Here is a 72,089-nt window from a genome sequence, read left to right as displayed (position 1 = left end):
CTGGGGTGGCTCCAATTTAGGCAGAACTGCTCCCTAAATTGGAGCTTAATCTAGGGCAAGGCAGTGCTCCTCCACTGAAAGCAATTCCCAAAGAAAGATTCAGATGTGGACTGCAAGCAGCCAACAAGATGAGTAAGTATCTCAGTCTTAACAAAGATACATGGATAATGCATTACAGCATCATTGTACCCACTCATTGGTCTCATTCCTTTGTACATGAGCTGTCATACCGGCCCCTGCCCCTGATGTGCTATTCTTCTTTCCTTGTATCCTCTAGCAAGGCTAAATGAGCTAGTGCCAAAAGGGGACTTGTTGACTTTTGTAAAATGTATATCCACATCCACATTTGTTTTATACACATCCTGCCCTAGACCTAGGACCATCCATTTGTCCAAAACGTCTTGGTTCATTTTGCTGAAATTCAGAGACCATAATATAGGAGACAAGAGGATTCATTAACCTGGAATGTTAGGTCCATGAATCAAGGTAAATTGGAAGTGGTCAAACAAGAAATGGCAAGAGTGAACGTCGACATTTTAGGAATCAGTGAACTGAAATGGAGAGGAATGGGTGAATTTAACTCAGATGACCATTATATCTACTACTGTGGGCAAGAATCCCTTAGAAGAAATGGAGTAGTCCTCATAGTCAACAAAAGAGTCCAAAATGCAGTACTTGGATGCAATCTCAAAAACAACAGAATGATCTCTGTTTGTTTCCAAGACAAACCATTCAATATCACAGTAATCCAAGTCTATGCCCCAACCAGTAATGCTGAAGAAGCTGAAGTTGGACAGTTCTATGAAGACCTATAAGACCTTCTAGAACCAATACCCAAAAAAGATATCCTTTTCATTATAGGGGACTGGAATGCAGAAGTAGGAAGTCAAGAGATATCTGGAGTAACAGACAAGGTTTGGCCTTGGAGTACAGAATGAAGCAGGGCAAAGGCTAATAGAGTTTTGCTAAGAGGATGCACAGGTTATAGCAAACACCCTCTTCCAACAACAGAAGGAAAGACTCTACACACGAACATCACCAGTGGTCAATACCAAAATCAGATTGATTCTATTCTTTACAGCCAAAGATGGAGAAGCTCTATACAGTCAGCAAACACAAGACCGGGAGCTGACTGTGGCTCAGATCATGAACTCCTTATTACAAAATTCAGACTTAAATTGAAGAAAATAGGGAAAACCACTAGACCATTCAGATATGACCTAAATACAGTGGAAGTGACAAACAGATTCAAGGGATTAGATCTGACAGACAGAGTGCCTGAAGAACTATGGACAGAGGTTTGTGACATTGTACAGGAGGCAATCATCAAGACCATCTCCAAGAAAAAGAAGGGCAAAAAGGCAAATGGTTGTCTGAGAAGGCCTTACAAATAGCTGAGAAAAGAAGAGAAGCTAAAGGCAAAGGAGAAAAGGAAATATATACCCATTTGAATGCAGAGCTCCAAAGAGTAGCAAGGAGAGATAAGAAGGCCTTCCTCAGTGATCATTGCAAAGAAATAGAGGAAAACAATAGAATGGCAAAGACTAGAGATCTCAAGAAAATTGGAGATACTAAGGGAACATTTCATGCAAAAAATGGTCACAATAAAGGACAGAAATGGTAGGGACCTAACAGAAGCAGAAGATATTAAGAAGAGGTGGCAAGAATACACAGAAGAACTGTACAAAAAAGATCTTCATGACCCAGATAACCATGATGGTGTGATCACTCACCTAGAACCAGACATCCTAGAATGCAAAGTCAAGTGGGCCTTAGGAAATATCACTACGAACAAAGCTAGTGGAAGTGATGGAATTCCAGTTGAGCTATTTCAAATCCTAAAAGATGATGCTGTGAAAGTGCTGCACTCAATATGCCAACAAATTTGGAAAACTCAGCAGTGGCCACAGGACTGGAAAGGGTCAGTTTTCTTTCCAATCCCAAAGAAAGGTCAATGCCAAAGAATGTTCAAACTTATACACAATTGCACTCATCTCACACGCTAGCAAAGTAATGCTCAAAATTCTCCAACCTAGGCTTCAACAGTACATGAACAGAGAACCTCCAGATGTTCAAGCTGGGATTTAGAAAAGGCAGAGGAACCAGAGATCAAATTACCAACATCCATTGGATCATAGAAAAAGCAAGAGAATTTTAGAAAAACATTTATTTTCTTCATTTACTACACCAAAGCCTTTGACTGTGTGGATCACAACAAACTGTGGAAAATTCTTCAAGAGATGGGAATACCAGACCACCTTACCTGCTTCCTGAGAAATCTGTATGCAGGTAAAGCAGCATCAGTTAGAACTGGACATGGAATAACAGACTGGTTCCAAATCAGGAAAGGAGTATGTCAAGGCTGCATATTGTCACCCTGCTTATTTAACTTATATGCCGAGTATATCATGAGAAATGCCAGGCTCGATGAAGTGCAAGCTGGAATCAAGATTTCCAGGAGAACTATCAATACCCTCAGATATTCAGATGATATCACCCTAATGGCAGAAAGCGAAGAACTAAAGAGCCTCTTGATGAAAGTGAGAGAGAGTGAAAAAGTTAAAACTCAACATTCAGAAAACTAAGATCATGACATCTGGTCCCATCACTCCATGGCAAATAGATGGGGAAACAGTGGAAGAAGCAAATGAGAGACTTTATTTTCTTGGGCTCCAAAGTCACTGCAGATGGTGACTGCAGCCATGAAATTAAAAGATGCTTGCTCCTTGGAAGAAAAGCTATGACCAACCTAGACAGCATATTAAAAAGCAGAGACATTACTTTGCCAACAAAGGTCCATTAAATCAAAGCTATGGCTTTTCCAGTAGTCATGTATGGATGTAAGAGTTGGACTGTGAAGAAAGCTGAGCGCTGAAGAATTGATGCTTTTGAACTGTGGTGTTGGAGAAGACTCTTGAGAGTCCCTTGGACTGCAAGGAAATCCAACCAGTCAATCCTAAAGGAAATCAGTCCTGAATATTCATTGGAAGGACTGATGCTGAAGCTGAAACTCCAATACTTTGGCTACCTGATGCAAAGAACTGACTCGTTGGAAAAGACCCTGATGCTGGGAAAGATTGAAAGTGGAGAAGAAGGGGCTGACAGAGGATGAGATGGTTGGATGCTATCACCAACTCTATGTGAGTTTGAGTAAGTTCCAGGAGTTGGTGATGGACAGGGAAGCCTGGTGTGCTGCAGTCCATGGAGTCGCAAAGAGTCAGACACAACCAAGTGACTGAATTGACTGAACTGAGTCATGGTTTCAAGGCCTTTTCAGAGGCCAGAATTAAGAAATTTTCTTCAGGTAAAATACATCATGAATTGACATTGATATTTTTAATTCATATCAGGACTACCCGATGTTCTTAACTTCAGGAGTCATCTCTGTATGTTCTTTCTCCCATGACTTAGATTGTGATACTCATTGACATCAACAAAATTCCTCATTTATTGAAAAATATACACACCTTTCAGTGTATACAGTGAAAAATATACAACCCTTTCAGATGAACAATACTAACACTACCATTAACAGCACGATTAGTGAAAGAACATAAGCTTTCTCCTTGCTTTATTTTGCCTCTACTTAGGGATCAATCTCACTAGGTAAAATCAAATTACTGTGTTTTAAACTAACTGAAAATAATTCCTCTTGGTATGATTGTACCACCAACTCAAGTCACAGGCTCATTTTTTTTTTCATTTTGCTTTAAGTTTTAGGATTGCTCTTTTAGCTTAATTTTGCATTACAATTATACAAAATATTTAAGTGGTTTCTAAAGATATAGTCCCCCTCCACCTTACTCTTGCATTCCCTTATAAATCTAAATTTTTGCTTTATCTTTTTATCTCATGTGTCAAGTTAAACCAACAACTTAACACCTTTTTTGAGATGAATGGCCACATATTTTATACACATTGCTACACCTTTTTGCACTCAGTAACATATTTTAGAAATCATTTTAAAACAGTCACCGGAGGTCTTTCTCACTCTTTTATGTAACAGCATTAAGCACCATTGTGTGCTTTAGCTTATTTTATCAGTTCCCTGATGATGGATATTTGAATTGTTTCAAGTTTTGTGCTATTACAAATAGTGCTGTAATAAATAACACCATGAATGAATCTTGTTTGTAATTTTGTCAGCGTATCCTTGGGAGAAATTCTTAGAACTAAAACAGCTGAGTCAACAGGTAGATGAGATTTTGAGAGTTATGTCAAACTCTCCTCCCCAGTGTAACATTCCCATCAGTAACCTAATACATGAGAACCTTTGTTCATCTAGAGCTTTGCCAAGAGAATATGTTCTCAATTTTCTTTGTTTTTAATTTTGGTAATATAATGGATAGAAAATGTTGATTTTTCAGTGTTGATTTATTTTGCATTTCACTTATGATAAGCAAAGGTAAGAAACTTTATACATCATTAAAGGCTACTTAGGGCTTCTCTGGGTTTCCCTCATAGCTCAGTTGTTAAAGAATCTGCCTGCAATGCAGGAGACCCCAGTTCGATTCCTGGGTTGGGAAGATCCACTGGAGAAGGGATAGGCTACCCACTCTAGTATTCTTGGGCTTTGCTTGTGGCTCAGCTGATAAAGAACCAATGTGGGAGACCTGGGTTCAATCCCTGGGTTGGGAAGATCCCCTGGAGAAGGAAAAGACTACCCACTCCTGTATTCTGGCCCAGAGAATTCCATGGACTATAGGCCATGGAGTCTCAAAGAGTTGGACACAACTGAGCAACTTTCACTTTCACTTTCAAGGGCTTCTCTGGTGGTTCAGTCAGTGAAGAATCTGTCTGGAATGCAGGAGACTTGGTTCCAGTCCCTGGGTCAGGAAGATCCTCTGGAGAAGGGCATGGCAACCCACTCCAGTATTCTTGCCTGGAGAATCCTATGGATAGAGGAACCTGGTGGGCTACAGTTCATAGGTTCACAAAGAGTTGGGTATGACTGAAGCAACTAAACACGAGCATGCCAAGGCTAATAACATTTTTTCTATCAACTTTATATTTTTAGCTCATTTTTCTGAAGGAAACTTGATATTTTTCATATAAAATTTTTAGAAGTTCCTTAGATGTTAAAGATATCAAATCTTTGCCCATAGGCTGAACACATTGTTTTCAATTTTTCATCATCTTTCTACTTTGTTAATGTGAGTGGGTTTGGTAGTTTTGTGGGAGGAGGGGTTGCTTCACTTTTTTATGTTTTGTTTCAATCCTTTAAAATATTCTTATTTATGTAATCAAATTTGTCAATCTTTTTTCTTTATTGTGTTTCCATTTTTGTCATAATGAGGAAGGTTTACCCCACTCCCAAGTTAAAAAGCAATTAGTCCATGTTTCCTTTTTTTGCATAATTTCATTTTTTACCAAGGTAAACTTCTGATCCATTCAGCATTTATCTTGGTGTGGAGAATGGATTCAATTTTATTTTTTTACAGAAGACTATCCAGTCCTCCTAACCATATACTTTAAATACCTTGTCTTTTCCTCCATTGACCTGTGATGATGCCTTTATACACATATTAAATTTCCATGTCCAATTTTGTCTATTAGGATTTTTCTATTTCTCTTTCATGGTCAGTCTATCTCTTCACCAACACCAGTACTGTTCAATTATAGAGGCATAAAAAATTTTAAATATTTAGTTCAAGTGAAAAGTGAAAGTGTTAGTTGTTCGGTCGTATCTGACTGTTTGCAACCCCAATGACTGTAGCCCACCAGGCTCATCTGCCCATGGGATTCTTTAGGCAAGTATACTGCTGTGGGTTGCCGGGTCCTTCCCCAGGGGATCCCAGGGATCAAACCCATGTCTACTGCATTGCAGACAAATTCTTTACCGTCTGAGCCACCAGGGAAGTACAAGTACACCCCTTTATTTCTATCCTCCATCAGAATTTTCCTGGCTATTCTTGCTTATTTGTTCTTTAAGTAAATATTATAAGCAACATCTCTAGCTTCAGAAAAAAAAATTCTATTCTTATTAGAATTACATTGGACGTGTTAATCTAGGGAGACCAACATCTTTAGGATGTTGAGTTTTGCTATCCATAAATATGGTACATCTTTCTATTCGTTCAAGCCCATATTTAAGTCTTTCAAGGGTCTTTTAGAACTTGCCCAATATAGATTTTGAACTTTCTGGTCACGTTTATACCTATTTACTTCTTGTTTTTTGCTTTTGTTTTGTTTCTGAATGTAAACGGATAGTCCTTCCTTTTATATCTTCTGGTTTTTGTTTGTGTATATGAAAGTCATTGATTTTTGAATGTTAATTTTGTTTTTCCCCTTGCTTTATTGAGGAATAATTAGGTGCCAAAATTCTATATATATATATAAAGGATACAATATGATGACTTGATACACATACAAGCTGTAAAATGATTACAACAATCATGTTAATCAATATATCCATAGTCTTCAGTGTGATAAGAATACTTAAATCTACTGTCTTAGCATATTTCAAGTATATAATATTAACTATAGTCACCATGCTGTACATTAGATCTCTAGAGCTTATACATCTTTTAAATGGAGGTTGTACTCCCTAACCCACATCTGCCCATGTCCCTACCCCCAACTCCTGGAAACCATCATTCTACTCTCTGTTTCTCTGAGTCTGACTTTTTTTTTTTTCCAGATCATACGATAGCTGTCTTTCTCCATTTGACTTAGTTCACACAGCAGAACATCCTGCAGGCTCATCCATGTTGTCACACAAATGGCAGGATTTCCTTTTTTATGACTGAATATTTCAGTGTGAGTATGTATGTGTGTGTATCCCATTTTCTTTCTCCATTCATCTCCTGATGTTCACTTAATTTGTTTCCATATGTTGACTATTGTAAATAATGCTGCAATGAATACAGGAGTACAGACGTCTCTTCAAGATAGTGACTTCTTTTCCTTTAGTTATATAACCAAAAGTGGGATTTCTGGGATTTCTTACATTAGTTCTATTTTTAATTTTTCAAGAAACCTCCATACTGTTTCTATAGTAGTTATATCATTTTATATCCCCACCCACAGAGTACTAGAGTTCCCTTTTCCCCACATCCTCAACAACACTTTTTATTTCTTGTCTTTTCAACAATAGCCGCCCTAACTGATGTGAGGTGATATTTCACTGTGGATTTAACTTGCATTTTTCTAATGATTAGTGATGTTGAGCACTTTTTATGTACTTGTTAACCATTTGCATGTCTTCTTTGGAAAAAAATTTATTTAAGTCTTCTGCCCATTTTTAGGATTTTTAGGATTACCTGGGATTTCTTTTTTTTTTTTTTTTCTTGAGTTGTATGAGTCCTTCATATATTTTAGAAATTTACCCCTTCTCAAATATATGATTTGAAAATACTTTCTTCCATTTCTTTTTTTTTTTTCACTTTCTCGCATCATTTCATTGATTGCCTCTTCACTCTACTGATTGTTTCCTTTGCTGTGCAGAACCCTTTTAATTTGGCATAGTCCCACCTGTTGATTTTTGCTTTTGTTGCCTATGCTTCTGTTATCATATACAAATAAGTCGTGTAAAAGTATATTTATTCACAGATGACATGAAGTTTAAAAAGCTTTTTTTAATATAAATTTATTTATTTTAATTGGAGGCTGATTACTTTACAATATTGTATTGGTTTTGCCATACATCAACATGAATCTGCCATGGGTGTACACATGTTCCCCATCCTCAACCCCCTCCCTAATAATGAATTCATCAAAGTTGTAGGACACAGGACCAGTATATAAAGATCTTCTACATTTCTATACCCTAACAATGAACAATCCAAAAGTAAAATTAAGAAAAAATTTTATTTATAGTAGTATCCAAAAAATATGCTTAGGAATAAACTTAGCTATATAAGTGTCAGATTTGTAAACTGAAAATTAAACAACAGTGTTAACAGAAATCTTTGAAGACCTAAATAAATGGAAAAGTCTCTTGTGTTCATCTATTGGAAAATTTAATTTTAATATGAAAATACTTCTGCAAATGATTTACAGATTAAATGCAATCCCTATCAAGATTCTAGTAGCCTTTTGTAAAAAAAATAAGAAAGCTGATCCTAAAATTTATATTGAAATATACCAGGCTTAGAATACCCTAAATAAGTTCTAACAGGAAAAAAAAATATGGAGAGCTCACATTTCCCCATTTTAAAACTTTCTACAAAGCTGCCATGCATGCCAAAACAGTGTGGTTGATATAAAGATAGACACATAGAACCAAGAAGCATAATAGAGTCCAGTAGTAAACCATCTATGGTTAATTGATTTTCTCAAATCAAATTTAAAAAATAATTCAAAATGAATCAAAGACCTAAGTGTGATAATTCAAATTATAAAGTATTAAGAGAAAATGTAGGTGTAAGTCTTCATGATCTTATATTAGGCAAAAGTTTCTTAAATGACACAAAAAGGGCAAGCAATAATAACAAAAATATAAATAAATTAGACTTCATCAAAATTAAAACTTTTGTGCCTCAAAGGACACTGTGAAAAAAAAATTTTAAACCTAAAAACAGAATGGAAAAAATATTTACAAATCTTGTAGGTGGTAATGGTGTAGTCTCTATATTATTCAAAGAACTCCTACAACCCAATAATAAAAAAGACAAATAGCTCAATTTTTAATTGGGCAAAGGATTTAAATAGACATTTCTCCAAAGTGTCATGTTAGCTGCTCAGTCCTGTCTTGATCTTTGCAATACCACAGAGTGTAGCCTGCCAGGTTCCTCTGTCCATGGAATTCTCCAGGCAAGAATACTGGAGTGAGTTGCCATTTCCTTGTCCAGGGGATCTTCCCAACCCTGCGATTGAATCCCAGTCTCCAGCACTGCAAGCAGATTCTTCACCATCTGAGCCACCAGAGAAGCCCAAAGAAGTATACAAATCAACATCATTAGTCATAAGGAAACTTCAAGTCTAACCACAAGAAGAGCCCCCTTCTTAACCCACCATGATGGCTATAATAACAATTTTTGAAAAAAAAAAATAACATGTTTTGATAAGGATGTAAAGGAATTGTAACCCTCATCACATTGTTGGTAAGAATGTAAAATGTTAAATGGTATAGCTATTTTGGAAACAGTTTGGCATTTCCTCAAAAAGTTAAACATAGAGAAATTCCATTCCCGGGTACAAACTCAAAAGAATTGAAAACACGTGTTCATATTTAGATGCTTAATCCCTTTTCTAATGCCCACATGCCTAAATTATCATAGCAGAGATGAATGATAGTCATGCAATAAGCATTATGTTACCAGTTTGCCTATGTTATTTTTTAATATTTTAGAACAACAATCCTGCAATAGAATAGTACCTTTTCCCATTTGGGAGCTTAGGAAACTAAGGCTCAAAGATTACACTAAGTTCAGGCAGTAGTGGGGCAACGGTTACCACCAAAACCTCAGTTCAGTTCAGTTCAGTCGCTCAGTCGTGTCCTACTCTTTGCAACCCCATGAATCACAGCACGCCAGGCCTCCCTGTCCATCACCAACTCCCAGAGTTCACTCAAACTCATGTCCATCGACTCGGTGATGCCATCCAGCCATCTCATCCTCTGTCATCTCCTTCTCCTCCTGCCCTCAATCACTCCCAGCATCAGGGTCTTTTCCCATGAGTCAACTCTTCACATGAGGTGGCCAAAGTATTGGAGTTTCAGCTTCAGCATCAGTCCTTCCAATGAATACCCAGGACTGATCTCCTTTAGAATGGACTGATATAAAAGTCCATGGGATTTCCTTCGCAAGAATATGGAGTGGGTTGCCATTTCCTTCTCCAGGGGATCTTCCTGACCCAGGGATTGAACCCGTGTCTCCTGCATTAGCAAATGGATTCTTTACCACTGAGGCACAAGGAAAGCCCCCCATACAATATTATTCAGTCATAAAAAGGGAAATACTGATACATGTATGAACCTTGAAAACATTATGCAAAGTGAAAGAAATCAAATTCAAATGACCACATATTATATGATTACATTTATATGAAATGTCCAGAATAGGCACATCTATATACACAGAAACTAGATTAATAGCTGCCAGGAGCTATGGGGATGACAACTGATGAGTACAGGGTGTCTTTGGGGGTGGTGAAAATCTTTTGGAATTAGACAGTGGTGGTAGTTACACAATATTGTGAATATATTAAAAACCATTGAACTATTCACTCTAAAACAGTGAGTTTAGGGCTTCCCTGATGGCTCAGTGGTAAAGAATCTGCCTGCCAAAGCAGAAGACAAATGTTTGAACCCTGATCCAGGAAGGTACCCACATGCTGCGGAGCAACTAAAGCCCATACGCCACAACCACTAAGCCTGTGCTCTAGAGCCTGGGAGCCACAAATATTGAGCCCACGTGCTGCAACTGCTATAGCCCATGTGCCTAGAGCCTGTGCTCTGCAACAAGAGAAGCCACGAAATTGAGATGCCCACGCACTGCAAGAAGAGAGGCCCCCACTCACCCCAACTAGAGAAAAGCCCACACAGCAATGAAGATCCAGCACAGCCAATAAATAAATAAATAAAACAGTGAGTTTAATGGTCAGTGAATTATATCTTAATAAAAATTTTAAAAACATTTTTTAAAATTTTATTTTATTTTTTAATTTTACAATATTGTGTTGGTTTTGCCATATATCAAAATGAATCCACCACAGGTATACATGTGTTCCCCATCCTGAACCCTCCTCCCTCCTCCCTCCCCATACCATCCCTCTGGGTCGTCCCAGTGCACCAGCCCCAAGCATCCAGTATCGTGCTTCAAACCTGGACTGGCGACTCATTTCATATATGATATTATACATGTTTCAATGCCATTCTCCCAAATCATCCAAAAGAGGGAGTCTTGCTGAGAGCAATGATGAAAGTAAATTCAGGAATGAAATGCAAAAACCTCTGTGCTTGGAGAACAGATAAGAATACTGACAAAACTGAGTTCAGGAAACTATGTGGGGGAAAGTGTCTCATACACTGCTGCTATCAGTATTAACTGGCATATTCATTTAAGTAAACAATTTATTAATTACAAATAAATACATAAAGCACATAGCCTATGATCCAAAATTTTCATCTGTAGGAACATAAAATCAAAGTGTGGATGGAACAGCTAGCACTCAGTGAGTGTTCTTTCTTATTATAAAGGTGATAATCATAGGGAGAGATAATATATTATGCAATGAATTCCTGCAGCCAAATTGGCTCTCACTTCTGTTTCTTTTTGGACAAAAAATAAGACAGTGTTCATACCATATATATGGTATGATCATGAAATTTCTGCTCTTTTAATCTTTGCAAGCTGCATAAAGTGGAAAACAAAATTCTCCCCTAAAATAGAAGGTCATTTCTAGAGATACTGAGCATATATTAATGATAAAAGCAGAGATAAAGAGTCTTGTGTAGAATTTCCGCCTCCTGATAAAAGGGATACAGCAGGATGGGACTGGGGAGGAGGGCAGGGGCATAGAAAACAGAGCCTGAGTCTCAGCCAAACTCCATGAGCCTGCAAAAAAAAAATGCCAAGAAATATTCAGAGTGACTTATGCCTGAAGCAGTGAAAATCATCAGTGACTATGCAGTGACTAACAAACTCAGTGACTATGGAAAGAAGTGCCTTAAAGAACCTATATCTTTTTTTTTTCCTTTAATTCTTTCTACAAATGGTAATTCCCTTCACATATGGCATTATTATTTGTAAGCACTGCACTTTGTTCATCAAATAAAGAGTTCTAGCAATGCAAAAACAGCCCATGAAGAGGAATATCATGTCTACTTTTCCAATGCACCATACCCAGGCCTTTCGGCCCATGAAGACATACCCCCTGCCTCAACTTGCCCAAGTTCCAAGGAAAGAGAAATAGCTTCTGAAATCCAGCTCATAACCCCAAAGGTGCCAAGAGACAGCTAAACCTCCAGGATGCTCTCTGTGTTGACACTCTTCTGGAGCTGGCCCTCTGGAAGCAGAGAGTGTCCATCAGCCTTCCTGCCACTACCCCCCAGATGCCACCCTCCCTCCTACCCTTTATGGTGAGACATGGTGGGGAGACAGGGATTATGACATAAGCAAATGGCCTGGAGCTGATCTATGTAAATGCCAGCCCATGGGCTTCCTGGCAGGTACACCACCTGTGAAGGCCTCATAACAGCCAACCTCTTGCAACCTCCAAGCTGACGGGCCTCATCAGGGGGAGGAGGGACCCCCTCCACGGGAGAACTGACAGCAGGATTCTGGTAGAGGAGGCCGCAAAACGTCCAAGGGGCGGGTGGCCATCATGTAGGAGCCATGGATACCGCCATGTGTGTTTGCTCTCCATGTTGTACATGGCAGAGATGTTGTCCGCGGCTATGCTCCTGCCTGTGCTGCAAGTTCCTCTTCACCTCGGAGCGGAACTGCACCTGCTTCCCCTGCCCTTACAAAGATGAGCGCAATTGCCAGTTCTGCCACTGCACCTGCTCCGAGAACCCCAACTGCCACTGGTGCTGCTGCTCCTGGGCCAATGACCCCAACTGTAAGTGCTGCTGCACGGCCAGCAGCAACCTCAAGTGCTACTACTACGAGAGTCGCTGCTGCCGCAATGCCACCATCACCTTCCGCAAGGGCCGCCTCCGGAGCATCCGCACCTCGTAAGTGCTGCACACCCGACACGGGCCACAGTGACTCCGGACACCTGGGGAGTGCCCTACCAACTGTGGGGACAGGGCAGGCCAGCCACCCCGCCCCAAGTCCACCTCCTTATCTGAAAAGGAGAGGCCAAGAACTTGCTCGGAGAAAGCAATGGCAACCAACTCCAGTACTCTTGCCTGGAAAATCCCATGGAGGGAGGAGCCTGGTAGGCTGCAGTCCATGGGGTCGCTAAGAGTCGGACACGACTGAGCGACTTCACTTTCACTTTTCACTTTCATACATTGGGGATGCAAATGGCAACCCACTCCAGTGTTCTTGCCTGGAGAATCCCAGGGACGGGGGAGCCTGATGGGCTGCCGTCTATGGGGTCGCACAGAGTCGCTCACGACTGAAGCGACTTAGCAGCAGCAGCAGAACTTGCTAGCAATTAACTCTAGTTACATTTTTTTGTTTTCTTTAGCTGTTCAGTCATGTCCAACTCTTTGAAACCCCATGGACTGTAGTGCCGGGCTCCTCTGTCCATGGCATTTCCCAGACAAGAATACTGGAGTGGGTTGCCATTTCTAGGAGATCTTCTCCACCTAGGGATCCAACCCATGTCTCCTGCATTGGCAGGTGGATTCTTCACCATCTAGCTACAAGGGAAGTCCTAGTTACTCTTTGTCATGGTACAAATATATCACATGGTCTTTGTATGGTGACAGATGGTAGCTAGACATTGGTGGTGATCATTTGGAAATGTACAGAAATACCAAATCACTATGTTGTGTAACAGGATCTAACATAGTGTTGTGGGTCAGTTACACTTCAAAAAGAAACAAACACAGGAAAAGAGTAGATGTGTGGTTATCAGAGGCAGAAGGTGGGGATGTGGCATTGGATGAAGGCAGTCGAAAGATACAAACTTCCAGTTATAAGATAGATAGGTACCATACGTAAAATAGATTGCCAGTGGGAGTTTGGCGTATGATGCAGGGAACCCAAAGCCAGTCTCTGTGACAACCCGGATGGATGGGGTGGAGAGAGAAGTGGAAGGGGGTTCAGGAGGGAGGGGACACGTCTATACCTAGGGGCTGATTCATGTTGATGTATGGCAGAGACCATCACAATACTGTAAAGTGATTATCCTAATAAAATAAAATTTTAAAAAAAGATAGGTACCAGGGATATCATATACAAGACGATAAACATAATTAATGCTTCTGTCAGTTATATATGAAAGTTGTTAGGAGAATAACTCCTAAGAGTTCTTAGCACAAGAAAAATTTTTTAATTTTTTTCCATTTCTTTAATTTTTTATCTGTCAAAGAATATGGATGGTCACTAAATTTACTATAATAATCACTTCCTGATGTTTGTAAATCAAATCAATATGTCCTACACCTTAAACTTATACATTGTTAAATGTCTACTACATTTCAATAAAACTAGAAGGGGAAAGAAGAGCTAAAAAATACTCCAAATAATCTGTTTTGTACTTAATGTAACAATAAAAATATATATTGAATGATGTTATTATTTTAAATGCTTTTGTTTGCATTTCCAAATGTAACAATAAAAATTACTTCCACTTCAAAAAAGAATTTTGTAGCAATGAAGTGTAAGTGTCCCTAAACAGCCACTAACCAGTACAGACCTGAGTTCCAAACCAAGCCCCACCCTGTATGAGTGCTGAGCTCTCCTGAACTCCACCTCTCTCACCTTTACAAAATAGTAATAGCTGATGCTTAGTGCAAAAACAACTTGCCAGGACCCATGTGGATGACCCCAGGTAATCCCTGCCCCATGGCTACCACACCTATGAGAAAACTTAGCATTTAAGACATTGAATGACCCAAGATCACACCACTGGTAAGATGTAGTCAGAATTTGAACCCAGAGTTTGTGTGCTTAAATTAAAATTAAATTGAAATGCTGTCTTTCAAAATGCAGAGTATGGTATCTGCAGTGATTCAGGGGATATGAGGATTAATATCGTTTTGAAATTTGTTATGTGATATAAAAATATAAATTGCTCTTCCTCTTCCTCCTCTGAACCATTCATATCTGCAACACTTCTTGGAAAAGCAATAGCTTCCACAGGCTGCTTTTGACACTATGGCCTGCATAAATACCCCAGATGGCCATGAACTCCTGCCAGCTTTCTCTTTGTTCCTAACCAGATGTCATAGCATTGAGAGTCTCAGTTACTCACTTAGGGCATTAACCTGCTATGACAGGCACTGAACATCCTTTTCCTGCTCTGACCACAGCAGTCTATGTCACTTTGTCTGGGGTGGCAGAGACACTTCTTACAGAGGAAAGACCAAAACTCAGCCCTCTAGGATGACAGCATTTGGAAAGACAGAAAGATGGGAGGCAGGCTGGAAGCCTTTCAAGACTGGAAGAACAATCCTGTGAGCAAAGGTTCAGTGAATTTAGGGAAGGATACGCTCTCTCTCACAGGTCAGCACTTAGTAGATGCTTAGTAAAGGTTACTCTCAACTCACCTCTTGTGATTTTTGCATGAATAGAGAACCCAGGGGTTCTCAATGCAAGTCCCAAAGGTCTAAGGAGCAGAAAGTAGCTTCCACTCCCTCTCTCCTCTCAACTGCCCCATTTTCTGCAAATCAGCAATGGAGCATCTTAGAGCCATTCCAACAAGAGGGGGATGACATTGGTCTTTTGGGGGATGCTTAGACCAGGAACTCCCAAACTTTGTTTTGTATGAGAGTCACCTGGGGATCTTTACAAACGACTGATGCCTGGTCTCCACCCCCAGACATTCTGATTACATTGGCTTGGGGTAGGACCTGGACATCAGGATTTGAAAAGCCTCCCCCACTCCCAGGTGATGCTACAGTGCAGAATGGCCTGAAGGGAACAAGAAGGGAAGCCAGGAGACTTGCAGGTGATATAATGGGAACCCAAGTACAAAAGGAACAGGCCTAAATCTGGGAGCAGGCAGTCAATGCACAGAGGAGCAGAGGCCATTATCTCAACAAGAAGACAAAGCTGCTTGGCTTGGTAACTATTTTGGCATGGAACGATGGTCACTGAATGCCCGAGTCCAGGCCTGAGGCTTTCTGATGATGGTCAGAGATGCTACCACAAGTGTCAGGCAGCTTGTGCTGGGTACACTGAGACCTATTCCTTCCATCTGGCCTCCCTCCTGGCGTCTGATCCTGGCCTCCTCTGTTCTTCATCACTGCTTCCTGCTCAGCATCTTCCTCATCCCTCCTCACTCTGAGCTCATTCATCCCTCCTTGCCTTACTCATCTCCTTTTCCCACTTTCATTTTCACCTCCATGCCAGCTCCCTGGGCCATTAACAACTGTCTGCTCACCGTGTTCTCTTTTTCTCTTCCCGCAACACCCTTGTCTCTCCCTCTCTCTTTCTGAATTCTCTTGCTATCTCTCTTTATATCACACCCTGATTCTCAGAGTCCCACCTAATCAAACTGGAGTAGTCTATCCAGCTGCCATATGTAAAACTAGCCTGCTTCTCCAGGTGACCCCTTCAGAACCTGGGTAGGAGAAAGCAGAGAGGCTGGGAAAGCAGAGAAGGAATGAGACTGAAAACATTGAGGCTAACAGGCTTGGATACCAGCATCCAAATCTCCAAGAGAGAGCTTCCCAGGTGCCCAATTCTCCATAAGGACACTGTCACCAAAAAACCACTCCATTCCAGTGTGTTTGGGCATCACACTTGACTGTCTGGGCTCTGAGACCTAGGTCCCTGGCTAAGGGAAGGGGGAAGAAGCCAGGGGCATATAGGGACTGCAAAAAGGCAAAAGTAAAAAAAAAAAAAAACACAGGCACAATGTCAAACTCAACCCCCAGACATCACTAATACAGAGGATAAGAGAGATCGGAATAGTCACAAATTAAGTATCTTATCATACTTCCATCTAATTCACTTATTTTCACAAACTGCTTCTGCCCTGACTGTAGTTCTTAGAATATGCACTTGAATTTTACAAGTATGCACTTACTTCATCCACAGTTCTTATATGAAATCAGCCTCAGATATTAGATAAAGGTTCAAAACACACACAGTAGAAGCATACACTTCTCATAGACTTGACCATTGTTTTTCTCTGCTGTGGACATGGGCTGGCTAGGAGCAGAATGAAGTCATTACAGTGCACATTTATTGAATGCTTACTATGTCCAGGCAGTTAAGCACTTATCATGGATTATCCCATGGAGACTTTAAAATCCTCATGAAGGAAGTAGTATTGTGAGATTTGATTTATAGAGGAGGAAACTGAGGATGAGAGAGGTGACGACACATCTCAATGGTGCAACTCCAAAGCAGTGCATTCCATCATGTGTGACCTTAAGGGGGCCTCTACCTGCTTAAGTCACAGTTGTGGTCTGATCATTAGAACACTCAAGTTCTGGGCTTGGCTAGGAGACTGACCTCCTTGTGTCCTGGGAAGAAGCTTTGCCCATCTTTGTGCTCCCTCTCACACATAACAATAATGATGTCAGTGCCCTCTAGGTAAAACCCACGAAGAACACACCTGTAGCTGGAGGAGATTGGATTTACTGTCCCACTGAAACAAGAGAGAGATACACCATGAGCAAATGTGAGTTGTCTCAGTAGGAAGGCATCACTAAGTTATTACAGGATTTATGCTCATGGTAGGTGAGTTCACAGGGGTAAATCTCCTATTGGGTATCTTAATAAATCTTGCATAGAAGGTGGAAATAACAGGGTTGAGCCTGTTATTGGTTAAAAAAAAAAAAAAACAGCAGTCACTTCTTTTAATCAGGACAGGGGATGTTTGGTGATTTTTGTGGTTTGGACAATGTTCTTGCTTCTGAGTTCAAACATAAGGAAGTGATTTGTTTCTGCTTTGCTTCACCACAGTCCCAGAATGGCCTTGTCTGCTGTGGGTGTTCTGTGATATTATCTATGGCCAACAGAATTCCAATACCCAGCTGAAAGTGCCTGCCCCTCTAGGCTGTTTTTCTCTTGCTCAAAAATAACAAGCAGTTGCATATCAGGTACAGCATTCCAGGGACTGCTCAAAGGCCATCCAGGTTTTCAGTTCCATTTAAATTTTCTCAAGAAGCCCCATCAAGTGATTCTATAATGAGGAGACAGACAGACAGAGGTAAATTAACTTAAATGCGTGAGCCCAGCTAAAAGATGGTGGAGGCGGGTTTAGAACCAGGTTTGTGGACAACCCATGCTCCTCCCCATCACACCGCGCTGCCACTCAGCGATGCACCTGTTCCTTCCGAGAGGGAGAAACGGAGGCCGCCTCCTGAGTTCGCACGCTTGCTTCTCCTTGCAGCTCCAAGACAGCCCTGCGCATCGGGAGCAGCGACACGCAGCTGGAGGAGGTGAAGATGATGCCGACGGCCAACAGCAATCTGGTCAGCCACCTGTCGTGCCCCATCTGCGGCCGCCTGCGCCTGCACTCCTTCATGCTGCCCTGCCACCACAGCCTGTGTGAGAAGTGCCTGCGGCGGCTGCAGAAGCATGCCGAGGTCACCGAGAACTTCTTCATCCTCATCTGCCCGGTGTGCAACCGCTCGCACTGCATGTCCTACAGCCACAAGATGCAGCTACCCGAGAACTATCTGCGCGGCCGCCTCACCAAGCGCTACATGCAGCAGCACGGCTACCTCAAGTGGCGCTTCGACCGCTCCAGCGGGCCCATCGTCTGCCAGGTCTGCCGCAGCCAGCGCATTGCCTACAAGCGTTGCCTCACCTGCCGCCTCAATCTGTGCAACGAGTGCCTCAAGACTTTCCACTCGGACGTGGCCATGCAGGACCACGTGTTCGTGGATACCAGCACGGAGGACCAGGACGAGAAGATCTGCATCCACCACCCGTCCAGCCGCATCATAGAGTACTGCCGCAACGACAACGAGCTGCTCTGCGGCTTCTGTAAGACCTCCCTCCACAACGGCCACGACACCATCAGCCTCATCGACGCCTGCTCGGAGAGGGCTGCCGCGCTCTTCAGCGCCATCGCCAAGTTCAAAGCAGGTCCTGATCCCTTTTTCTCCCTCCACTACTCCTAGTTCAGGAACTGATGGGGAAGGTGATTTGGGAGGATCTGTTTAACAGAGAGGCTTAGTTCCACCTGGTGGAGGGATCCAATCCCTGGGAGACACTGAGCCAGTCTGCAAATCAGTGGCCTGGTATTTACATCTAGCAACTACTGCCAGCCATTTAACTCCCTGTGCCTTGGTGTTCCCAGCTGGAAAATAGGGATAATAGTGTTACCAATGAAAGTTCATGTGCCCAGCACACAGTGAGACCAAACAAACCAATGAAATGTTGGAGTTTGGAACAGAGAAATGTTTATTGCAGGGTCATGCAAGGAGACAGGTGGCTCCTGCCCCACCCAACTCCCGAATTCTCCAAAGGCTTTCAACAAAGTACTTTTCTAAAGGCAGAGTAAGGGAGGGGCAAGGCTGGGTGCTGCAAACTTCTTGGTGTCTATATCCTTTGTTCTTGCATCTGTCCACCTAGATCAGGTCACCATGTTCTTGCAAACCTGCAACAAAACAAATGTCATTCTCTGTTCTGCGACTTTTAATCTCTATATGAATGGACTCTTGAAGATTCCAGTCTTGAGAATAGGCTATCATTTATATTTCAGGCTACAGGCAATATTCTTTTACAAAATGTGCAGAGTCAGCAGGACTAAGCACAGGTTAACAAAACACAAAACGAAAGGAATAGATTAAAACATTAATGGAAAGGTTAAAACGAAAACAACAGATCTAATATGGAGTCAGATTTGTTCTTCCCTGTTGCAATAGTAATAACTCCTTGTGAGGATTAAATGAATTACTCTATCTTAAACAAGTAAAAACAGATCCCACACACAGTAAATGCATAAAGATTCTATCATCTTGGTTATAATTTTCATGACCTTGGGCCTCATATTGCTCTTTGGAGAATGAAGGAGCTTGATCCTGTAGTATTCTGAAGTTCTGTGAGCCTGTCTAAGATATTTTGTCCTTAAGGATGGATTTCTTGCAGTATTTTCCCAATTTTAAGAATTGGGAAAGAATTAAGTGATATTGAGAGTTACCTCTATTTTCAATTTCCCCCAAAGCTGCAAGCAGTAAAGTAAATGAACTGGTAGCAAATACCCAGAGATAGCCAATAATGTTCTAGTCCACAGCTTGCTATTCCTCTGCATACCTACTCATGGTATATGTAAATACTACATATACCATAGTTGTAGTTTCTATAAGGGAAACTGACTCAAGTTCTCATGATGGAACCCGGTACAATGATATTTTACAGATATCAGCAAAGAGCCCAATAATTTCTGTGTGTATATCCACCAGGGTAGATAAGAGGATCTCATTGACACTTTCAGGCCCTTTTTTTAAAATATAAATTTATTTATTTTAATTGGAAGCTGCTGCTAAGTCGCTCCAGTCATGTCCGATTCTGCTCGACCCCATAGACAGAAGCCCACCAGGCTCCCCCGTCCCTAGGATTCTCCAGGCAAGAACGCTAGAGTGGGTTGCCATTTCCTTCTCCAATGCATGAAAGTGAAAAGTGAAAGGGAAGTCGCTCAGTCCTGTCCGACTCTTAGCGACCCCATGGACTGTAGCCTATCAGGCTCCTCCGTCCATGGGTTTTCCAGGCAAGAGTACTGGAGTGGGGTGCCATTGCCTTCTCTGAATTGGAGGCTAATTACTTACAATATTGTATTGGTTTTGCCGTACATCAACATGAATCCACCACAGGTGTACACGTGTTCCCCATCCTGAACCCCTCTCCCACCTCCCTCCCCTTACCATCCCTCTGGGTCATCCCAGTGCACCAGCCCCAAGCATCCTGTATCCTGCATCGAACCTGGACTAGCAATTTGTTCCATATATGATATTATACATGTTTCAATGCCATTCTCCCAAATCATCCCACCCTCTCCCCCTCCCACAGAGTCCAAAGACTGTTCTATACATCTGTGTCTCTTTTGCTGTCTTGCATACAGGGTTATCATTACCATCTTTCTAAATTCTATACATATGTGTTAGTATATTGTATTGGTGTTTTTCTTTCTGGCTTACTTCACTCTGTATAGGCTCAGTTTTATCCACCTCATTAGAACTGATTCAAATGTATTCTTTTTAATGACTGAGTAATACTCCATTGTGTATATGTACCACAGCTTTCTTATCCATTCATCCGCTGATGGACATTTAGGTTGCTTCCATGTCCTGACTATTATAAACAGTGCTGCGATGAACATTGGGGTACATGTGTCTCTTTCAATTCTGGTTTCCTCAGTGTGTATGCCCAGTAGTGGGGTTGCTGGGTCATAAGGCAGTTCTATTTCCAGTTTTTTAAGGAATCTCCACACTGTTCTCCATAGTGGCTGTACTAGTTTGCATTCCCACCAACAGTGTAAGAGGGTTCCCTTTTCTCCACACCCTCTCCAGCATTTATTGCTTGTAGACTTCTGGATCGCACCCATTCTGACTGGCGTGAAACGGTACCTCATTGTGGTTTGATTTGCATTTCTCTGATAATGAGTGATGTTGAGCATCTTTTCATGTGTTTGTTAGCCATCTGTATGTCTTCTTTGGAGAAACATCTGTTTAGTTTTTTGACCCATTTTTTGATTGGGTTGTTTATTTTTCTGGAATTGAGCTGCAGGAGTTGCTTGTATATTTTTGAGATAAGTTGTTTGTCCGTTGCTTCATTTGCTATTATTTTCTCCCATTCTGAAGGCTGTTTTTTCACCTTGCTTATAGTTTCCTTTGTTGTGCAGAAGCTTTTAATTTTAATTAGGTCCCATTTGTTTATTTTTGCTTTTATTTCCAATATTCTGGGAGGTGGGTCATAGAGGATCCTGCTGTGATGTATGTCAGAGAGTATTTTGCCTATGTTCTCCTCTAGGAGTTTAATAGTTTCTGGTCTTACGTTTAGATCTTTAATTCATTTGAGTTTATTTTTGTGTATGGTGTTAGAAAGTATTCTAGTTTAATTCTTTTACAAGTTGTTAACCAGTTTTCCCAGCACCACTTATTAAAGAGATTGTCTTTTCTCCATTGTATATTCTTGCCTCTTTTGTCAACAATAAGATGTCCATAGGTGTGTGGATTTATCTCTGGGCTTTCTTTTTCTTCACTGATCTATATTTCTGTCTTTGTGCCAGTACCATACTGTCTTGATGACTGTGGCTTTGTAGTAGAGCCTGAAGTCAGGCAGGTTGCTTCCTCCAGTTCCATTCTTCTTTCTCAAGATTGCTTTGTCTATTTGAGGTTTTTCGTATCTCCATACAAATTGTGAAATTATTTGTTCTAGCTCTGTGAAAAATAACATTGGTAGCTTGATAGGGATTGCATTGAATCTATAGATTGCTTTGGGTAGTATACTCATTTTCACTATATTGAGTCTTCTGATCCATGAACATGATATATTTCTCCATCTATTAGTGTTCTCTTTGATTTCTTTCACCAGTGTTTTATAGTTTTCTATATATAGGTCTTTAGTTTCTTTAGGTAGATATATTCCTAAGTATTTTATTCTTTTTGTTGCAATGGTGAATGGAATTGTTTTGTTAATTTCTCTTTCTGTTTTCTCATTATTAGTGTATAGGAATGCAAAGGATTTTTGTGTGTTGATTTTATATCCTGCAATTTTACTATATTCATTAATTAGCTCTAGTAATTTTCTGGTGGAGTCTTTAGGGTTTTCTATGTAGAGGATCATGTCATCTGCAAACAGTGGGAATTTTACTTCTTCTTTTCCAATTTGGATTCCTTTTATTTCTTTTCTGCTCTGATTGCTGTGGCTAAAACTTCCAAAACTATGTTGAATAGTAGTGGTAAAAGTGGGCACCCCTGTTTTGTTCCTGACTTTAGGGGAAATGCTTTCAGTTTTTCACCATTGAGAGTAATGTTTGCTGTGGGTTTGTCATACATAGCTTTCACTATGTTGAGGTATGTTCCTTCTATTCCTGCTTTCTGGAGAGTTTTTTTTATCATAAATGGATGCTGAATTTTGTCAAAGGCTTTCTCTGCATCTATTGAGATGATCATATGGCTTTTATTTTTCAATTTGTTAATGTGGTATATTACATTGATTGATATGTGGATATTGAAGAATCCTTGCATCCCTGGGATAAAGCCCACTTGGTCATGATGTATGATCTTTTTAATGTGTTGTTGGATTCTGATTGCTAGAATTTTGTTAAGGATTTTTGCATCTATGTTCATCAGTGATATTGGCCAGTAGTTTTCTTTTTTTGTGGCATCTTTGTCAGGTTTTGGTATTAGGGTGATGGTGGCCTCACAGAATGAGTTTGGAAGTTTACCTTCCTCTGCAATTTTCTGGAAGAAAATTTGAGTAGGATAGGTGTTAGCTTTTCTCTAAATTTTTGGTAGAATTCAGCTGTGAAGTCGTCTGGACCTGGGCTTTTGTTTGCTGGAAGATTTCTGATTACAGTTTCAATTTCCATGCTTGTTATGGGTCTGTTAAGATTTTCTATTTATTTTTTAGTCCCTTTTATCAGTGGGAATAGCTTCCTTGAACAGAGGCCTACTTTACCCAAGCCTTTCAGAAGAATTGCCTAATCTTTTCAATAATCTTATAGTACAGGCATTAAAATTCCCTCCATGGATAAGACAACTGGTGACCTAGTCTCTCTGAGTCCAAAATTTGTGTTAATTCCACAGCACTCATTTGAAAACCTACTCTGCTAAACAGTGGCCAGAATCTAAAGACAGAGAGACTGAAAAACAACAGCGACCACCGCCACCACCTGCGGCCTGCTCCTCTAAGTGGTGGCCTAGAGTCAAGTGACCAGGATGCCCCAGATCAGCCTAACTCCTCCCTTGTCAGATATTTCAGTGTCCATAGAAGCATGTCTGAACAGATGACAAGGGGGCAGCTTTCCTCTGAACTGCACAGAAAGGTTCCATTGGACAGAGAGGTGGGTCAGAGACAGACCTTGCTAATTATGCCTCTCAGGACATCTCACCATCTTGTTTCAGGAACACCTTGATTTCTCAATTGCTCCATGCCTAGAAACATGGTTTGTCAATGGACATTTATTAAGTTTGGGAGCAGCACCAGGGAAGCCCTTATATTAAAGAAATCCTACAGGAGCCATGTTGCCAGGCCAGTGGAAGCCCCACTTGTTCCTACTGGATTTTTTTAAGGTGGGACCCATGGCCGGAGCTTGACTGGATTCTCCAGAGCCTCAGCTTAGGGAAAGGGATGCTGCATGTAGCCTGCTATGGGCCTCATGCAATCATAGAAAGCCTGGGTCTTTAACAAAGTCACGCTGGGATCATTTTCTCAAAGTCCGGGACACCTGAAAAACAAGACAATGAAGAGACATCACTACAAATTCCAATGAGCCCAGCCACTGGGAAAGGGCTACCTTTATGGCATATCCATTCAGACATAGGGGAAAAATTGAGCCTGTCCATCCTTGTTAAAAAAAAAATTTTTTTTAAACCAGGGCTCAAACTTATTCTTAAGGACTCAATTCATTTTCAGGGAGGTGCTGTAAATCTTCATTGTTAACAGATCTCCACATAATTTAAAATCAGGTGATCTGAGACCACGCTTTGAGAAGCTCTGGGCTCTGAAGAGAAGGTTCAGTTTGGGTTGATGCTGTGCAGTGTCTGGCTGCTCACTGGGACCAGTGGGAAGCTTTACTAACATCTGATATATGCATCCTGTCCCCATAGAGGTAAAGGCTAAACAATGAGGATTTTTCAAAACTCCCATGTAATTCTAACGTGACACCAGTGTTGAGAACCACTGGCTTAAAGGGAGCTCAGAAGTCTAGTGCCTTGTTTCTCAAAGTTTTGTCCAAGTCCAGCAGCATGGGAATCACTTGGGATTCTATTAGAAATGCAGAGCCTCAGGTCCCACCCCATCAGAATTTGCATTTTTAATAAGACCCCCTGAAGGTTCCCTGGATTAGATTCTAAATCTAGCTGCAGACAGTCTCACCTGGATTCCTAAGCCTCTGCTCAGCCTGATTCACTGAGCAGGTAAAGTTAAGAGATTTCTCTTTTTCTTTAAGTTTCCCAGGTGATTCTGGTGCTCACAGTGAGCTGAGAAGGGCAACTGGGGCAATTAAAAACATAAGGCTCTGGGGTTAGGCAAATAGAATTAGGGACAGGCCCTGGTTTCCACTTGCCGTGTGACACTGGACAGTCGTTTAACCTCTCTGAGCCTTAGTGGCCTCTATAAATGGAAATGATGTCTTCCTCATAGGAAGTTATATGCAATGTATAATAATATATGGATATGATTCAAGGTGTAATACATGATAATGTATGGATTGGATCTATAATAAATGTTTAATAAATAGTAGTTAATTTTAAATACAGTGCCTGAAAGAGACCTTGCTCTGAATTTGTTCTAAGAAGAGCTCTTGCAAAACCACATTTGGTTGTAGGGGGGAGGGGGGAGGGGATGGGTCGGGGGAGCAGGTAGTGCTTCTGGTCTCTCCTCTCTTCTCCTCTCCTGATAACCCCCCTTTCCCCTCGTCAAGATATTTTTATCTTGTCTCTCTGGACTCTGCTCTACAGATACCTAACTAATCCCTAATAAAGCAAGGAATTTCCTATTCAAATATCTTTAACAATGAGTAACTGCTGAAGAGTCAAAGGAACCAGTGCATCATTAAGTGGAATTTCTGGGACCCTAAGTCACAAGCAGGGCTTGCATGTGGGGAGGGCAGGGAGCATTTCTCAGCACCACTGCAATCACATCCTGATACTCCCCTGTTCAGCCCCCATCTGTATTGCCTCTCCATCCACCCTTCTGAGCCAGTATGAGGAAGGAGGTGGGCAGAGGAAATGAGGGCCTCAGAAAGTAGACCAGAAAGCAACACTACTGACATTCACCCTGAAGATGTGAGAAAACACAACAGAATGGCTTACACTCAACAAACACCTTTCCAGCACCTCTACATATCCTAGTCACAGTGGTAACCAAGACAGTTGTTGTCCTGTTCTCACAGTCTGCCAGAACCCTAGGGTTTAATGCACATCATTGTCACAAAGGCCACCACCCACAGAAATCCAACTTACTGTGGATCCAGGACCATGTTACCAACCAAGATTTGGTCATCCCCACGGCCGAGTAAAATCTGGAAAGGATTATAGCCCATCAATTTACTGCAGAGTCACCCTTTCCTGGAGAGGACCTTACCTCTAGAATAGGCCACAGAAGGTTAACCTGTATTCAAATTGCTGTCAAATGCCTAAAACCCTGTAAAGCCAATGAAGTTGCCATTTCACAGAAAGAGGTGGGCCACATGCTCACCCTGCCCTGGCATCCTCTGCACTGCAGCATCATTGGGTTTGTGCATTCCTGGGGCATCAGTGGTCTCTCATACTCATATCTATATCCTTAGAGCTTAGAAAAGTATATGATGTGGAATAGGTGTCCCATAAATAGTTGTTGAACAGTTGAGTGGACTTAAAATCCAAATGCCATGTCAAGGCTGCAGGATGAACTTGGTTTTCCTTGACTTGTAACAGCAGACCCTTTCTGGAAAGAAACTGGGAGGTGGGGTAGGCAAGACAGGGAGTCCAGCTGAACCCAAGAGAGTCAAAGCCCCCAGCAGAGGAAAAGGACATGTCAAAGAGAAGCCACAGTGAAGGGGAACTTTGCTAATTTGCCACTATTGTCTAGGGCTGGGTTTTGGTGAATGAGACAAAGCAATATTTAGAAGTAGTCATCAGAAGTTTTTTTTCTTCTCCCACCCCTGCAAAAGCTTAGGCTTTCACATAGGGAATTTCCACCACTTTGTGACATCACCTCTTCTCAAGTCCAACTTGCTAACAGGTAAAGTTGAGTGAAAACTAATATCAAGGGTGGCCTTGAACTTCCACCTTTAGACCCAAGGCTATAAGAATTATTAGATAGAAGTATTCCAGGGAAGGCTGGCTGTCATACCTAAGGGAAATATTAGACAAAGAGGAAGAGAAGGGTGTGTGGAGAGGGGCCAGAGTCACTTTATAAACCTATACTAGCATCTTTCAGCCCAGCAACAAGTGGTTTTCCTCCCTTTTCACCTACTTCCTTGGAGCCCAAGTTAGTATGCTCCAGTTTGCCACTGGCTTTGATATCTGGGGAACTGAAAAATTTAACTGAAGTAACTAACTTGATTGTTTTGCAGTCCGCTATGAAATTGATAATGACCTCATGGAATTCAATATTTTAAAAAACAGCTTTAAAGCTGACAAGGAGGTAAAGCGAAAAGAGATCAGAAATGGATTTCTCAAGCTGCGCAGCATTCTCCAGGAGAAAGAGAAAACCATCATGGAGCAGATAGAGAATCTGGAGGTATCCAGGCAGAAGGAAATTGAAAAGTATGTGTACGTCACTACCATGAAGGTGAACGAAATGGATGGCCTGATTGCCTACTCCAAGGAGGCGCTGAAGGAGACAGGCCAAGTGGCATTCCTGCAGTCAGCCAAGATCCTGGTGGACCAGATCGAGGATGGCATCCAGAGCACTTACAGGCCCGACCCACAGCTCCGGCTACACTCCTTGAACTGCATGCCCTTGGACTTCGCTGAGCTCTCCAGTGCCATTCACGAGCTCTTCCCCACAGGACCCAAGAAGGTGTGTTCCTCTGGGGACTCCCTGCAGTCCCCCTATCCCCTGCAGTCAGAAATGATGATCGCCAGGAAGGTCACTTTCAGCACCCACAGCTTCAACAACCAGCAGATATACCAGCGAAGCTCTTCCTTATTGTCCTTCAATGCCCCTGCCTGTGAGAAGACGAAGATAGGTCTGGAAGCCTATGGGCGAGCCCAGTCAGCTGCACCTGCCAAGCCCACAGATGGCCTCTATACCTACTGGAGCGCAGGGGTAGAAAACCAGCCTGTGCAGAATAGCAATAGCTTCCACAACTGGTACTCATTCAACGATAGCTCTGTGCAGACTCCAGGCCCAATTATTATCTACCAGACTCTGGTGTATCCAAGAGCTGCCAAGGTAAGAAAGGCTCTGGGCCCCGTAGGAAAGATGGGAGGGTGTGAGCTATGGCATGGAGGTGGGTAGTCAGGAAAGTTTGCACTTAGTTCATTGACCACTCGGATATGGTCACTCAGATCTGTTCCTCTGGACTCTGTGTGGTCAGTCCATTCAAAAGGGAAAAGTTCCTGAAGTCTTAAGAGCCCGAGATTGGCTTAAACCAAACAATGTATTTAACTCATAGCCAGATATGCATCTGAAAGCCCCAATTCCACTTCAAAGACAGCTTCTCTATTGAAAGAGACTGCAATTTGGGAACCAAAGTAATTTGAAGAGACTGCTTGAAGAGGGTAATATTTCCCAAAGGAAAGCCTGTAACAGTAGAAAGAGAACAGAAATTGGAATTAGAAAAGCAGGCTCCATGATTTATCAGCTGTGATTCCTATAAATTGCTACTTTTTCTATAGAAAATATCTAGACTCTTCATGATTTGGAAAGATTAGAAGGATAATCCCCAATGGAATTCCAGTTCTTATCTCCTGAGATTCAGCTTTTTTTTTAGTGAGGGAGGGTATGTATCTCTCACAGACCTCTACAACTGCCATCACTCAGCGTCAAGGGATGTGACTCTTCCTTGACCTTCTTGGCCTAATATGAACAAATAGCCCATCTCTTAACATTCCTTTCAAATCAAGCTGATTGAATCTAAACTGAATAGTTTATATAATGTTCTATTGGAGAAGGCGATGGCACCCCACTCCAGTAGTCTTGCCTGGAAAATCTCATGGATGGAGGAGCCTGGTAGGCTGCAGTCCATGGGGTCGCTAAGAGTCGGACACGACTGAGCGACTTCACTTTCACTTTTCACTTTCATGCATTGGAGAAGGAAATGGCAACCCACTCCAGTGTTCTTGCCTGGAGAATCCCAGGGACGGGGGAGCTTGGTGGGCTGCTGTCTATGAGGTCCCACAGTGTCGGACACGACTGAAGCAACTTAGCAGCAGCAGCAGCATTAGCATCCAGGGAGGAAAAAATGTATTCTATGAGAGCATATCTTGCCTCCTCTTGGGGCCACTAGAGGGACAATTCCCAAGCCAACCCATGGCCTGCTCCCATGTAGCAGAATCCACCTTCTGTCCTCATGATCTGAGAGCACTCACAAAGACACTTAACATCCTTGAAGCCTAAACTAGTGGTTCTCAAACATTAACATGTGCCTGGGAATCTTGTTAAATGCAGAGTCTGCTTCAGTGGGTCTCAGTGGGGCCTGAGATTCTGCACTTCTAACAGACTTCCAGATGTTGACATTGCTGCCAATTAGCAGACCACACTTCAGTATCAAAGGATGTAGAAACAAGAAAATTAAAGGGAGACACTGACCAAGCCTTACTTTTTTACTCTCCTGAAACATCATAATCTATGTTTTGGCATTTATAATTGGCTCCAGGAATGACCTTATGTTGCAAGGTAGAACATATAGAACATATCCTCCCATGGGCTGTCAGACACAGCAAATGTATCTCTGCCCTTCACGTAACAGGTCCCCACAACGAAGCAGCTGAACCTACACTTCCAAATGGTACTAGATCAGCAACACCTGCATGTATGTGACATTGCGTCAGGGATTGCGTTAGGTCTCATCTCCATGCAACTCGGACCACTTGAGAGGTTGGCAAGATCCAGCTCTGGATGGGAACGACTGGTGATGTTTGCCCTACACTTGAGCTTGGAGAACAGTCTCCCCATGCCACCTGTAAACGGTCCCTTGATGAATTCAAGAAAGGAACGTACATAGGAAAGCTCAGTGAAGTCACTGACTCTCAAAATAGGGCACCTAAACCTACTGCCAGACAGTGGTATTTGGTGTAAAAATATCATTTTTTTTATATTTTTACCTGAATAGGTGAAATGCACCTATTTCAGGATCGTGGGGAATAGTTCACACAGGAATCACAGTGCTCAGGGATACAGAAGTTGAAATCAGTATTGGCATGTCTCTTGAGTGATGATTGACTAACAGTTCTCTTTTGTTTGGGGATATTTGGTTTTGTTTGTTTGAATTTACTTGGAGAATAGTTGATTTACAATGATTTTTTAGTTTCAGGTGTACAGCAGAGTGATTCAGTTACAAACACACATATATTCATTCTTTGTCAGATTCTTTTTCATATTGGTTATTATGGAATATTGAATACAGTTCCCCGTGCTATATAGTAGGTCCTTATTGGTTATCTATTTTATATACAGTAGTGTGTGTGTGTTCATCCCAAGCTCCTAATTTATACCTCTACCCCTACACATTTCTCCTTTGGTAAATCTTAAATTTATTGTCTCCTTTTGGCACAGGAAATACTCTTTAAGTTAGTCTTATGAGTTGTCACTATGTATCTTAAAAATCTTAAAGAGTTTTTTTATAAAAACTCCATTTTATTTCTAGAAATCCCTCTTGAAGAAATTACTAAAAACGTGATGAAGATCCATGCCCCAAAGCGTTCAATGCATCATTATTAGAGTGTAAAATTAGAGACAACCTAACTGCTCAACTATAGAAGGACTAAATCATTTATGGGGCAATTATTAAAATGGTGCTTTAATGAATTTTTAATGATATAGGGACATATATAAAATGCAATAAGTGAAAAAAGCAGGAATCAAAGCAATATAATCCAAATTACATACATTTTTGTATTTGTGTGTATTCTAAAATTGGAAAGTAATAATTATTAACTGAACTCTGAGATTATAAGAGATGTTTATTTCTTATACTTTTTATGTGTTTTCCAAGTTTGTATTTAAAACGAGTACATTTTGATAATCAAAAAATGTTTAAAAACTTTATACATTTATATAACATTAATAAGTCAGGCTTTTTACACTTTTAAAAGTGTAAATATATAAAAATAATTATAAAGTAATCATACAAATTCATAGCAACTTTAAAATATATATACTTATAAGAGTAGTTATAAATTAACTTTATTTTATACACAACAACATTTTTATATTTTTAATTGGTGGATATTTGCTTTACAATGTTGGTTGATTTCTGCCATACAGCAGCGTGAATCAGCCCTAAGTATACATACATCTCCTCCCTCTTGAACCTCCCTCCCACCCCAACCTCCATCCTACCCGTCTAGGTCATCACAGAGCAACTGGGCTGAGCTCCCTGTACACACAATAACACTTAATTTTATGAAAATTTAAATAAAGTACGCAATGTATGTTTAAAAATACAGTTATTATAAAATATTTATACATCAGGCACAATCTACTAATTAACATTTGTTAATATTTCTCTTCCCAAGAGTTGATATTTTATGCTTTGAGTGTGAAAATATATTCTCCATTACTTGGATGAGTAATTTCACCTCTTTGCAACTCTTTTGTATATAAATGAAGGGTTGAAATATATACACTTTTCAACTTCTAGTTGAAATTGCTAAATGTAACCTTTCTGAGCTCCACAGTAAAATACCTACATACATAGTCAGCCACTCAGTTGTGTCCGACTCTGCAACCCCATGGGCTACAGCCCTCCAGGCTCCTCTGTCCATGGAATTTTCCAGGCAAGAATACTGGAGTGGGTTGCCATTTCCTACTCCAGGCATTCTTCCTGACCCAGGGATTGAACGCACATCTCTTGTGTCTCCTGCATTGGCCGGCAGGCTTTTTACTGTGGCGCCACCTGGGAAGCCCCCCACTGTAAAATGGGATAATAAAATTTCCCTCTGAGGGAGTTGTGAGGACCACATGAGTCAGGCCATGTCTGACACAATCTGATGCATAACAGATGTTCAGTAAATGGTAGACACTTTGGTTAGTGGTGTTCAGAGGGCAAGATCACCTCCACATTGACTGACAGGAACAGAAGCCAGAGGAGCATCCATCTGTTCTTAAAATGCATAGTAAACATCATGTCAGGACTCATCACCCAGCCTTTCAAGACTGTTGCACAAGGTCTTCAGCAGCTAGAGGGACTGAATCAGTTTAAACTTACCCCATGGGGTCAACAACACCGAGCTTCAAGGAAAAAGAAAACTGCATGGTGTCTGCTAATACCCGACTAATACATCCACTTCTTCCTAGGTTTACTGGACATGCCCAACAGAAGACGTGGACTCTTTTGAGATGGAATTCTACGAACTCATTACTTCCCCTCCTAACAATGTGCGGACAGAGCTCTGTGGACAAATTCGGGACATAATGCAGCAGAATCTGGAGCTACACAACCTGACCCCCAACACCGAGTATCTGTTTAAAGTGCGAGCCATCAATGATAATGGTCCCGGGCAGTGGAGTGACATTTGCAAGGTACTGTACACATTATTTCTCAGACAGATGTTCTTGATCCACTTTGGATGCACCTGTCAGGATGATCGCGAGATCATGGAACTCACCCTGTGACAGGCCCCTCTACTCCCAGAAAACTTACTACTCAAGGACACAGAGAGGGGCCCTGGCCTCAACCAACTTTGCCAATGAGGCCTGAGAATCATCACCTCAGTCTGATTTAGAAAACATTCGTGCCAGGTATCAGGTTAGGATGTAGAGGTGCCAAGGAAAATAAGACATAATTCTTGCCTTCAAGGAGCTCAAAGTCTAGAAAACAAATAATCTTGGTGTAAGAAGGACAAAAAAAGTGACACATGAGCCCCCGTGGTGACTCAAGCAAAGATAGTGTATCAGATTTAACCAATATAAATACAGGATGCATGCAATGAATAAATTTTTTAGTGTTAGTGTATCCCATGCCATATTTAGGAAATACTTATACTAAAAAATGTATTTGTTGTGTATCTGAAAGTCAAGGAGTTGCCAGTGAGCAAGCCAGGAAGGATTCCAAAAAAGGAAGGGATAAGATTATTCCTCTTTTTTTGTGATGCAAGGCTGGTTCTTCCTTGTATCTCCAGGGGAAATACATTCAGGGGCGTAATTTTATTGATATTCAAAGGAGAAAGGGAAGAAAAATGCCAAGACTGCCTAGAACTATCTCACTGTACAACCATGATAGTGCTCTTAGGAATCAGTAAATTATATCTTAATCAGAGATTCTTTAGAAGTAAAGAGAATAAATCCATTCCTTTTGACTTTTGAAAAGAGAAATTTATAGTGCAGAGAGAGAGGACTCTCATGAGACCACTTCCAGGTGGGACACACACCTGATACACAAGAAAACTGGCAAGTCATCAGTTTCTCTCAGTCTCTCCATCAGTATCTCTCGTTCTACTCCCTCCCACACACACCCTCCTTCCATCTCTGCTTCTGTCCAATCTGCACCACTGTTAGCTAGCCCATCATTTCTCCTCCCCTAAATTCAGCTTGCATGTGGTTTTGGAGGTTTGTGGTGCAATCCGTGTGTGACCAACACAGTCTGACTAGCTCCATGCCCTTGGACTTGAGAATCTGACTGGTTGCTACCTCTAGTGATGAAAGGAAGTGGGAGGATTGTGCTGTTGCTCATTACACTTGAAACAAGTCTCCTGGGGGGATGGGGGCCTTCTACTCCACCCCGATGCGATGCGCTGTTTCTGGAGCACAGCACCCCTGTGCATCCCCTCCCCCTCCACGGAGGTCAGATACTCACACGGGAAGGCAGAGTGACTGATGAGAAAGTCGCCTGGTTGCTCCCCCTGTTAGACCCCAGCCAGGTACCCTGTCGGTCAGTTGCCCCACAGCCCAGTTCTTGCTGGTACCCTTCTCTCCAGAGCAAAGAACACCCTCTGCTGCTGCCACATTTGACACTGGTCCTTTTGACTATGGATTTTTCCTTCAATCTAATTCCATCTGCCTTCTCATTTTTTAGAAATTCCTCTGAAATGTCTTGCCCATGAAGGGCACTCAGTGCTGTTATTGGTTTTTTTTTTTAACATGTATCTTAAGTCATTTTTAGATGCAAGGGACAAAGATGTGGGTGGAGAGACCAAAGCGTGTCAGCCTTCCTTAGGTAGATATTTTGTCATCCCTCTTACACTCTGAACTGCTTGAAAACAAAATTCACATTTAATTCATCTTTCTTTCTCCCACAATGCCTACCAAAGCACTGTGCATACAGCAGGGTCTTAATGGTTATTGAATGAATACACGAGTGAAAATGTGACCAAACAAATAAATATATTAACAAATGTCTACATAAAAGAGAGGAAAGAAACTGATATGTAAAATTGATAATTGCAAACTACTGGAAGCGGCCTGAAAGTTGTTACGTGCTATTTTACAATCAATTGAGAAGCAACATCCCCCTGAAACTGTTCAGGTCAAGCGTTTGCTCTCCCTATAAAGGAAGAAAACTCATTCCAGTTTCTTTTCTTTTTAACACAATTTCTAAATAAGCAGAGCTCTAATTAATGAGCTTTTCTGGAAGCTTCATTTTTATCTGACTCACAGAGCTGCAATATAGATTTTTCCTTCAGAAGTAATTCTTCCTCCTTTTTTGTGATTATATTAGCATTCCAGGGGAAACTCAGCTTTCCTTAACATTTGTCATGATTTGCATAAGTAAAGGCTTCAATAGCAAATGAAAATAAGATGGTGTGTTTGAATGACATTTATAAAGCTTCATAAAAGTAATGACTTCAGCTCTTTCCTATAAAATCGAAATATTTTTCCTTCGGCATCAGTACTATGCAGGTATTCCTGAAAGGTTTCATTTAAAATGCCGTAATGAGGCAGCAGAATCATTTCTTATCCAAAATGCAATATTCCCATCCTTTTGTTAAGGAAGTGAAATAACACCTTTTATATTTGATTTTCATAGTATGTGGCTTGTTGATTTTATTTTTTAGGGATTTTATTTGCAGTCTAATACATGAAGCATGAAAATTAACTTTAACACTTTTTAAAGGTCTCATTCATTGCAGGCTGACTCTGTGTCCAACACTGTATATTCATTATCAGTGATCATCCCAGCTGCTCGAAGGCAGGCAGTTACTGCCTCCAGTTTACAGAAGAGGAAACTGAGGCTCAGACAGGGAAATTGACTGGCCTCATGTAACCCGAAGGAGTTGAGTGGGAACCTAGGTCTCATCCAAGGCAGGAGTTCTTCGTCCCATGCACCATAATCAGATAATCAGATGCAGTGAAGTCTGGGCAGGGTGGGCTCAGCCTCGGGGACCTGGCCTCACACTCTGGAAGGATGCTGTCCAAACAACAGCAGTGAGTGGGACTTTTCTTTACGAAGCAAAATCATACATCAGAAAGAGTACTGGGCTTGAGCAGCGTACCGGGTCCAAGCCCCAAGTCCACTAGGCAGCGACTCAGTGAGGACAGGCATCATGCTGTCCTTGCTCACCCCTCTTGGCCCTAGTTCCCAGGTGAGAGCTTCTAACATCCAAGAGCTTCACTGATGTTTGAGAAGGAATCGAGACGTGGTTTTGGACCAATCATGTACTCTGTGGGCTCCGTCCCTCCTCCTGCTCTTCCTCTAGACCACTGCCTCCGTTCTCACCCCATTGTCTCCCTCTGACTTCAAATCTCCAGGGAAGTCTTCAAACTTCTGGGAAGTCTTTCCATGATAAATCTAACTTTTCCCCTTGCCTTGGTTTCCTATTGCTCCTATAACAAATTGGTAGCTTAAACAATACAAATTTCCCTCTTAACTCACAATTCTGGGGATCAGAGATCTAAGGTGTGAGCAGGGCTATGTGATTTCTAGAGGCTCCAGGGGAAAATTCATTTCCTTGCCTTTTCGGCCTTCAAGCAGCTGCCACGTTCCTCGGCTCATGGCTTCTTCCTCTATTTTCAACACTAGCAACTTTAGACTGAGCCCTCACGTCATCATCTCTGTGGTTCCCTTCTGCCTCTCCCTCTTCTACTTTGAAGGACTCTTGTGGTCACATAGATCCACTTGATGATTCAATAAATCCCTCTATCATTTTTTTTAATATTTATTTGGCTACACTGGGTCTTAGCTGCTGCACATGAGCTCTTCAGTCTTTGTTGCAGTACACAGGATCTTTAGTTGCAACATGTGGGATCTTGTTCACTGGCCAGGGATTGAACCCAGGCCCCTGCATTGACAGCGTGTAGTCTTAGCCACTGGACCACCAGGAAGTCCTTAATCTCCCTTTCTTAAAACCAGCTGACTAGCAACCTTAGTCCCCCTTTGCCAAGTAACAGGGCTTCCCTGATGGCTCAGACGGTAAAGTACCTGCCTGGATTGTGGGAGACCTGGGTTCCATCCCTGGGTTGGGAAGATCCCCTGGAGGAGAGCATGGCAACCCACTCCAGTGTTCTTGCCTGGAGAATCCCATGGATAGAGGAGCCTGGCAGGCTATAGTCCATGGAGTCACAAGCAGTCAGACATAACTGAGTGACTAAGCACACACAGCATAGCCATGTAACGTGACATTCACAGGCTCCTGGGATTTGGACGTGGGCATCTTTGCGGGGAGCATTATTCTGCCTACTACAATCTGACATAAACCAGATTTCCCAGCTTACATCAGGTCTGAGGATAGATATTCAGGCCCCAGAATAATCACAAACTGGTACTGTTCTGTGTCATTCCCTATAGTTCTTAAGGAAATGCACCAATCCCTGTCCCCACCCATACTTTCAAATTCCTTCTCAGTCTGTACTGGGTCCCGCCCCTCAACTGTGCCTCATGTGTGCTCAGGAAGTGGTCCTGCCAGCTACCCTGAGTATCCACAGGGCTGCTTCCTTCCTGCTCAGGCTGCACTTAGGCTGGAAGTCCAGCCACAGAGCAGGGCTACCTGGCCTTCCTGGACATGTTCAGTTTCACAAAAGCCTTCTTCTGGTTTTCCTTCTGTCCCTACTGCAGACACCCTGCCTTAGGGTAACACATACATATTCAGGGGCTGGGGTTAGAGGATAATTTGAGTGACCAACACTAGTATGCATTCGAAATAACTACCCCGAAGCTACCCTCTCACTCACCCACATACTCACAGTGACTCCATGCCCTGAAATGAAGTTGAAGTGGTTTACATGCTCTGTCTCCTTAGAATTCATTATTTTCCAAAGGGCCCCTTGATGGTTCATTAAGTAGAACCCTATTAGTCCCTTCCTATTTTCCCTGCCAATAAGTTAGAACCCTGGAATGAGTATAATTTAGGCTCAAACCTGATCTATCATTTTTTAACCTCACACACAGAAGGCGGAATTAGTCAGACACCTCAATCCATGGTCCATTACCAACATGGGTCTATTTAAGGCCCTTTTCTTTTTGTTTGTTTGATTTTTTTTGGTATTAGGGGTGCTTTTGTTCTTGAGAGTTATGTTTTATTGGGCAAAAAATCTTCGGACTTCAAGCCCTTTCTTATTTATGTATTTAATTCCTTTTGTGACTATGCTATGCTATGCTAAGTCACTTCAGTCGTGTCCAACTCTGTGCGACCCCATAGACGGCAGCCCACCAGGCTCCCCTGTCCCTGGGATTCTCCAGGCAAGAACACTGGAGTGGGTTGCCATTTCCTTCTCCAATGCGTGAAAGTGAAAAGTGAAAGTGAAGTCGCTCAGTCGTGTCCGACTCTTAATGACCCCATGGATTGCAGCCTAACAGGCTCCTCCGTCCATGAGATTTTCCAAGCAAGAGTACTGGAGTGGGGTGCCATTGCCTTCCCTCCCTAAATATCCATTCCAGTATGTTTTCTGTGCATCTTGTTGCTTTTATGTGTTCTTACATGGTGTGTATTTTTTTGAATGTTATTAATTTACGCAAACATCATGGTGTTACATAACTTACTGTGTCTTACCTTTTTACTCTGAACACTGTTTTTATGAACCACCCATGTTTTTGGGCGCATTTAGCCCCTAACTCCTAACACTGCCCCATCCTTTACAATAAGCTGGTGTTCACCATGTTTTACCTGTTGACTCAGCAGAAGAGATACTCAGGTGACTTCCAATAATGTTCGGTGAACAGCCTTATTCATATTTTGTGGGTGGGATGAGGATGTGAGACTTTCTCTGGGACATTTTATTAGTTTACTAGAGTTTGTCACATTAGCTGTTACTAATTGGCTTAAACAACAGAAATGTATTGTCTCACTGTTCTGGAAGCCAGGAGCCCAAGATTAAGGTATTGGAGGGTCTGGTTTCTTCTGAGACCCTTCCCCATGATTTGCAAATGTCTACTTTCTCCCCACCTTCTCCCTGTGAGAAAAGACTCACAGAGTTTTTTCTCATGCAAGTGCACCTCAGGTGTGCCTCTGTGTGTCCAGACTTCCTCTTCTTATAAGGACAGTCACATTGGATTTGTTGTTGTTTTTCAGTTGCTAAGCCATGTCTGACTCTCTGTGACCCCAAGGACTGTAGCACACCAGGCTTCCCTGTCCTTCACTATCTCCTGGAATTTGCTCAAACTCATGTCCATTAAGTCAGTGATGCTATGTAACCATCTCATCCTCTGCCGTCTCCTCTCCACCCTCTTCTCCTCCTGCCTTCAGTCTTTCCCAGCATCAGGGTCTTTTCCAGTGAGTCACCTCTTCGCATCAGGCACCCAAAGTATTGGAGCTTCAGCTTCAGCATCAGTACTTCCAATGAGTATTCAGAGTTGATTTCCCTCAGGATTGACTGGTTTGATCTCCTTGCAGTCCAAGGGACTCTCAAGAGTCTTCTCCAGCACCACAATTCAAAAGCATCAATTATTTGGCGTTCAACCTTCTTCATGGTCCAACTCTCACATCTGTACATGACTACTGGAAAAACAATAGCTTTGACTATATGGACCTTTGTCAGCAAAGTGATGTCTTTGCTTTTTAATACACTGTCTAGGTTTGTTAAGACCCTCCATCATGACCTCATTTTAACTTAATCAACTCTTTGAAAGCCCTGTCTCTAAATACATCACATTCTGAAATACTGAGAATAGGACTTCAACATAAAAATTTTTGAAACAATTCAGCCCTTATCAGACATATACCATGAGTGAAATTGCTGGGGATAGAGTGTGTGTGTACTTGATCTGACTGGATGCATGTACATTGCATAAGGAGTGAATGAGGGTCCCTATATCCTAGACCCCACCTAGCCCATTACCATTTTGCTAGCCCAATAGGTAGAAAGTGCTGTCTCCTTATTATTTAAAATTTCATTTCATAGGCTTGTTTTCAGGATTCCTTCTTCTGCAGATAGCCTGATAAATATCATGTACTCATTCTTCCACTGCATTTTTCTTTTTCTAGATGATTTGCAGTATGACCTTGTATATTCTAGATCATGGTTTTAGATACTGCTAATATCTCCTCAGTTCTGACATTTGTCTACTAATGTCTACTTTGTCACTTTGTTCATTGTGTATTTCATGAAACAGCAGAAATCTTCCATTTTGATGTGATCAGTGTCACCAGTTATTTTTTTCATGGTTTGACCTTTTGAAGTTTTGTTTAAAAAGTCCTTAAGAAGGCTTATATCACAAAGGTAATCTTCCACATATTCTTTTATTAACTTTAGTTTGACCTTTGAAATTTAGGACTTTAATCCATCCAGAGTTCACCTTTGTGTGTAGTTCTAGGTATGGATGTTCTACTTTTTTTGGACATTGAATGGGTCAGTTTTCCCAATATCATCTACCTAGCAATATCCTCTCCATTAGAATACAAAAAGGATGCCACTTTGATCTTGTATTAAACTGCCATATATTCAGAGGCATTTCTCTGAGCCTCTCTATTGTATTCCATTGGTCTGTTTGCTCGTATGTCAATACCACACTACTTTATTGTTGATTTCAGCTTTGTGTTATGTCTTAATGAACTGCTAGGGTAAGTCTCCCTATTGTCCTTCTTTCTTTTTAAGGTCTACTTAGTTAATAATAGAAATGCATTCCTTTACATGAAGCATGAAAATTAACGCTTTTTAAAGGCCTCATTTATTGAAGGCCAACTCCATTTTGGAGTAAGTAAATTGAATTCCTAAAGAAAAAAAAGAAAGAAAGAAAAGATAAAATGAGTAGAATTCAGTTAGGGAAGCATTGAGTCTCTACTTTGGAGACAATATTTTTGTAATAGTTCTGATTTTTGTTCAAATCACCTCCTGTGTGCTTTATTAAGGTTTTAAAATTCTTCTTGTAGAGGTACTACATGTTTCTGGTTAAACTATATATTTTACAGACTTAGTTTATATTATTAATGTTATTTTTATTTAATTATATTTTCTAATGTATTGCTGGCTTGGAAAAAAAAAAAAAAAAACTACTGTGTTGATAGGTTAATCATGATTCCAGCAATCTCAATAGTGTCTCATTATTCTGAGAGCCTATCTGTTGATTCTGCTTTTTTTCCCAAGCATAAGATCATATCAGCTATAAATAATGATAGTTTTATCTCTTTTCTTGCAATTCTTGAACATTGGTTTCTTTTTCTTTCCTTATACCTTTGGCCAGGGCTAGGGGTCCTGTAGAAATGGCAGTTGTAAGAGTTGATGTCCTTGTCTTATTCTTAATTTTAATGTTTTTGCATTGAACCCTGATGGTTTTTTTATTTAGTTTTTGGGATGTATAATCTTTATTAAGTTAGGGAAAGTTCTTTCTACTTTTAAATTTTTGAGAGTTTATGCAACTTTATAATTTTTTAAATCATTGAAGATAATCATGTGATTTTTCTCCTTTAAGCATTAATGAAATAAATCACATTAATTTTTCTGATGTTAAACTCCACTTTAATTCATGGAATAAACCCTCTATGATCATGATGCATTATTTTTATAATATACTTGGTTTTAGTTAGCTCATATTTTGCTTTGGAGTATTGCATCTATGATCATATATGAACCGGACCTATACTGTTTTGCTTGTGTGGTTTTATCGCTTCTAGAACCAATATTTTACTAGCTTGATAAAATGAGCTAGGAAACTATTGCTCTTTTTCTATTTTCTAAAAGTACTCTTTTTCAAAAGTTTGATAGAATTGATTTGGAAAGCCATCTGAGGTTTGGGGGCAGGGGAAGGCCTATCAGCTATCATTTCAGTGTCTTTAGTACCTCAAGTCCTCTTCTCTGTTTCTTCTGTCCTGTTTCATCTGATCCTCTTGTTCAGAGACACACCTCAGTCCCCACTGCCCCATTCACATGTCGTACTCAGGCTTTATCTCTGAAGATCCTGTCCTTTATGACAGAGCTTTTGTAGGATTTACCCCTATTTTTATGAGTCAATTCTCAACCTGTCACAACACTGTTATTTCTTCCTCATTGCCCCCAGTAGCTCTGTGTGTGTATCTTACACATTTATATAACCCTTATCAGGGTTATCTCCAAGTATTATTTCCATTTGTATCTAGGAATGGGTAATCTAACACCATACATATAATCTTTGTCTTGCATGAAGCCTTGTTTTCTCTAAAACTAAAAATAAATTTTGCAAAACTAGAGAGCATAATGGTAATAGTGTCTATTTTTTGTCCTTTCCCCTTGAATACAAACATAAAAATCTTTATATAGACAGACTCTGTGCTTTGTACAAACATTGCTCTTCACAATCCAAACTGCACCCCCACTCTACCTCCCCCATGAGTCCTGATCCATCAAGACTGAGCTCATTTGTCCTGTGCGCTGTCTATCACACCCGGATTTTGACCTCACTCCCTAAATGCCTTCTTAGTAAATGTGTATTGGGAAGGAACAGAAATGCCATCAGGGCAAGATCTGGGTAAGTTTATCATGCTCAAGGTAAGGCATGGAGCTCCACATCTAAGCTGAGTTGGTGAGACTTCTAGGAAAGTCCTGCTACCCAATGCAAGCTGCCTTTTCTAGGGAGCACTGACTATGCACTGTGGTCAGGGATGGTATGAAGCATCAAAGAGAAGCGGTTGGCAGATGTACAAATTATGACTCTATTCACCTTTCATTCAATTTTCAAGACACTTCTCTGTACCATATCTGATGTTGGCAATACAGAGATGAAAGATTGTCACTGCCTCCACATCCCAATCAAGGTGCTCACACTCTGGTAAGAAAATGAAACACACTCGCTGAAATGAACAAATGATAAGAGCTGTGACAGAAACAATTTCCATGGGTTGGGTGGGGAGCACCCTGGGGCTACTTTCTGGTGAAGCCTACCTGGGTCACAACCTCAACACAATAATCAGCACTCACTTCTTGCCTTAAAGAAGTGGGACCTTCTCTGTGAAATCCTAAACCCACCACATACTAGCACTGAGACTTTAGGATATCTACCTGGTTCTTCTGAGTCTCAGTTTTTTCATCTTTGAAATGGGATCAACGGCACCTGCCTCATGTGATTGTTGGCATGAGGAGCTAATCAGATAATGTGTGTAATGTCTGGCCCGCTGCAGAGGCCAGGCTTCTGGGAGCTGCTATGTCCCTTGTGGTTGGTGCTAGGGCTCTCTGCTTCTGATTGCAGGTGGTAACACCAGATGGGCGTGGAAAGAACCGAGCTAAGTGGGGCCTGCTGAAGAATATCCAGACTGCCCTCCAGAAACGCTTCTGAGCAGCCCCGCAGAGCAGGCAGCAACCTCAGAGATGCCACACAAAATAGACATATAGAGACACACACATATGTAAAAGTATTTTTCTCACCACATTCTTCATTGAGGTTGTACACAATATTCCCTGGACCTCTGAGCCATTTAAGCAGGAGTCTACTAAGAGCTAATAAAAGGAAATGTCTTGGCTTACTGTTTGCTCATTAAATTGAAACTAAGATACAAAACAGTCAGCAAGTCAGTATGTTTTATTATCTCAGGTCTAACCCTAGGCTCAGAATTCTGCAGTGTTTTGTGGGAGGCAGCATTGGTTAAAAAAAAAAAAAAGTCACTCTCTTTGAAGTCAGGTCCCTGGGTGTGCATTCTGATCCTGGCCTAAGTAGTTCTCGTTACTAGAACTAATGTTTGGGCAAATCACTGATGGATGGGGAGGCAGAAGACGTAGGAGACACAGGTTTGATCTCTGGGTAGGGAAGATTCCCTGGAATAGGAAATGGTATCCCACTCCAGTATTCTTGCCTGGAAAATTTCATGGACAGAGGAGCATGGCAGGCTGCAATCTATGGGGTCACAAAGAGTCAGACATGACTAAGCACACAGCACATATGAACATATGTCTATCACTCCCTTCCTATTCAGTCTGTTTTAATATGAAAAAGTCAATATTGTTAGAATGCACTTCCTAATTATTGAGCCTGGACTTGCCTTCCCATAACTTTAACCCTATGGTCTGAGGCATGCCTCGGAACCAAAAGAATGAGAGTGCTCCCTCTTGTCTTCACTCCTTCTGGTCCCCAGAGCAAAGGAGGAGCAGTAGAATGCCTGGCAGGGGGGTCCCCTACAGTTCTTTGAAGTAAGGCAGTAAAGGATGGCAGAGTTGTGTGTCAGCTCCAACCTCGCTGAACTTGGCCAGGCCCTTCAGACAACGTGAAGCCTCCAGAGCTTCTTGCCTGACAAGGACCCATGCCTGGAACGACCCTCTCCTGAACTCCACCCCATTGCTGGTTAGAAGACACCACCAGTCTTACAGGCCCCAGCTCAACCACTTCCTTCAGGAAGTCTTTGCTGATTCTCCAGGTGATCTAATTTAGGATGATACCTCCTTTTTTTCCCTGGGTTCTCCCTAAACACAGAGCACTTCCTCCCCACCCCCTCCCCCACAGAGTCATCTATTCCAGTCCATGATGCTCAGAAGCACTCATTGGTCCCTAGTCTCTAGGGCAGGGACAGCATCTCATTTATTCTGTTCCAATGGCTGATTCAGTGAAGCTCACATTAGTACCAGGGACAGAGGAACTAGTGTTAGAAGACAGGTGCACAGAATGACCCTCCTGTGAACCCCACCCCCAACACATTAAACTGCACTATGAGGGTCTATACACAGAAGTGGGAGGGGGCATGGAAAAGGACAAGTGGTCAGTGGTCTCCCCTTTCTCTAATCCCATCCTTCTCATGAGCTGTCCCATGGGCATGTGTGGCCAACCAACCTAGCTTCACCCTTCAGCCAAATGCCATAGGACCATGGCATTTGCAACCCATAATTTTGCCCAGAGGCTCAGCATCAGAGCCAGAAAAGGGCCTTTCCCTGTGAGAAATCCCTGGTGACAATCTTCTAATAATGTGAGATGAAGCTCAGCTGATTCTTGCCCTGCCCCCCAAATGTATTAGAAGAAGCAGTACCTCAGGAAGCTTCATCATGATCCTATTACTATAAATGATGGCTTGAATCTACCATCAGATTTGGTATTATCATATAATCATTTCTGTAAAAGGCTTCAGAATCATCATTAGCACAGGGAGCAAATTAAATGACATGCCAGCAGGGATTTTACTACTGATAAACTGAAATGAAATTAGATGGAAAAAAAAAAAATAGGACGATACCCATTTTGCATTACAAAGAACACACCTACTCAGAGCCGAGAAGAATGACCAGAATCAGATAAGCCCCAGCACCCCATCTTGCCTCTCTAGAGAACATGCAAACTTGCATTCAGCAACCAAGACGGTCTGGGATTCTCTGAGAAGCCCACTTTACTGGTAGCTGAACTAGTCTCCCAAATGAAAGATGGAGCTTCTTAATGGTGCAGAAATCCTTGCACATCGTTGGGTCCCTGGGTTATGGTTTACACAGAGTGCACCCTCCCGGGACTCCTCCTGTGGTATAAAAAGGAAGACAAGGATCTGGTGTAAAGCCAGCACTTCCCTAACCTACTGTGTGGCCTTGAGTGAGCCCCTCTCTCACCTTGCCTGAGTCCCTCTCATCTTACAAAGCTGGATGTCAGCTTTATTGTCTATATGATGATGTGGTTTGTTTAGACATTTTACAGCTAATCTTTAATAAAATAAGAATAATGTTCCTTTTCCCGCTTCTTAGGACTGTTGTCAAACGCAAATGAGTAATAAACATGAAAGCATGTAACAAAGTAGAAAATACTATTAAAGAGGAAGTTTTTGTTTGTTTCTTTTTAAAATTGGAGAATGATTGCTTTACAATGTTGTGCTGGTTTCTGCCTTACAAACGTAAATCAACCACAAGTATGCATATGTCCCCTCCCTTTTGAACTCCCCTCCCACCCTCAAACCCAACCCACTCCTATAGGTTGTCACAGAGCACTGGGGTGAGCTCCCTGTGCTCTACAGCAACTTCCCACTAGCTATCTATTTCACATACAGCAATGCATATGTTTCAGTGCTACTCTCTCAAGTCCCACCCTGTGTCTACAAGTCTGTTCTAAAGAGGAAGTTTTTTTTTTTAATTGAAGTATATTTGATGCACAGTATTTCATAAGTTACAGCCATAAAATACAGTGATTTATAATTCTGCATGTGCATAGTAGTACATATATGTGTGTGCTACTAATATAACCAAGAGATTCATAAATATACACCACTACATTGAGCAATAATCTCACTGTATATCTGCATATTTCAACATCCTTATCAGTCTTTCTTTAGAGCACAGCGTTTGAGTACAGGAACAGATAATTAGTGGCTGTGTCTACTTGAAAAGACTTTGTAGTATATTACTATAGTTGCTAGCTAAGAAAATGGTAGTTTTCTTTCTTACCTCTCCTCTTCTTACTTTTTTCTTTTTTTCTTTTCACTCTAAATTCATTCACTCATTTAACACATCTGTAATGAGACCTAGGGACAAGGAACACAGTGGGGAATTAAACAGGCATGGTCCTGCCACACATATTTTACAGTCTAACGAGGAAGACAAAGATATAAGTATGCTGATGACTAGAAATGATGAAAAGTGCTAGGGAGGAAAGGAGCATGGAGCTGGGAGGTATCAATTCAAAAATGGGTGAAATGGCCTGAATGTTGCATTCTCCAAAATTCATCTGTTGAAACCCTAATCCCAATGTGATGGTGTTTGAAGGTGGAGCCTTGGGAGGTAATCAGGTCATGAGGGTGGGACCCTCAAGAATGGAGTTAGCGCCTTTATAAGATGAAGCCAGAGAACTAACTCACTGTCTTTCTATCACTTGAGGGAACAAGAAGACAACCATCTATACCCACAGAAGAAGGGTCCTCACCAGAACCTGATTATGCTGGTGCCCTGATCTCGGACTTCCAGCCTCTAGAACTGTGAGAAGTAAATTTCTGTTATTATAAGACACTCAGTCTATGATGCTTTGTTAGTAAAGGGCTCCCCAAGAAGTGAATTTAAAGCTATCTCCTTAAGGGAAGAAACCAGCCATGTGACAAGCAGAAGAGAAAAACTTCTCTGTTTTTAGATCGAGTGGTAGCAGTGCAAAGGCCCTGAGGCAGGAAAAAAAAAAAAAAAAAACAGGAACTCAGCAATCCTAGAGGCTTGATGGCAGGAAATTAGGAGAAAAGAAGGGTGGTAAATGGCCTTGGCAGAACTTAAAGGCCATCACAGAGGGTGTACATGTAGGGAAGCTGTAACCCAGGCAATGTCACAACCCTATTTATATATTAGTAGTGTTACTTTCGGTTCTGTGTGGACAGTGAGTTGCAAGGAACCAAGAGAAAAGGCAGGAGGACTGTTAGCACCAGCGTGGTTACCTGGGCTGAAGGGACAGACTCAAGGTGAAATCAAGAGCCTTTTCTGACCAGTGGTGTATATGGATGAGCAGGCAAAAGTAACCAAGGATGGTGTCAAAGATTCCAGATTAAGCATTGGGTGGATGACGGATCCCAAAGGGAAGAAGAGACAAGTTTCAGTTTTAGGGAAACTATGTTCTGCCTTGGGTGAAAGAGGATGCTTGAAGGATTGGTGGAATCAGCGGCATCTGGGTGTTGTGTCAGTCTGATTCAGTCTGGAAAACAGAATCCACACCAGCCCTTTTAACAGAGTGAACTGAGTACAGGAATTGGTCAACAGATGTTGGAAGACTCAGGACAGAAAAGAGCCACTGGGATAACACAGAGGTGGCAACTATCATCCCTAGGTGCCACTGTCACCCCCATGGCCAGGAAAATGGGGGGAAGAAGGTATGGTTACCAGAACCAGAGGCTGGAGGAGGAGCCCTGCTAAGCTGGGGCTCAGATCTCTGAGCAAAGGTCATGGCCAGGCTGGTGCTGGTATCTCTGGGGGAGTTCTGGCAGGCCCGTTCTAGGGTGTGGGGAGAAAAGCTGGAAACTGTCAGTGACAGCTGAACTGCAACAGCCTGGAAGGTGACGCTGCCCTGAAGAGGGGGCAAGACCGGAAGAAACTTTTTCCTACACCCCCTCCCAGGACCCCAATCTTCCTCTGGTGTCCCCTAGTAGCAGAGCATCATGGAGTCAGCTGGCAAAAAAAAAAAATGCTATCTGCAGAGTCACAACCTCAGCATCAGAGACCAAGTCCAGAAAGGTGGAGTAGAGGCTGAGAGACATCAGCTTAATAATTGGAACAATTATGTGAGCTGCTGCTGCTGCATCACTTCAGTTGTGTCCAACTCTGTGTGACCCCATAGACAGCAGCACACCAAGCTCCCCCATCCCTGGGATTCTCCAGGCAAGAACACTGGAGTGGGTTGCCATTTCCTTCTCCAATGCATGAAAGTGAAAAGTGAAAGTGAAGTCGCTCAGTCATGTCTGACTCATCGCGACCCCATGGACTGCAGCCTACCAGGCTCCTCTGTCCTTGGGATTTTCCAGGCAAGAGTACTGGAGGGGGGTGCCATTGCCTTCTCCGCAATTATGTGAGACTGGGACCCAGAGAACAGGCCTGGACTGGGGACACAAACTCAAGTCATCAGTGAATGTGATTCAGTGATTTGCTAGAATACTAATGGCATCAACCGTCTCCAACTCAAATAGGCTCTGGAAGAGAGACCAGAGAGACAAGAAGCTAGTTCCTGTCTTCAGGTTGCTTACTAACCACCAGGCCACCTGGAAAGCACGTGGGTGTTGAATCTGTTGTGAGGCCTCAGGAGCTATGGGGCCCCGTCCCAAGTAAGCATTGGAATCACCTACGGAGCTTTTTAAAAATAAAGATGCCCAGGGTCCGCCCCAGAGCCACTGATCAGATTATAGGGCCCAGAGACCTTGGTTTTAGTGTTTTTGAAAAGCCTCTGAGTGATTGTGAGGAATGGCCCTTTCCCAGACCAGCAAGCACGTGGGACGCACTAGATTTGCTGAGTTGCTGAAAGATGGTTCCAGGCCTAAGTTGCTGGAAGACGCTTCCAGGCTGCAGGAGGACCAGAGTTAGCCTTTGAGGGATGAACAGGAATGATAATGCACAGGCCAGAGGAGAGGCCACCATGAAGATGGCTTGCAGAAGGGCATGGCAGCAGGAGTGAATGGAAGCTGGGCACAAAAAATTCTCAGAAAATGTTCATTGATTTGAGTTGTTAAAGTCTGAATTTACCCTGTGCTGTTTATCTTTAATCTCTCGTTTTTCTCTGAGAGATAATGAGAAACAGGGTATGTGGGGAAATGTTGATATCATTTCAACAGTTGCTTTGCTCCAAAATAAATAAAGGGGTATATTCAGGGGGAAAAAAGAGATAATATGAACCAAAAATGGCAGGAGCAATGTTATACACAAGTGCTCTTATTTCTGCCCGCTGACATGTCTTCCTGGTGAAAGCCATCAGCAGCACCCAGCCACACACTCATCTGTGCACCCCCTCCACACACACATATACACATATATACACATACACTTGTATGAATGAATATGTGCACACAAACACATATATACACACATGCACTCCAGATTCACTGCCTTTGAACCATATCATCTCTCCAAAAAAAACTTGAACCAATAGGAACTTGTCTCAGTCACTCAGATGGTAAAGAATCCACCTGCAATACAGGAGACCTGGGTTCAACCCCTGGGTATGGGAGATGCTCTAGAGAAGAGAATGACTACCCACTCCAGTATTCTTGCCTGGAGAATGCCATGGACAGAGGAGCCTGCTGGGCGCCAGTCCGTGGGGTTGCAGAGTCAGACATGACTGAGCAACTGCCACATTCACTTTTCACTTTCACTTAGATTTGAAGAATTAGAAGATCAAAGAGGCATGGTTCTTAAAATGTCCATCAACAGATGAATGAATACAGAAAATGTGGTACATACATACAATGGAATGTATGCCACAAAAAAAGCAAAACATTGCCATTTGCAGACACATGGATAGACCTAGAGATTAACATACTAAGTGAAGTAAGGCAGAGAAAGACAAAGGTATGATAACCCTGATATGTGGAACCTAAAATATGACGCAAATGAACTTATATATGAAACAGAAGTCGACTTACAGACACAGAGAAGAGATGCGTGGTTGCCAAAGGAGATGGGGGATAATTAGGAGTTGGGGATTAATAGATACACGCTGTATAAAATAGATAAACAACAAGGATCCACTGTATGGCACAGGGAAGTATCTGCAATATCTCGTAGTAACTTATAAGGAAAAGAATCAGAAAATATATATATGACTGAATCACTTTGCTGTACACCTGAAACTAACACAGCATTGTAAATCAACTATTTGTTGTTGCTGTTCAGTCACTAAGTTGTATTCAACACTTTTGCGATCCCATGGGTTGCAGCCTTCCAGGCTCCTTTGCCTTGGGGTCTTCCAGGCAAAAATACAGGAGTGAGTTGCCATTTTCTTCTCCAGGGGATTGTCCTGACCTAGGGGTCGAACCCTGGGTTCAGGGTTCAATCAATGCATCTCCTGCATGAGCAGGTAGATTCTTTACCACTGAGACACCAGGTAAGCCCAAATCAATTATACTCCAATGTAACTCCAATTCTGCAACGGGAAGGGGACAGGGAGGAAGGGAAGGTCTGACATGATGGAGGGATGATGGTAGACCTCTCCCTGTCACCCTGTTTTCCAAAGGATTCACAAGGACATTTTGGTTTTAAATCAAATGATTTCTTTGCCAGAAAAACAACCAGAAGTCGGGTTGTGTAGAAGCTCTCAGAAAAGCCAATATGCTGTAAGGCAAATAATTGACTGAATCTAGGGGAAAAATGCAATTTAGGGAGAAGCCCAAGGGACACAGGCTACTGCAAAACTGAACCGGGCCCAGAAGCTTGAATTTTTTACAGCAAATTGTAGAAGTTAGCAAAATAGAGTCCTGAACAGAGTTCTTCAGCTGCTGTGAATCTATGCATGACTTCATTTTCATTCCTTTAATTCCACTAGGAGCTACAATTTCTAAATTTTCCTTCAGGAAAAAAAAAATCATTTAGCTCAAAAATAATGCTTTCTATATAAAACTGTAGATGTTTCAGGGTTTATTTCTTTGATTTTTTTTTTTTTTTTTTTGCCTTCCAAGAAAATCAAGGTAAAGAGAGTCTTTAATCTTAATAAAGCCAGGTGTAGCAAGTTTCTTTTCGAGCCCCAAAGTAGACTACAAAGTCACTCCATAAAAACTGATCAAGGGCTTTCCTGGTTGTTAGGAGTCTGCCTACCAATGCAAGGGACATGGGTTCAATCCCTGCTCCAGGAGGATTCCACATGCCGCAGAGCAACTAAGCCTCTGCCCCCCAACTACTGAGCAGGTGCTCTAGAGCCTGAGAGCCACAACTACTGAGCCTGCACGCTGACACTACCGAAGCCCGAGTGCCTAGAGCCCATGTTCCGCAACAAGGGAAGTCATCACGATGAGAAGCCTGTGCACCGCAACAACAGAGTAGCCCCACTTGTCACAGCTAGAGAAAGCTCCTGCACAGCAACCAAGACCCAGAGCAGCCAAAACTGAAATTAAATAACTACTTAAAAAATTAAAACTGTACCAGCCAAATAGAGGAGCTTATAGAGGAAGCTCTACCCTACATGGGTTTCCACACCAGAAGCAATAGCAGACAGTCAAAGCCACCCCCATTGGGCTCTGTGTCCAGACCAGGTTTGGTTGAGGGCATAGAACATCCCCAGGGCCATGAAAGTTGAAGGAAATTAAAGGAGCAGAGAAACAAGCAGTAGGCAGAGCAGGTAGGGGAACAGCACAGAGAAAGAGGTAGAAGCTAGGTTAGTGTATCAAATGCATGAATGTGAAACAAAAAGAAATACATACACTGGTCTCTGCCCTTGGTTCCTGACACAGAGCTTCTAAAACTCTTGTAAATAGGAGTGCTGGGAGAATCTTCTATTCTGACATTTAAACTTTGACCCCAGTTTCTGATGCACAGCTCCTAAAACCCTCATAATTTCCTAAGTGATGAGAGCATTTTTTCGTTCTATTGAGACAACTCTAGGTGGGCTCCTGGGTGGCTCCCAATAGGGGTTGATCACCAGAAAGACCAAACCAAGTTTGGAAGCTGGGAATTTTTCAGCCCGACCCCTCCCCATCCTCCAGAGAGGGGAGAGAGTCTGGAAATGGAGTTAACAAGCAAATATGCTTTCATGATGATGCCCCATAAAAATCCCAATAGTGCATGTTCTAGGAGCTTCCAGGCTAGTGAATAACGTGCTTGGAGGGTGATGCACCCCTACTCCACGAGGACAGAAGCACCACTCGGGACCCTCCCAGACCTCTCTACTGTATCTCAATCTGGTTGTTCATCTGTATCCTTTATGATAGCCTTTATCCTATACTAAACTAGTAAACATAGGGGATTGTTTCCCTGAGTTCTGTGAGCTGTTTTAGCAAATGATCAAGCCCAAGGAGGAGTTGTGGGAACCCTGATGGTTGGCCAGTGGCTCAAAAATGCAGGTGGCCACCTGAGAACTGTGAAGGCAGTCTGGTGGGACTGCGCCCCTCACTGCTAGAATCTGAAGGTAGATAGGGTCAGATTCGAAGTGAATTAGAGGACACCCAGCTGATGTCATGGAGAATTACTCGGTGTTGGGAAACCCTCACACAGAAGGAAAAAATACACAGGAATGTGTTTTTCCCCTCCAAGGAGTGATAAGCCTAGATGGGGCATTTGTGGCCAGATAAGACGACTGTGAAGAAAGCTGAGCACTGAAGAATTGATGCTTTTGAACTGTAGTGTTGGAGAAGACTCTTGAGAGTCCCTTGGACTGCAAGGAGATCCAACCAGTCCATCCTAAAGGAAATCAGTCCCGGGTGTTCATTGGAAGGACTGATGTTGAAGCTGAAACTCCAATACTTTGGCCACTTCATGTGAAGAGTTGACTCATTGGAAAAGACCCTGATGCTGGGAGGGACTGGGGGCAGGAGGAGAAGGGGATGACAGAGGATGAGATGGCTGGATGGCATCACTGACTCAACAGACATGAGTTTGGGTAAACTCTGGGAGTTGGTCATGGACAGGGAGGCCTGGCATGCTGCGGTTCATGGGGTCGCAAAGAGTTGGACACGACTGAGAGATTGAACTGAACTGAACTGAACTGAAGAGAGGTCAATGAAAAACAAATTTCAAGTTTATCCTATGGCTGATGAGGTTGTTAAGATGGAAATGAACAATAGTAGTAATTATGACTGAAAGAGTTGATACTTATGACTCTTTCCAGGCACTGTACCAAGCATTTTACAGGTATGGGATCATTTAATTTTCACATAATTCTATGAAGTAGGCCCTATTATTAATATTAGGGCTTTCCAGCTGGCACTAGTGGTAAAGAACCCACCTGCCAAATAAAGGAGACATAGAGATGCAGGTTCAATTCCTCGGTCCAGAAGATGACCTGGAGAAGGAAATGGCAATCCACTCTAGTATTCTTGCCTGGGAATCCCATGGACAGAGAAGCCTGGTGGACTACAGTCCATGGGGCCGCAAAGAGTCGGACACAACTGAAGTGACTTAGCACAGCAGGCACTATTATTATTACCTCCATTTCACTGGGAGGAACTGAGCCACAGAGAGGTTAAATAACTTGCCCAAGGTGACACAGCTTATAAGTGGCACAGAGAAGTTGAGACCGAATGCAGCCTGGCCCTGGAGACTTGATGGGTGAGGGGTCTGCCCTGCCTTTACCCTGTACCCTGTTTCATGCACAGCCATTCTGAAAACGAAGCTGAAAAGTGAGAGGTAGACGGGCGCCTGGGGATGCTTCTGGGTCTGATCAGAATCCACGCCACCTCTTATATCCTCTGGTTGGAGTAGGGGTCCTGCCACTTACATAAGTTCTCATTTCATTGTTTACTGTTTTCAGATTGGGGCTCTTCAAGTGCAAGTTTGGGCAGGTCATGATCCAAGCAGGTCCAAGATGCCCTGGGAGTAGGTAAAGGCTCTCGGAGGAGGCAGGTGAGGAGGGTGAGTGGAGTCTGCCAGGAGGCCCTGGGGGAACAGGGACCCAGGTCCTGGCCTGGACCCAGAGACACCCACTAAGATCTCGTGACAAAGTTCAGACGGGCTCTTCCCCTGCATTCTTGTCTCATCTCAGCAGAGGCTTTGGGCGTGGGCCCCACAAGGGACACTGAAAGAAGGGCCACTGAGGTCCAGTGTCACACATTAGGGCCCGAGCTCAAGTGTGTGTTTTCCACTTTGAAAGCAGCTGAGGTCTTATGTGGGCAAAATTGAAGGGCTAAGCTGTAGAGAAATGGTCTCTTGGGACCAGCCCAGTGCTCTGTGGGTTTAAAGGTGAGAACCCACCTGCTGATTGGACCTCGCCTGTGACGTGTGGATTGTCTCAGGGGATTGATCCCAACTCCAAAAACATGATCTCCCTCCCAGCTGTCTAGGAAGAGCTGGGACAGGAAGGGGAGGGCTGTCACACACATGCAGAGATTCCCAGAAGGACACCTCATTTGAATAATTGTCACTTCCCTGGGTGATTCCCCAGAGAGGCACAGCCTAGGAGGCACCAGAGCTGGGCCCCTGTGCTGTCTCAGCCACTCTCTGTCTGCAGGACCCTGTCAGGGTGTTGACATTCTCTGATCCTCAGGAGTTCACTGTTAGAGAGGAGAGTAACACTGGAAAGGACTCTCATGAAGACCATGGGGTATAAGGAGAATATGTCCCCACAACCTCAAGTGAAGTGCTGACCTGTGACAGATGCCCAGTAACCAGGATGTGTTGCTACAGTTGCAATAATAATCCACACAATTGCCATCATTCAATTCAGCCATGTCTGGATGAGAACTGCCTCTTTTAAGGCAAAGCAGTTCTGAATTTTTTCAAAATTCCTAGACTTAGACACACCTTAGCAGCTGAACAACAACAACAACTTTGAGAATATGGAGAAATGACAGACCTTGGCATAAAGCACATACCCACAAAATGTCGAACAGGATGCCAATAGCATCCAGAAGCCCATAATCCCACCTTTGTCCCCTGTGGGAGTCTGGGGGCTCCAAGTTCAAAGGCTCTGCATTCAGGAGTATTTGCCTATCTCTGAGCTCCTTCATTTTGCCCTGAGATGGGGGTAAGCACGCCTCTTGGCACTTTTTTCCCAGGGCAGTTTCAGGAGGCCTGTCACCATCGCTGCCATGAAGCCCCATATTGGGCCACAGAGCAACCAAAAAGCCCTGGAATCAGCATGGTCACCAAGCAGTGAGTGCAGCCTGAAAAAATAGCAGTGCCTGTTCCACAGGCAAGCTTGCATTTTTCGAACTTGAAACTGCTGTGGCAATAAACAAATGCAAGACACAAAGAACTTCCCAAAGCACAGGCAACAGCCTATGCAGGTACCAGAAACAGCCTGACATTTAGGGAAACCACAAACTTGACAAGGTCAGAAATCCCTGCTACAGTCCAGCTGCCCTTCCACCGGCCCCCAGCCCAGCATCAGCATCTGTGACGGAGGGTTGCCTAGCAATGCCGGAGTATTGGGCCTCCTGTGGCCACTAACCTAATTAAAGTGGAAGTCTTTTAGAACACGGTTTAAATGGAAGAAAATCATGCCCCTTTATTTAGGCCCTGCAAATAAATCCCATTTCCAGGATCCCCTGGTCATGGATTCTCCTCATAGCCACTTTGCCAGTTCCCCATAACTAGACTCTCAGACACAAAGAAGAAGGTCTTGGTTGGGTTGGTTTGTCTTTGTTTCTTTTTCTTTCATCTTGCTCTCTTAAAGTCACAGAAACTAGAGTTAGAATGATTAAACAGTTTTGCCTGATTTTCAAATGTGGAAAGCCTATGATTCAATTTTCTTCCAAAGAACTACTCAATCAAACCAGTAGGTTTACACTGTCTCCAACTTACTATACTGTAGCCAATGAAAATAGGGAGAAATTTAATCATAATAAAAAGCAAAGATGGCTTAGGGCAAGAGAGTTGAATAAATGAAGCTTTTTTCTAAAGCCCTCTCCATCACCTCTGTGTTACTCCTTTGATTCCACACCTATGCTTCTTCCAGCCCCTCTCCCCAGCTCTTACTGGATCTTCCAAGCAAAAGTGAACAAAAAAGTCTTGAGGCAAAGGTGAACAAAACCTGGTCCACTGGACCTGACCTAAATCAAATCACTTATGATTATACAGTGTAAGTGACAAATAGATTCAAGGGATTAGATCTGATACAGAGTCCCTGAAAAACTATGGATGGAGGTTCACGACATTGTACAGGAGGCAGTGATCAAGACCATCCCCCAAGAAGCAAAAGGATAGTCTGAGGAGGCCTTACAAATAGCTGAAAAAAGAAGAGAAGCTAAAGGCAAAGGAGAAAAGGAAAGATATACCCATTTGAATGCAGAGTTCCAAAGAATAGCAAGGAGAAATAAGAAAGCCTTCTTCAGTGATCAATGCAAAGAGATAGGGGAAATCAATAGACTGCGAAAGACTAGAGATCTCTTCAAGAAAATTAGAGATACCAAGGGAACATTTCATGCAGAGATGGGCACAATAAAGGACAGAAATGGTATGGACCTAACAGAAGCAGAAGATATTAAGAAGAAGTGACAAGAATACACAGAAGAACTGTACAAAAAAATCACGACCCAGATAACCACAATGGTGTGATCACTCACCTAGAGCCAGACATCCTGGAATGCGAAGTCAAGTGGGCTTAGGAAGCGTCACTAAAAACAAAGCTAGTAGGGCTGATGGAATTCCAGTTGAGCTATTTAAAATCCTAAAAGATGCTTCTGTTAAAGTGCTACACTCAATATGCCAGCAAATTTGGAAAACTCAGCAGTGGCCACAAGACTGGAAAAGGTCAGTTTTCATTCCAATCCCAAAGAAAGGCAATGCCAAAGAATGTTCAAACGTATGCATAATTGTACTCATATCTCATGCTAGCAAAGTAATTCTCAAAATTCTCCAAGCCAGGCTTCAGCAGTCCATGAACTGAGAACTTCCAGATGCACAAGTTGAATTTAGAAAAGTCAGAGGAACCAGAGACCAAATGGCCAACATCTGTTGGATCATAAAAAAAAGAAAGAGCATTCCAGAAAAACAGCTGCTTTATTGACTTCATCAAAGCCTTTGACTGTGTAGATCACAATAAACTGTTGAAAATTCTTAAAGAGATGGGAATACCAGACCACCTGATCTGCTTCCTGAGAAATCTGTATGCACGTCAAGAAGAAACAGTTAGAACTGGACATGGAACAATGGACTGGTTCCAAATAGGGAAAGGTGTACATCAAGATTGTATATTGTCGCCCTGCTTATTTAACTTATAAACAGAATATACCATGCAAAATGCCGGGCTGGATGAAGCACAAGCTGGAATCAAGATTGCCAGGAGAAATATCAATAACTTCAGATACACAGATGACACCACCCTTATGGCAGAAAGTGAAGTAAACTAAAGAGCCTCTTGATGAAAATGAAAGAGGAGAGTGAAAAAGTTGGCTTAAAACTCAACACTCAGAAAACTAAGATCATGGCATCTGGTCCCATCACTTCATGGCAAATAGATGGAGAAACAATTAAAACAGCGAAAGACTTTATTTTGAGGGGGCTCCAAAATCACTGCAGATGGTGACTGGAGCCATGAGATTAAAAGATACTTGCTCCTTGGAAGAAAAGCTATGACCAACCTAGACAGCATATCAAAAAAGCAGAGACATTACTTTGCCAACAAAGGTCCATCTAGTCAAGGCTATGGTTTTTCCAGTGGTCATGTATGGATGTGAGATTTGGACTATAAAGAAAGCTGAGCACTGAAGAATAGATGCTTTTGAACTGTGGTGTTGGAGAAGACTCTTGAGAGTCCCTTGGACTGCAAGGAGATCCAACCAGTCTATCCTAAAGGAAATCAGTCCTGAATATTCATTGGAAGGACAGATGCTGAAGCTGAAACTCCAATACTTTGGCAACCTGATGCAAAGAACTGACTCATTGGAAAAGACCCTGATGCTGGGAAAGATTGAAGGCAGGAGGAGAAGGGGACAATAGAGGGATGAGATGGTTGGATGGCATCACCAAATCAATGGACATGAGTTTGAGCAAGCTTTGGGAGCTTGTGATGGACAGGGAAGCCTGGCATGCTGCAGTCCATGGGGTTGCAAAGCGTTGGACATGACTGAGTGACTAAAATGAACTGAACTGAAAGGTGAACAGAGATCTATTACTTCCTTTTCCTTTTTTACATTTACATTTAAAGTTGCTCAGTCATGTCCAACTCTCTGCAACCCCATGGACATTCTCCAGGCCAGAATACTGGGGTGGGTAGCCTTTCCCTTCTCCAGAGGGTCTTCCCAATCAAGGGATCAAACCTAGGTCTCCCTCATTGTGGGTAGATTCTTTACCAGCTGAGCTATAAGGGAAGTCCAAGAATACTGGGATGGATAGCCTATCCCTTCTCCAGGGGATCTCCCCAACCCAGGAATCAAACTGCGGTCTCCTGCATTGCAGGAGGATTCTTTACCAACTGAGCTACAAGGGAAGCCAAAAATCTGACAACTGTAGTTGTTTCCTCCTGCTGCTTAAGAGAGAGAGAAAATGTCTGACATTTGCAGCCTATTTCCTCCACTTGGAGACCCCTAGCCTTCCTGCCTGTTATCCTCTCATTCCCCCTTTTCTTTTAGGAGAATTATGTTGCCAAGGGAAAGGGGCTTCATTTTCATTCCGGAACTGCTTCCTTAGCTGATACGCTTCTTTCCTTGTTTCTCTCTTAGTAAATGATTGGTCATCTGCATTACCTGCAATTCAGGAAGCTTCCACCAGGGGATGATACCCCATTTTGCAGACTCAGGAATAATAATAGTATAAATCAGGGCCAAGATACCAATATTTATTCTATAAACCTGTAAATGGTGAGATTATGGGGTAAATCTTTTCCTGCATCTTTATACATTTCTACAACTTTCAGAAGAGAATATGTTTCTTTGATAACCAGAAAATAAATTGAAAATATTTTAAAGTTATTACAATGTAATAATATTACTCAAAGAACAAACACAGAAAAATAGTTGCTGGGATATTACCTTCTATTACCATTAAATATAAGAGTTTATGTTCCATGGTGTACATGATGAATTCATGGAATCTGGATGCAATCATGATATATAGCTTGCCTATCCCATTAAGAGGATTTATCCCATTTATTATTTGAACAGTCATCCTTGTCACTCCTGCATTTAGCATGTTAGTCTGGCTCAGAAGACACCAAATGCTGCTGCTGCAAAGAATCTGAAGACCCTGAAGGAAACAGAAACTCCAGTGTCTGGTCTCTCCTTTGATCGTAAGACATCTTTCAATCTGGCACTATTGGTCAGCACATGTAGAACAAATTTAGAGAAAAGAAAAGGAAGCAACTGAAGTGTTTTTCTTTCCTATGTCTTCTCAACTCTAAATCAGATTTCCCTTTGGGACTTTCTACTTTCACATCAGAATTAGCCAGTCTACCAAAATGTAAAAGAGTGATGCCTTTAGCAATAATTGTTGTAAAGAAATGTTGTATGGAAATATTATGTTAGGTTTTAATTTCTCCATGAAAAAAAAAAAATTTTGGGAATTTATTGAAAATTCAGCAATCCCAACATTAGAAATATATTCTATGGAAACAAACAAGTGTATAAAGATGCATGTCAAGAATACTTATTGCAAAGTTGTTCAAAATAACAAAACAACAAAGACAAGCTAAATGCCTACCATTTAAGAGTTGGTATTTAAATAATGACACCTCCATACTTTTAAATACTCTAAAATCGTTGCAAGGAACATTGGCACAGAAAGGTGTCCATTGATGGGTGTTAAGGGAGGTAGGAGAGAAACAGACAATCTGAAGGGAATTATAGCATAATCATTTTGAAAGAGACTGGTTAACTGGACTTTTCTTCTGGGTGGCTGAAGCTCCAAAGCTGAGAACCAAAGATGATATGTATTCACCCATTTTAAAGAGAATCTCTAGATACATCCATATAGTGAAGTCACTCAGTCATGTCCAACTCTTTGCGACACCATGGACTGCAGCCTGCCAGGCTCCTCTGTCCATGGGATTTTCCAGGCAACAATACTAGAATGGGCTGCCATTTCCTTCTCCAGGGGATCTTCCCAACACAGGGATCAAACCCAGGTCTCCCGCATTGTAGGCAGATGCTTTTACCATCTGAGCCACCAGGGAAGTCCATATAGGTCTTGCTAAAAGACAGTGACCCATTCAGTGACCACAACTCCATCCAAATTATAAATTAGAAGATGAGTTTATCATAGGGAGCTCATTGAATGTAAAGTAGAATTAGAGAATTGGTCTCCTCCCTTCCTTTGCCCTGGAGTGAAATGTGTGTGCCACCTCAGGGCAGGAGGAGAACTTCCTAGAGAGACTGAAGGATGGCTGGCAGTTTTCTCCCCAACTAGAAGCTGAGTTCCAGAAACAAAATCCTATCTTAGTGACTGTAGTAAACTAGATTTTTATTGAGCAAATATTCCCTCCAATCAACCATTCCCATGGGAGTGTTCTTTCCCACCCCATGGAGTTTGAACTTGGTTATGTGACTTGTTTTGACCCCATAGTGAGCAGAGTATTCCTACCTCCTTTTCTCTGGATTTTCATTCAGTCATGGGGCTTGTTCTGACCAATGAGATATTAGCAGACATCGTAATTAGCAGATACTTGAAGTGTGTAGGCATGATATGATTTTTTCTCTTGTACTTCTGTCATCTCTTGGGCTTAACTTCCCAGGGAAGCTGCTCCCCCTTTAGTTTTGGCCTTGAAGGAACACACATAAAACAAACCTGAGCCCAACCAGCAGCAAGGAGCCAAGACCACCTAGAACCATTGCTTAAAGCTGAGCTGCCAGACAAACCAAACTGGTATCAGCTGAACAGAAGCCCTGTGATTGTGAAAATAAATGCTTAATAAATGTAGTAATCTACATGTTGCTCAGTTTGGAGGTGAGTTGTTACACAAACTTATTGTACATCTAGCTGACTGATACAATGGTGAGAGTTCTTCAGACACCTGGATAATTTACTCTGGGGCTTGATACATGAGCCTAGAGATTCACGCCTGGAAAATTGTGAGGGCAGCACCTGGCAAAAGCTGCCCATAATGCCAGGATGAAGAGAGATGCAACACAGTTGGTGGCTGCACTGCCAGCATCTGGTGGGGCAAGGACGTAGGAGATTCCCATACACAACTCCAGTGGACCGAGTTAGAAGGCTTGAGGCAGCCTGATGGAATCTCATTCAAAAGCAGTGTCTGCCAGGTGAGTTAGCGGCTGTGGGTGCACCTTTGGAGGAAAAAGCAGTGGGAGCAGGAACTAGCGGCAAGGATATGAATGAACGGCAAGGAAATGTGACAAGGTCACCATGCCCTCCTTTCCCATTGCAGAGCCCTCAGCTTGGCTCATTCTAACCTGGAAGGAGATGTGAAATTAGAGTCTGTATTTAGATTTGACTAGACCTTTTAACACCTGAAAACAGGGTTCTTGTAACCAAGAAGTGACTAGAAAGCTGTAAAATCTTCTAGAGGTAACATTAGGGAGGGAGAAAAAAATGAGACAACAATTTGGAAGACAATAATGGGGCTTTAAACCATTAATAAACTATGTAATTTATGTTATAATATATAACTATTAAATAGCATCTATTAAGCATGTCGCTTGAGATTTATATTTTTATTTCTATTTTGAGAAAACCAACAGCCAGAGGTGTGTCTGGGCAGGGTGTCTGAGAGAGGGGTCTCTGGCTGTGGGAACAGACTGCTGCCTTCTCTCTGCAGTTCCCTTGGCTCTAACAACATGGCTCACGCTCAGCAAATTTCCCTTCAAATGTTCAGCCTGTGGCAATGAGATACTTTTATAGCTTTTTGTTTAACATCCCCCTGAGAATGATCATTTGCTTTTACAGGGTATTACCAAGAAACAAAGGCAACAAAACACATTTTAATTGTTCAAGCAATTTGGCTCTTTTTCTTTCAGATAATAGAGAACTCAGAAGCCTGTAGGGCAGAGAACTGGACCTGGAGTTAAAAGATGGGGATTATTGCCTGTTCGGGGGCCCAGGCTCCCCAGGCGACCTTGAGCGAGGCCCCCAGTCTCTCTGGGCTTCATTTTCTTCTTATGCAGATCCACTTGCAGTATATGCCACAGGCATCCTATGTGCCCCGATGTCTTTTGTTGTAGAAAAACCTCTGAGCGAGGCTGATAATCAGACGTGTGTTCAGCCCTTTCTGTCGCACCAAGGCACACTGTGATCCCGAGCAAAAGAATTAGTGTCATTGAGCATCAGTTTACTTATCTTTAAAATAATAAAATAAGCCACGCTTTAGCTACCTCCAGGTGTCTGTTGTTTTCATGTGCAGTTATCTAGTATTACCTAACACTACCATGAGACACCGTGGCTAAAAACAACCATCTATTTTGCTCATGATTATATGGGTCATGGATCTGGGGAAAGACCCAGCTGGATGGCTCACCATAGCCCTGTGTGGGATCAACCGGGGCCTCTGGGGCTGGAGAATCCAGTTCCATGATGCTTCTATCACTCACTTATCTGGTACAGTAATACTTCTTAGTCTCTCTCTCTCTCTCCACATGGTATCTCAGAACCTGAACACAGCAGGCAAAATGTAGTCAATTAAGAGTTACTTTCAGAACTGGCAAAGCACAAATTCCACTGGATTTATTCTCTTGGTCAGAGTACTCAAAGTCCAGCCCGGAATCAAGAACTGAGAAATCAACCTCATCTCTTGCTGGGGAAGGGCAAGATCACGTTGCAAAAGAGCAAATGGGATATTAGATACAGAAAAGTAGAATCTGTCTCATATAACTTTTGTCTGGAAAATTAAATTCCCATGTATCTACCAAGTTCCATTATGATCCTCAGTTCAATTTTCGATTTTTTAAAAACACATCATTTACTTATTTATTTATTATTGGCTGTGCTAGGTCTTCCCTGCTGCTCAGGCCTTTCCTCAGTTGTGGTGAGTGGGGCTACTCTCTAGGTGCAATGCCGGCCCTCTCATCACAGTGGCTTCTCTTGTCGGAGCACAGGCTCTAGGGCACTCGGGCTTCAGTAGTTGCGGCTCCCGGGCTTTAGAGCTGAGGCTCAACAGTTGTGGTGCACAGGCTTAGTTGCTCTGTGCATGTGGGATCTTCCCAGGCCAGGGATCGAACCTGTGTCTCCTGAATTTGCAGGCAGATTCTCCACCACTGAGCCACCAGGGAAGCCTCTCAATTTCCCATTTTTAATCTACTTCGTTCAGGTGACTTTGAGGTAAGCAATGGGTCCATCCCAAATCCAACTACTGCAGTCTCCTAAGCATGACCTGTCCTCTTGATCAGGTTCAGTTAGAAACGTAGGGTAATTCCTTCATCAGGGAGACAGAGAGACTTGATGCATCAGTCATGACTAATTAGTCATAAAATCATGATCCTAGTAACAAAAATTCCAAAATAAACGGCCTAAGAAAAGTATAGCTATCTCTCACTGCATGTGAATCACAGATTGGCTGGGCTCTGCCACTCTGAGACTCAGGCTGACAGCATGAGCCATCTGCAGTCTGGCCAGCCCCAAGGCAAAGGGACAGAGCATGGCTTCCATCCAGAAGTGAGACATGTCACCTCTGCTCACATTCCACCAGCCAACAAAAGCCCCATGGCCATACCTGACCTCAAAGGGGCAGGTATGTGCAACTCTGACTTTGTCATGCCCCAGATGGAAGAAAACCAGAAGACCACATTCATAATGACCACACGGGGGTTGGCCTTTCCTAGAATTCAGCTCAAGGGTGCTTTCAGAGCCCCTTCTCAATGCAATGTACCTGCATGAACACACAGAGAGAAAATGCATTCTGTTATGCTACATTCTCCTGTTCTGATATGCTACTTTTTTTTTTTTTTTTTGGCTAAGCTTTTCTTTGCTATTTCTTGTAAGATATTTCCCAGAGGAGTGACAGTAGTTGAAATCCTAGTCTTGCCTGGAGATTCACAGAGATCAAAATATTCCCCAGTGGGGGTGGCAGAAGGAGGAAGTTCACAGTAGTGAACTGCCAGCTCCACAGAACACATAGAGATGCCACATGCCACCCACACAGTCTCCACCCAGAGGGTCATGTTGTTGACCTAGGCTGTAGTGTGTTAACCAAAGTCAGCTTGCAGAGTGCCGAGTTGGAATCACATTACCTTGGTTCAAAGCCATCACTTTTTAGCATGCGAATGTGAAAAATTGACTCAACCTCAACCTCTCTGAGGTGGTGCTAGTGGTAAAGAATCCGCCTGCCAATGCAAGAGGTGCAAGAGACACAGGTTCGATTCCTGGGTCATGATAATCCCCCAGAGAAGGAAATGGCAACCCACACCAGTATTCTTGCCTGACAAATCCTATGGACAGAAGAGCCTGGTGGGCTACAGTCTGGGAGGTTGCAAAGAGTTGGATGCAATTGAGTACGCAACCTCTTTGAGCCTGTTTTCTCAGTTGCAAAATGACAATAGGACCTGTACTTAAGCTTTTGGAACTATAATGAGAATCACATGAGATGACACGTGTAGAACACTTAGAAGAGAGCCTGGAACTTCTAAAATTGCTATCCTTGCTGTTGGTGGTGGTGTTATCTGGCTCAGCTTTGCAAGCCTGTAACTGGTGTTGAACTCTGTGCATTGATGGCCACACTCATGTAGCCAGCCCTTGGTGCTTGGTACGAGGGCATAGCCAGTAAAAGCTATGAGGATGAAATGAAAAAAAAAAAAAAAGAGAGAGATATGAAAAGCAGTGGTCCCTAGCATTTAATTATTATGAGATGTAATAGTTTTATGCCTGGAACAAGGACATAGTTATCCTTCTCACCTCCAAAATATCTCCGCTATCAACCTGCTATGATGCCTGGTATTTTATCATTAGAAATTCATTCCTTAGCCTTAATCATTGCCTTGTGTAAGTGCCTTATAAGCACTGATTGAGTAAATGAGGAACAGGGTTTAACAAGAGTAGCCAAGGCATTTCTGACTGTTTTGGTGAAAAGGAAGCAGGAGAAAAAGACTGAGAGGGAGAGAGAAAGACCTTATTTTCATCCCTGAATCCAGTCAAACTTGGTGTGATAAATTTAAAATATGTCTACAGATTATTTGGCACTCCTCCCTTCAACAGGTGGAGCTAAATCAGGGAATTGTGTGGTGGGCTGGATTTGGTGAGTCGCTTCTAATATGTAGAATGTAGTAGAAACTACAGGGTGAAACTCGAGGGTAGGTGGCTTTTATCTTGCTTTCTTTTGGATCTCTTGCTCTGGGAAAAGCCAGCTACCCTGTCAGAGGACACACAGGCAGCCCTAAAGAAAGATCCACGTGGTGAGGAACCCAGGTCTCCTGCCAACAGCCAGAGAGGAAGTGTCGGCCCTTGCCCACAGCCACGTGAGTGGATGTTTCAGCCCTAGTCAAGCCTTCATATGGCCCATCCAGTGTCTTGCCGGCAACCTCATAAAAGAGCGAGAACAAGAACCACCCACCTAAGCCACTACCAACACTCTGTAATGACCTATATGGGAAAAGAATATTAAAAGGAGTGGATATATGTACATATATAACTGATTTGTTTTGCTGTATAGCAGAAACTAACACACCATTTTAAATCAACTATGCTCCAATGAAAAATGTTTAAAATGACAGATGAATGGATACAGAAGTTGTGGTGCATATACACAATGGAATATTACTCAGCTATAAAAAGAAATACAGTTGAGTCAGTTCTAATGAGGTGGACAAGCCTAGAGCCTATTATACAAAGTGAAGTAAGTCAGAAAGAGAAAAATAAACATTGTATATTAACACGTATATATGGAATCTAGAAAGATGGTACTGATAAACCGATTTTCAGGGCAGCAATGGAGAACAGACCTGGGACACACAGCAGGAAGGAATGCGTGGGACAAATAGAGTATCACAGAAACACATATACTACTGTATGTAAAATAGATAGCCAGTGGGAATTGGATGTATGACTCAGGGAGCTCTGTGACAACCTAGAGGAGTGGAAGGTGGGAGGAGATTTCAAGAAGGAAGGGACATATGTATACTTATGACCGATTCATGTTGATGTATGGCAGGAATTGACACAATATTGTAAAGCAATTACCCCCAATTAAAAATAAATTGTATTGAAAATGAAAAATTAACATTAAAAAAATGAATGAGTGAATAAACTATGATTAGCACAACAGCAGATTTTATAGACATATATGCAACACCCCAAAAGGCAGTATGGTAGGAAAAATAATCAATTCACCTCAACCAAATATCTGTTTTATGCCTCTACCACCAGAATGATCTTACGGAGTGGAGAAAAGATGGTGTGGCCCAAAGCTGACTCTGCCCAGGGGCCACAGAGAGAGAGAGAGGAAGCCCACTGTCCATGGACACAGGACATGATGGGGAAGTCTGCCTGCAGGCCGAAGGCGTGGTGACCCTGCCCCTATGGTGACCCCATCTGACCCAGGGGCTGTCATTACATTCATAGTGGAAATCAATGCAGAATGAGCAGCAGGTTTTAAACGTGCCACCTTAGCTCCTCCCTAATAAAAAAAGCTGAAATACAAGGTGAGGGCCAGAACTTTCTCCAGTCCCTCTGCACGGAAGTGACAGCCAAACCAGGAAGTCCCACAATGCTGTTCTCAAAGGCAGCCCTCCTCCTCAGATGGAGACCATGGGACGTGTGCCCAGCCAGCTGGTCACCTGCAGGTGTGAAGCGATCAGCATCCTCAGCAGTGTCTCTCTCCTTGGGCTTGAATCCATGGCCCGGGTGCCCATGGGAAGGCCCCTCGGGGAAGGAAGGATGTACATCCTCCTGTGGGCTTATTTACAATTCTGGTCCAAGGAATCGCTCTGTTTTCCCCAAATTAGGGTACAGAATGCCCTTGCCTCTTGCTCTGGAGTGGGAGGAAGGGACCTGGGGAAGTAAAATCAGTTCTTCCCTCTTTCTTCCAAGAGTACACTTGCTGCATATGTGCTAATGCTATCTCTTTCAGTAGCTCTAGCCCGATTTCCTTATCTGTTTGATAAACTCAATAAAGCCTCCGTTCAAGTCTTAAATCCATGGTTTTTGTGTCAGAGTGATAGAGTGACATGAAAATGGATTCACCCACAGAGAATTACCTATAATTTCTTCATTAGCACTATTCTCTGCTGCTTTCCATCTCAGGAGTCATTACGCTTTCTATGGTACTGTTTAAATCCCTGTTCTACCACTGCATCACCTTGGGCAAGTTACTTAAAGCTCTGAGGCTCTGTCTCCTCCTATGAAAATGGGGTTGACATTAGCCGGCTCGCAATGTCATCATAAAGATCAAATGAGATCATGTCTGCAAAGCATGGAGCTCAGAAAGTACTCTGGAGATGCTCAGCCAATGTTAATCCATTCTGGTTCGGCCAATACTCCCTGCTCGGAAAGAAATCCCCACAGGAACATTCCTGACCTTGCCAGCTGCAGCCCCTTTGCTATGGGAGTAAGTGTTCTGCTCCATCTATGTTCTTCCTGAGCAGATGGTGGTAGCCCCAGCTGGCTCATACCAGCTTGCAGGCCAGTTCCTGCCCATCTCCTCACAGTTCCACATTCAGGGACCTCATGCTGGCTGTCTGAAATCAGCCATGGTAGGACTGTTTACACTATAGCAATTGGTGATGCTACACATCAAAGCTCCCGTCCTGGGACCTGTTTATCTGCTTACCCTGCTGGGAGGCTCCACTTCCCCACCAAGCTACTTACCCAGACCCCACCCAGAGCCCATGGGCAGGTGGCTGGACATTGTGGGGAACTTTGGACCTAAGGCATAGCTTCTCTCCAAATTATACAGAGCTTTCCCAACAGCTCCCATGCGGCCATCACCGATTCTCCAACGACAGGAAAAGCCAACAAAAAAGAACATGTACCCAGAGGCCAGCTAACTTTTTCTCAGATCAGGTAAGCCCAATTGGAAAGTAAATGCTGGAAATTCTCTAGTGGGCCAATGTTGGGGTCCTTTAATGGACCGGGACCTGGCAGTCCGGAGGCGACGATAAGAAAGTGAAAGAGAGAAAGAGGCTGATACTCCCTGGTTTACGCAGAAAACCAATAAAGTCCTTGACACAGGACTTGCATCTCTCATGAAGGCACCGGGCGCCCTCTCGAGGGGGGGTGAAGGCACAGGGGGCCTTCTCGAGAGGGTCTTAGAAGCCCGGGCAGGAGAGTGAACAAGACGGGTCTCTGTGTTCCAAGGAGTCAGCCGAGGAGAGTGAGAGAGAGAGAGAGAAAGAGAGAGAGAAAGAAAGAAAGAAAGACACGGGGACCCAAGCTCTGATGGAGCAAAGGTGCTTTAATGATTTTTCTGTAAGTATATATAGGCTGTAGTACAAGAAGTTTCTTTTGTCAATGATAAAGATCAGAAAACCAAATGTACAGTAACCGTAACCAAGGGAACAAGGGATGATGATGGTCACAAGGTCAGGAGACAATCCATATCTCAAGAAAGGGGATCGAGACTAAGCAGTTTTGTCGAAAAGAGAATTTTTACTAAAGGAGATTTAAGCCTGTCTCACACAATGACCCCAGTTCCTGGGAGCAGCGTGCTGTTCCGCTTAAAAAGAAACAAAGGACTTGTGAGAAACAGCACGTAGGAATCTTCCTGTTAAACATTCCCTGACAGTCCAATGGTTAGGACTCGGTGTTTTCACGGCCACAGCCCAGGTTCAATCCCTGGTTGGGGAACTGAGATCGCGCAAGCCTCGTGGTATGGCAAAAAAAAAAAAGAAAAAAGAAAGGATAAAGAGAAGCAAAGGCCAAAAAAGTTTTGGCCATGACTGGATGATAGGGGCTGTTTCTGAAATAAAACCACTTTATTGTTTAAATGTACAAAGCTGACAGGTTGTTTTCTCCCCCTGAACAGAAAAGAAGATATTCTAAGGAAAATTTAAAAACAGACAGCTCATCTGTAAAGAAAAAAAATTAAATGCCACAGATTGCTCATCACAATATTAATACCTACACTCACACGGCCCTCATGGCTCACCAGGCCCTGATTTAAACACTTTACAAATGTTCACTCATTAAATCCTCACGATACACTAGCATTGGTCTCGTTTTATAGATGAAGGGACTGCGGCAAAGAGAAAAACTCTGTGATGTCAGGGTCTACAAGCTTCAACAAGGTCCCTGACAGGCATTTGCTGAAGCAGGGGGAGGTGGGGTGAAAAGGGGTGAGAAGGGGTCTCTGGCGAGTTCACGCCTCCCCAAAGTGTTCCTTTGTCCTGATCATCTTCTTTGCCTGGACCACACACCCTTCTCTTCCATCACACAGTCCTGCTCCTTTTCACTCTACATCCTCATCAGCTGTGGCAAAAACAGAGGTCTGCCTTTCCTTTCTTGGCCTTCTTTTTTCCAGCTACCCCACTTCCTGGAGAAGACGTTAGTATCATGACAGCTGGGAAATGCTATTGATCCTAGGGAAAGAGATGGACTCGCTTGTCTTATGGGGCTCCCTGGAAGAGTCTGGAAACTCTAAGTTCCCCACCTGGTTGCACAAGACTCCAAGTCCTCTGGCAGGATGTCCAGGAGGGTGTGACCCTAAAGGAGACAGCAAAAAGAAAAGGAAAACTGAGACTTCCCTGGTGGTCCAGTGAATGCAGGGATATGGGTTCAATCCCTGGTTGGGGAACTCAGATCCTACATGCTGCAGGGCAGCTAAGCCTGTGCGCCACAGTGACTGAGCTCACACACTGCAACAAAAGACCCCACAAGACATAATGAAAATCCTGCATGCTGCAGCTAAGACCCAGGATAGTCAAGTAAATATATAAAAGGGAAGACTGAGCCCAGGGAACCCCTGAGCACCCACCATGACCCACCTGTGAGACCATCGGGGAACCTGTGAGAATAGTTTGCATCCAAGTCCCAAAATCTGGGTGCAGGCTTCATCAGCAGAGACTTCCAGACATCATGGCCTACTGAAAGTGAAAGTGTTAGTCGCTCAGTTGTGTTTGACTCTTTGTGACCCCAGAGGCTGTAGCCCATCAGGCTCCTCTGTCCATGGGATTTCCCAGGCAAGAATACTGGAATGGATTTCCATCCCTTTCTCCAGGGGATCTTCCCTACCTAGGGACTGAACCTGGGTCTCCCACATTGCAGGCAGATCCTCTACCACTGAGCCACCAGAAAACTCCATGGCCTACCTGCTACTGCTGCTGCTAAGTCACTTCAGTCATGTCCAACTCTGTGCGACCCCATAGACGGCAGCCCACAAGGCTCCCCCGTCCCTGGGATTCTCCAGGCAAGAACACTGGAGTGCGTTGCCATTGCCTTCTCCAATGCAGGAAAGTGAAAAGTGAAAGTGAAGTCGCTCAGTCTTGTCCGACTCTTAACGACCCCATGGACTGCAGCCTACCAGGCTCCTCCATCCATGGGATTTTCCAGGCAAGAGTACTGGAGTGGGGTGCCATTGCCTTCTCCGCATGGCCTACCTAAGAGGTAACAAATTCAACCAGCACAGTGAGCTGCAAGGTGAAACACAAAAATCAAGAGTGTATTCATGTATGATTTATGTAAAAAGGAAAAAAAATTATGGAAGATCAAGGAATAAAAAAGGACATAAAACTTTAATAAGTTACCCATTGATTTTTTACATGAATAGGGAAATTAATCTAGAAGTATAAGAAAATGGAAGAGTCGATATTCAATGATTATGATGAAAAGCTATATTTTAAATACTGAATCATAAGTCAAGAAAAGTAGAAATGAACACTCTCATTTAGGCTTTTACTTGATGACTAGGCTATTTTCATTAAGTTAGGAGTGTCACTTAAGGGTCAAATTTTGGAACAACTATATACCAAAAATGTACTGGGACTATTCTATAAGGAAAATATATCTGTTACTCTTTTTCACCTTTTTTTTTTTTTTTTTTACACTAACAAACACAGTATTCCTTCATTTGAAAAAATTAAATCTTCCTTAATCTTGTTCCAGTTTCCAGAGAAATTAGTGATGACCTGGGCCAATATTTTCATTTACACACAATTGGAAGCATACTGTACAATACTATCCTGTGAATCATTGTCTTAGAAAACTTCCCTGTCAATACACGCAGACTTTATTTCCCATTACATTGCTTTCCATAACATCATAGAATTATGGTATTCTCCAGGCCAGAATACTGGAGTGGGTAGTCTTTCCCTTCTCCAGGGGATCTTCCCAATCCAGGAATGGAATCCAGGTCTCCCACATTGCAGGCAGATTCTTTACCAGCTGAGCCACAAGGGAAGCCCAAGAATACTGGCATGGGTAGCCTATCCCTTCTCTAGCAGATCTTCCTGACCCAGGAATCAAACTGTGGTCTCCTGCACTGCAGGCGGATTCTTTACCAGCTAAGCTACTAGGAAAGCCCCATTGGAGAATGTTAGATGGTTTCCAATTTTCTGCTAACACAAACTATCGCAATGAAACTTGGACAGGTTCATGTTTGTTTAAGTATTGCTAGAAAACAGACTCCTAAAAAAGAAGCTATGACAAACCTAGACAGTGTATTCAAAAGCAGAGACATTACTTTGCCAAGAAAGGTCCATCTAGTCTAAGCTATAGTTTTTCCAGCAGCCATGTATGGATGTGAGAGTTGGACCATAAAGAAGGCTGAGCACTGAAGAATTGATACTTTTGAACTGTGGTGTTGGAGAAGACTCTTGAGAGTCCTTTGGACTGCAAGGAGATTAAACCAGTCAATCCTAAAGAGATCAGTCCTAAATATTCATTAGAAGGACTGATGCTGAAGCTGAAACTCCAATACTTTGGCCACCTGATGCAAAGAACTGACTCCTTAGAAAAGACCCTGATGCTGGGAAAGATTGAAGGCAGGAGGAAAAGAGGAAGACACAGGATGAGATGGTTGGATGTCATCACCGACTTGATGGACATGAGTTTGAGCAAGCTCCAGGAGTTGGTGAAGGACAGGGAATCCTGGAATGCTGCAGTCCATAGGGTTGCAAAGAGTCGGACATGACTGAGCAGCTGAACAACAGCAAAACTCCTAAAAACAGAATTGTTGGGTCAAAGGCACAATAGGGTAAATATGACCACATTTCTTTCCAATCATGAAGTAGCAACAAGTCTCATACTAACAATGAACATGAATTATTAAGTCTATACAATAATTTGAGAAGAGCTGCCATCTTTAAAATATCATCTCCTCCCATCTAGTAACATCTAGTCTGTCTGTTTTCTCTAAACTTCTCTCATTTAACCTCCTGTTTTCTAATCTCAGTATTCAGACTTCTGAACCTGCTACTGGTCCTAGTGGTTTCTCAGTTGTCTTAACTGATTTTTACATGAAAATCACCATGTGATGTCATCTTTTCTTCTATGATTGTATCAACAATCTTTATCTTTACATAGCCTTCATTAGGGCTTCCCTGGTGGCTCAGATCACCTGACTCAGTTCCTGGGTCAAGAAGATCCCCTGGAGAAGGAAATACCCACTCCAGTATTCTTGCCCAGAGACTTCCATGGACAGAGGAGCCTGGTGGGCTACATACAGTCCATGGGGTTGCAAAGAGTCGGACATGACTGAGCAACTTTCACTTCACTTCACTTCAGCCTTTATTAACTCATTCTGCTTCCCTCAAATGTAGACAACACTCAGCACACGAACAGGAATTACCCTGTACCAGCATCGTCCCACTTGCAAGCAAGCTTCTTATCAGCATCATTGTGTAACATGCCAGGGACTCAGCTAAGCAGTTTACCTTCATTGCATTATTTCATTTGATATCCTACCTCTGAAGACATTATTATTATTTCCATCAGTGTGGAAACTGAGACTCAGAAAAGTGGTGTGGGCTTCCCAAGTCCAGCTTCCTAACCAGCTAATGGGTAGGAGCTGAGATTTTCACTCCCATCAATTGTCAGGAGCCAGCACCACCCCCTCCTCAGCTGTGGTTCCTCCTTAAGGACAGGAACTCATGTTGTATTCATCTCCTCATCCTTTCTTTCAGCACAGGGCATGACGTATCCCAGATCCTTGTCCAATGTCATTCCCTTGCTATGTCAATTAGCACAGAAAGGTTCTAAAAGGTTTACTGAGCTTGCGTAAAACCCATCAGGTCTCTACTTGCAGACCCCAATACTTGGAAGATGCTTTTAATAACAAGACAGAAGTGAGGTTTCAACACCAACACAAAAGGTAGGAGGAAGTGGTGCACACGCCTTGAGCCCTGTCTCACATACCCTTTGCCTGCCTTTTCTGCCCCCGTTACTGCAGCCACCAGCTGTAAACATCTGCCTCCCCAGCTATGTGACTCCCTTCCCTGCCCCCAGATGCTCTGTCCCTGCCTGTGAACCTGCCTGTGAAGAAGCAGTCAGGCCCTTGGTAGCATGAACCAGATGAGATGGGTGAAGGTTATTGACATGGTCACCAACAATCCTCTCTCCCACCACCCACAGGGACCAGCCCCAGGCACATCCACCCAGGGGCCCTTG

At 42.7% G+C, this 72,089-nt stretch overlaps 1 protein-coding gene across 1 annotated transcript; it reads left to right on the top strand.

Annotated features, from left to right (window-relative positions):
- Positions 1 to 12,278: 12,278 nt before the first annotated feature.
- TRIM42 (tripartite motif containing 42) lies at positions 12,279 to 41,955 on the top strand. The gene is made up of 5 exons (XM_070385220.1): positions 12,279 to 12,619; positions 17,908 to 18,608; positions 26,746 to 27,569; positions 31,638 to 31,862; positions 41,869 to 41,955. Exons 1-5 carry the CDS (start codon positions 12,279 to 12,281, stop codon positions 41,953 to 41,955), a joined length of 2,178 nt encoding a protein of 725 aa, XP_070241321.1.
- Positions 41,956 to 72,089: the final 30,134 nt, after the last annotated feature.

The sequence above is a fragment of the Bos mutus genome, chromosome 1 (assembly GCF_027580195.1).
Source record: "Bos mutus isolate GX-2022 chromosome 1, NWIPB_WYAK_1.1, whole genome shotgun sequence".
NCBI classification, from domain to species: domain Eukaryota; kingdom Metazoa; phylum Chordata; class Mammalia; order Artiodactyla; family Bovidae; genus Bos; species Bos mutus.
The sequence above is the reverse complement of the archived record's forward strand: the minus strand, read 5'-3'. Positions and strand labels throughout refer to the sequence as shown.

Excerpts from the sequence above, each read along its gene's own strand:
- TRIM42 (XM_070385220.1), top strand. The coding sequence starts at position 12,279 with ATGGATACCGCCATGTGTGTTTGCTCTCCATGTTGTACATGGCAGAGA. Across the intron at positions 18,609-26,745 it reads CATCGCCAAGTTCAAAGCAG|TCCGCTATGAAATTGATAAT; the intron begins GTCCTGATCCCT and ends ATTGTTTTGCAG. Across the intron at positions 31,863-41,868 it reads AGTGGAGTGACATTTGCAAG|GTGGTAACACCAGATGGGCG; the intron begins GTACTGTACACA and ends TTCTGATTGCAG.